The following is a 72,089-nucleotide window of genomic DNA, read 5'->3' as shown; positions in this document are numbered from 1 at the left end:
CGCCACCCCGTCGCTCGACCATCCCTCCAATTGCCGCTGACGAGTCTTCACCGGCCGGAAATCAAGCTTCTCCACGTCCTCTGTTCTGAAATCGCGACAGGGGCTTCGTGCAACAATTAGAACAAAGGCAAGGGCCTAATTGTGAATCTTGTGACTCAGATAAATAGTGCGCTACAGGATTTTTCTTTTTCTTTTTCTATTTTCAGCTGAAACTTGTGAATTTGATTGCTATTTATTGGTGCACGCTAAAATCATGAAATTTTTTGTGTAGCCTCTTCATGATGTCCTCTATGTAGGAAAAATATGAAACCATGAAAATCAACAGTTTTTGGATGCTTAAAAATTAGTCCTTTTAATTAAGAAATGCTTGCTGTGTAATTTTTATAGGCCAAAATAAATATCCAGTGACCATGAAATTTTTAGTGTATTTGTTTATTGTTAAAACCTGCCTCCACAAAAAGTTTGGGATTAATTTGATGATGTTTAATTATACTCTTATTTATATGCCTTAATTATTAGTTAATAATTGTCAAAATGATAAACATAGATCATGAGATGTCCTGAATGATTTTGGAGTTGATTGTAGATCATGAAACACTCCACCCCTGCTGTGTCATGGCCAAGTGATTTCCTTCTTGATATGTTTAGGTTCGCCCTTTAGTTAATAATTCTAAATGACTTAGTTAAGAATTTCGTTAGTAAATGCATGTTAATAAACTTGATTGCTTCTTAGATGCAACCTCTTGGGTAAAAAGTAAAAGTTATACATTTCCTTGTATATTGTTTATACATGTCTTTTCATGATGAGGCTTTAGTTGGTAAGCATGTATAATAAGTGAACCTTTAACTTATTAGAAGCACGACTAAAAATGCTTTATGATAATTATTTGTAACTGTACCGCGAAGGAAAGTTGTATTCAAGTTATTAACTTTTGCATCCATCATCGAGCATCATGTTTTATATCTCGCATCATGTTAAACATGGCATTGTTACTACGTGTAGTGAACGAAGGTGAACACGTGGTAGTTAATCAAGTGGCTGAGGAAGTTAATCCGTCTGTTGAGGTCGGATCAGATACTTGTGACACGTCGCAGGAACCGGACTTTTCCGTCAACGAAGGCAAGCCCCAGATGCATACAACCCTACCTTGTGTTTTACAAATTAATTTCGCTTTTGCTTTCATGTACTGCATTAAGTGATTAGAAGTCAAGTGGAAACCTAATTGGTGCATTACCAACCTTGTTTTTCCATATCTACCTTGTTACCAGTTTTACTTCGTAAATGACTAGTTATGCTTAGTCATGCTTAGTCGGGTGATTATCTGTCACCTGCGAGTTTTAAATGGATCTTTGGTTACTTATGTTATCATGAAATATGAGCATGTGAAGTAATAAATCTAGACTGGGCGGACTCAGTGTGTGTGAGCCACAAGACATGGAGGTCTTGTGAGCGGGTTCTTTTCGCCTGTGTCGATTAAGGTCCGTACCGTTGTTGAATTGCATGAGGTGAGAATTTGTAGTACTAACCACATACTCCGGTAAGCCTTTGCTCGGCTATTCTATTATGAAAATGGCTACTCGCGCACTGGGAGTGGAGAGATGGCGAGAGTAGCGTGTAGCCACGTGGCCATGGGCTGGAATGGTGGAGTACTGTATTCTCGGGTGGCGCGGACCCGTTCTTGTTTTAGAGGATCCGAGGGTAGGTTGGTATATGTAGGTCGGGGACCTGCATATGTCGTGTGGTCTGGAATCCCCAGCTGGGTTTAATCGGTTCGAATCGTCGTTGCTCCTCGGTTATGGAGACTCAACTCACTGTTCATCATCGTAGTATTAATAACTGGAACTCGAATAAGGCTGGTGAAGGTGTTGGATATGAAGTTTCATGATCTCAACACGGATCGTGTCAGCTTTGTATATGATTTTATGAAGTTTTCTATATAAAAAAATTTTGTTAAAGAGCTTTTACGCAAAAGAACTTTGATTATTGTTAAAGCTATACCTTGAATCCCTGAGCCTACATTCCTAAGTTTATCAGTTTATATTTTGGTTAAGTCTTGTTGAGTACTTTTGTACTCAGGGTTCGTTGACCCTTGTTGCAGGTGAGCCTCATGAGCAGATCTGTTTTGGATCGTGCTGCATGACTATCGTTCGATCTGACGATGAGAAGTAAATGTGTGGCCCTTGGGCAGGGCAGTCTCATTGTGTGTTTTGTATTATATTATAATGCCACTCCACTACTACTATGGTTTGTAATAATCATCGAACTTAGTTATGAGGTTTGAAACCACTGTTTTGTAAATTATGTTATTGTAAGACTTCCGCTGTTTTTACTCTGATATATATATTTGAATAAATGTTGTAATACTGCAATGACTCTGTAATGTGATCCTGCTCGGAAATCGTGGATGATTCGGGGTTCCTCGAGGACACCCGACAGTCTTCTTAAGTTACCGGAAACATATGCATAGATGTCAAAGGTCGTTGGACAGTGACAGGTGCATGTGGGCCCTATAATTTAGGAGGTTCTGCCACACTTCTTCGGCGACAACGGTGGTCAGAGATGTCAAGAACTTAAGCCTCACTATTCAGAGAAGGTTAAAATGGCATGTCGCATCAGAATACATGGCGCTCGGGGACTAGCTGTGGGTGATACACCCCTAGGTACCACAAGATGGTACATGGGCCGCACCATCCAAGGTGGCCCGGCCCGTAAGATCGAGGCGTGCACGACAAGATTACAAGTTGTACTAGATATTGTAATAGTACCAAATAGAATACTTTACTTGTAACCCTCCTCCTCCAGACTATATAAGGAGAGGCAGGGGTCCCCTAGTCGATATCTCTAACAGACCTCAATCAATATAGAATAATGAGACACATGATGTAGGTATTACGCCAACATGGCGGCCGAACCTATATAAATCTTGTGTCTTGTGCCTCTATAACCATCTAGTTCCTAATTACACGCACTGTCTACCGACAATCTACCATCATGGGCATACCCCTAGATGGACTGCCGACCATATTTCATCGACAGTGACTCAGATGATCCACCATAGTACACCGACTACACCTAGCCAGCCGCGCTGTCACCCAGAGGTGCCAGAGACTGCAGCCCAGCAGGATGATACTATCAGGGGCATAGCAGCTATAGAGGAGGAGCAGCTTGACGCTCAGTAGGAGGGGATGGTTAAGAGCAACCCCAGTGACAGCTCAGATGAGGACTACCATGATATTCCTCAGATGCCTTCACGATGACATGATCATGAGGCCGGTAGCTCCAGTTCAGCTCCATCTGCACCGCAGACTAACCCCGCTCTACTTGCCATACTTGAGCGGATGAGGCAGGATCAGGCTCAGGAGACCGCTGCTACTTTTGCATAGTTCCAGGCTTGATAGGATGAGTTTCAGCGGTAGCAGGCCATACAACAGCTATAGCAGGCCATGCATCAGCAGTAGCTCCTCATGCAGCAGCAGCTCCTTGGATTTATGCAGCATGTAGTGATAGCTATTGGGGTTCCACCACCATAGTCTTCACCCCAGCTTGGTCAGCCTGCCAACACTTCTATGACTCCAGCGTTACAGCCTAGTGGGCTTCAGAGTTAGGGACAACCACCAGCACAGTTTGCTTCACCTATAGAGCAGGTGTCCTAGTGGTTTGCTTCGCCCATGTTAGCCCTGTAGTTCACACCTCTCCAGATGGGCTTCACACTAGCTTAGACTTCCTCGCTGCTAGTGCCAGAGACTACAGTGTCTAGGAGCCTTGGTGCATCTTTCAGTGAGTTGACAGGGTAGCCTACTCTGCCATATTTGCATGTCCCAGGTCCTTCTATAGTTGCACCTATTACTAGGACTACAGAGATGCTCCCTTCCTTAGTGGTATCATCAGAGCTGGCTGCTCCAATCATACCTGCACAGTCTACAGCAATTCTAGTTGTTGATCCAACCCAGACCGCTTCAGCATCGCTTTCAGTTATAGAGGGTCAGACATCTTAGAACTCTGGTTTAGATGATGATGGCACTCAGTTCTAGCTTGCTCCTCGTACCTCAGCGCTTGACTCATCCACTACAGCCCCACCGACCGACCCTTAGGTTTTGGAGTTTGATGCCAAAGGGGGAGAGGGATCGAGTATGTTAGTCTTAGGGGGAGCGACATATCTAGGGGGAGCTTAGTTTACTTAGACTATCTATTACATTTGGAGTTTTATGTGTGATACAATATTATGCATTTGTGTGTTTACTTTTATGCATCAAACTATATTTATGTGATAGTGATATCTATGTGATCGTGATATAAGACATGTGTGCTTTCTAGTTTGAATTATTTATATGTCATATCACTTGTGCTATGCTCATTTGCTTTACTTTCTAGTTTGGGGTTAACTGACCGGCGCGTCCGGTCAACATGACCGGAGCGTCCAGTCACCCCGTAGAGGCACATAACGGTTCGTTTTTCAGCCTATGTTATAAATACTTCCTCCATTCGTGTGTGGAGGGGGGGACTTTTGCTCATTTCAACAGCTAAGAAACATCTTTGAGAGTTCCAAGAAGAGCAAGGTCCTAGTAAGGTGATTGAGATTTGAGAATCCCAAAGAGAGCCCTCATTAGTGAGATCAAGAGTAGCAAAGTGTGCATCCACCCTTCTCATTGGGCATGTCGTGGTCAAGTGAGAGTCCATGCTTGTTACTCTTGGTGATCACCATCACCTAGACGGCTTGGTGGTGATTGGGAGCTTGGTGATCATCCGGAGAGCTTGTGGATGACCCAACTCAAGTTATGAGCGGTTGTGGGTGATTCACCGCGACGGAGTGTCGAAGAATCAACCTATAGAGAGCACTTGATCCTTGCACAGATCAAAGGGGAGCTACACCCTTGCGTGGGTGCTCCAACAAGGACTAGTGGGGAGTGGCGACCCTCCGATACCACGGCTAAACATCGCTGCATTCCTCCTTCTCTCTTTACTTTGAGCATTTACTTTGAGCAATTCAATTCTTGTCATTTACATTCCTAGAATTGCCATGCTAGAGTAGGATTGGAACTTAGGGTGCTAAACTTTTGTACGTTAGATCAGTAGAAACACTTTATAGGCACAAGGGGTTAATTGGGCTAACCGTAGAGTTTAATTATTGCAAAGAAATTTAGAATTATCCCAATTCACCCCCTCTTGGACATCTTGATCCTTTCAAGACCCTTCATGAATTGATCTGCCAAATTGTTAGACGTGTGAACATTGTCCAACACTATTACTCTAGAGTTTCTCAATTTTCTGATAGATTTTAGTCGTCTCTTGACATGCCTTGTGGACTTCATGTTATCCTTAGAATTGTTAGCCTTCGTAATCACAGTCTGGTTATCGCAGTTCATAGAAATAGCTGGTATGGGTTTCTCAACAACCAATAAATCCTTAAGGAGATCACGAAGCCACTCGGCCTCAGAGCTAGTGGTGTCTAGTGCTGTGAGTTCTGCTTCCATTGTAGACCTCGTTAAGATAGTCTGCTTGCAAGACTTCTAGGAAACAGCACCACCTCCAAACGAAAACACATATCCACTTGTGGCACACAGATCATCAGCATCAGAGATCCAGTTGGCATCACAATAGCCTTCCAGCACCTTCGAGTGTCCGGTATAACAAATACCATAGCTCATAGTGACTTTTAGATAGCTCATCACTCTCTCAAGAGCACGCCAGTAATCATCTCCTGGGTTTGACACAAATCAGCTCAGCTTGCACATAACAAATGAGATGTTAGGCTTTGTTGCACTAGCAAGATACATGAGCGAACCAATGATCTAGGAATATCTCTTGATCCCTTGCTATTCTCTGATTTTCCTCAATAGAACACTAGGCTCATAAGGTGTAGGAGCAGGTTTCCAGTCACTAAACCCAAAGCGACTTAGAACCTTTTCCACATAGTGGGATTGTAATAGAGTTACCCCACCATCACCTTCTCTCAGAAGCTTGATATTAAGAATAACATCAACCTCTCCCAAATCTTTCATTTCAAAATTATTAGATAAAAATTCCTTCACCTCCTCAATCACTTTGAGTCTAGATCCAAAGATCAGTATGTCATTAACATATAAGCACAAAATAACTCCTTCACCCCCACCATACCAATAGTACACACATTTGTCAACTTCATTCACAACAAAGCCAACAGATGTTAGAGTTCTGTCGAACTTCTCATGCCACTGCTTAGGAGCTTGTTTTAGGCCATATAATGACTTTAATAATTTACACACCTTGCCTTCTTGACCATTTGCTATAAACCCATCCGGCTGATCCATATAGATCCCCTCCTCTAACTCTCCATTTAGGAAAGCTGTCTTAACATCCATTTGATGAACGATAAGACCATAAGAGGCTGTCAGGGAAAGCAAAACTCGAATTGTAGTCAATCAGGCAACCGATGAATAAGTATCAAAGAAATCCTCACCTTCCTTTTGAGTATAGCCCTCGGCCACAAGTCTTGCCTTGTACCTCTTGATAGTACCATCAGGACTAAGCTTTTTCTTGAACATCCATTTGCACCCTATAGGCTTGCACCCATAAGGATGATCAACTATTTTCCAAGTTCCATTAGACATAATAGAATCCATCTCACTCCGTACTGTTTCCTTCCATAAGTCAACATCAGGAGAGGAATATGCCTCTTCAATGGCCATTGGTGTGTCATCCACAAGGTACACAATATAGTCATCACCAAAAGACTTTGCAGTCATGTGTCTCTTAGTTTTTCTAGTGACTATAGTGTCATCCTCCTTAGGATTTTGCATATAGGGTTCTTGAATTTATTCTATCGGAGTAAAATTTTCTTGCTTATGGGGAATTTTAAATTCATGACCAGTCATGCTAGGTGCATTTTTCATGGGAAATTCATTCTAAAAAAATGTAGCCTCTCTAGATTCCATGATTGTATCAACAGCCATCTCAGGAACACTAGAATTTATAATTAAAAATCTATAACCCACGCTATGAATAGCATAACCAAGAAAAACACAATCAACAGTCTTTGGTCCAAGCTTTCGCTTTTTGTTTATTGTCACATTCACCTTTGTCAAACAACCCCAAGTTCACAGGTAAGAGAGATTTAATCTCTTCTACTCCCATTCCTTGAATGGTGTAATTTCTTTATTCTTTGTGGGCACCATATTCAGAACATAACACGCTGTCAATATAGCCTCACCCCACCATTCCTTAGATAGTCCTGCAGTCTCTAACATGGCATTAACCAAATCAGTTAGAGTACGGTTCTTTCTCTCTACAATCCCATTGGACTGTGGTGAGTATGGTGGCATCCTCTCATGAATAATTCCATGCACCGCTGCAAAACTCAGAAAATTCATTTGAGAAATATTCTCCCCCATGATCGGACCGCAAACGTTTGATTTTCTTCTCAAGTTGATTTTCTACCTCAGCTTTATAGACTTTAAAATAATGCAACGCTTCATCTTTAGTTTTCAATAAATACATGTAGCAAAATCTAGTACAATCATCTATAAATGTCATAAAGTATCGTTTACCGCATTTAGTCAATTCACCATTCATTTCGCATAAATCAGAATGCACAAGTTCTAATAGTGCCAAGTTCCTCGCCTCAGCAGCCTTGTGAGGCTTGCTCGATTGCTTCGATTGCATACACACCTTGCACTTAAAATCTTTGACTAAGTTAAATTTCAGGATTAAATTCAGATTTGCAAGCCACGTGAGACAGCCAAAATTAACATGACAAAGTCATGAATGCCATATATTCAACTCATCTGAAATATTAATATTGTTCACTACTTTATTACACACATCATCAAACAAAGATAAGTGAAACAAGCCTCCGTAATCATAACCTTTTCCAACAAATGTTTCATGTCTCGACACAACACACTTATTGGACTCAAGCATAATTTTAAAGCCATCGCGACACATTTGAGAACCGCTAACAAGATTCTTCTTGATGGAGGGGACATGCTGCACGTTCTTTAATAGCACCGTCTTTCCCGAAGTAAACTTGAGAACAACCGTACCAACACCAAGAACACACGCATGCGAACCATTTCTCATCAGCAAGGCTCCAATCCCGTCGGCCTGATAAGAAGTAAACAAAGAAACATCAGCACACACATGAATATTAGCACCGCTATCCATCCACCACTCAGGTGAAAGACAAACTGAAAGAACAAAAGGTAAAGAATTACCATACCCAGATGTTCCTCCTCCAGTCTCGCTAATCACCATGTTTGTTGATTTCTTTTCTTGCTTATATTTGCGGTCTGGGCACGCACTTGCCCAATGCTCATCACTCCCACAAACAAAGCAACCTCTATCTTTCTTGTTGTTTTTCTTCTTAAACTCAGCCATTTGCTTAGGTTTTATATTGTTGTTCTCTTGCATGTTCTTCTTCTTTTTATTACAGGATGCAAATAAGTTTTTCTTCTGCGCCATATTGGCAGCGGAAGACTCAACTCCTTTTCCATGGTTGTCTTTTGCTCTCGCTCTCTCCTTAACATCAAGAGATCCAATAAGCTCAACCATGCTAAACTCTTATCTCTTGTGTTTTAGAGAAGTAGCAAAATCCCTCCAAGAAGGTGGCAGCTTAGCGATTATACCGACGGCCACAAACTTGTCGGGCAACAAACATGAAAAATATTCTAGTTCCTTTGCTAGCGCCTGTATCTCATGAGCTTGTTCTACTACAGAATGGTTTTCAACCATTTGTAGTTATACAGCTGCTCCATAAGGTACAACTCACTACCAACATAAAAAACTCCAAACTTTGCCTGAAGAGCATCCCATAATTCTTTACCTGATGTGCAAGATATGTAGTTTTTCTCATACTTACTATGAAGTGCACTAATCACGGTGCCTCGAAACATGTTATCGGCAGCCAAGAACTTTTGCTCCTCCTTAGGAGTAAATTGTTTAGGCTTCCCCTATGCGGTGTGATAGCAGTTTATAGCAGTCAACCACAACACCATCTTGGCATGCCATATCATGAAATTCTTGCTATCAAAGATATTCGACTTCAAAGCAGCAGCAAAACCACTGACAGAAAATTGCCTAACATTAGGTTTTTGGATTGTTAGATAATTAGACATTTTTATGGTCAATTTAATCCAGAAATAAAACATCAGCAGGTTCGTGGTGGCATATATGTGTATGTGTATATCATTAACAAACGCTACAACATGCAAGTATGACATACCGATCGATACAGTAAGTACGCAAAGTACGATAATCAAAGAGTTAAGAGTGTACCCAGTGGAGGGTCCCATGCCGAGGGTATCGGAGGGTCCATTCACACCAGACATAGTGCATTGCTCGAAGTCGTGGACCACAATCAATGTAGGAAGGTGTTCGCAGTACAGTCCCACGAACGGTCACCCGGAAGAAGACACCTTGTTGTTCCATGAGCAATCACCAGGAAGAAGACGTCTACTACCTGGACGAGCAGTCGTGGAATCGCTCCCTAAAAACCTAATCGCCGCACACCCTGTGCAAGGTTCGTAGGCGGACGAGGGTTCCGGAGGCACCTGCTCTCCTGTTGCTCTGTGCGCGTAGAGGTACGGGACGGGGAAAACTAAAGGGCGGCTGAGATGTGGTCTCTCGGAAGCGAAGGGAAGATTGGACTGACGAAGGACTTCTACTTTTATGCCTAGGGCGGGGAGGGAGAAAGCCAGCCGAGGAACTCAGAAGACGGATACACGAAGAGACGGTAACTGGCGCAATCAACTCGCCTCCACCATAAAAGAGAGAAACTCCGGTAAGTATGTGGATTAAGTGGCAAAACCTGGCCACGCCTACTCGCTCGCTCGCCGCCTGCCTGTCTTAACTGGCGCAATCAACTCGCCTCCACCATAAAAGAGAGAAACTCCCGTAATTATGTGGATTAAATGACAAAACCTGGCCATGCCCGCTCGCCGCCTGCCAGCCACGCCCATGGCCTCGCCGCCTGCCACGGCCCGGCCGGCGGCGGCGGAGCGCGCGCGTGTGGCAGTCCTATGTCCTTTTCTCAGCTTCTCAATTAAGATGGATAATTTTCAACCAAATAAGCTGAGTCAACGTTCAGTCAAAATCCTGTACGGTATTAAACCATACCATGCTTAATGTTACAGACCATTGAGTTTTATTTAATTTATTAAATATCATAAGGCCTAAGCCCATAATATATCCAACAGGACGGACCCCATGATTTGGTCCTGATAAGAACATCACGGGTGGCAGTTCCACGGAGAGGACGTTTATTCCACTACGTTTACGTAGGCGTCCAACAAGCTCCCAGTATCTCAGATCGGATGACGATCGTAGACTCCTTTGGACGCCGGTGATAATCAGCGCTGCCCGCGCCCACAATCAATGTAAGTGCAATGCCATAACGTGAACTGAGAAAAACCTAGGACCTGCTGACAACAATAGATAGCAAGGGAGGGTTCCAGTTGAAAAAAATTCTAGAGAGAAAGAAAAATAGAAAAGGACTGGATTGATTCAGAAATAGTTTAGGGTTCCTAATGCAAAATTCCTATTAGCTTTTCTTGTTTTCGTTAAAATGGATCTATTGTAGTGCTGAATTAACTAATGCATTTAGCAAAACCATAGTCTATTTGTCCACGATAAATCCCAAGTTAGATCACGTTAATTAATTATGTCAGCTCGACACTATAGAAAATGACTGGATTTATTAGCTTTTTTTGTTAATTTATTTAGCAAAATCATTTGGCATATTGACGGATGTGGTTCCTGTACCTTTTGTTTCACGGTTACTTGCTAAAGAGTGCAACAGGACCATTATCGCTTCTATATGTATCAAAGTTGCTACGTACTTCACTAGCAGATGATCATGCTAGAGTTTTAATATTCATTCTAACATATACTAGCTGAAGCTTCTCTGTTAGAGCTTTAAAAAATGATCTGTATTTTTCTTCCATACATTTGCATTGTCATTGCTGGGTTCAGTGTTTTGTTTTTTATAGGGACATTCTAATAAACATCGTGTAAATTGTTGCCAATTTTCTGAGGATGTTTATGAAACTAGAATAGTATCCCTTTGCATGATCGGTTATCGAGACCATAATGTTCATAATTACATTTTTTTGAGTTAAATACACTAGCGGCCCTTAAACTTGTAGCTCTGTGCCACTTAGGTTACGAACTTGCAAAACTGAAATCTAGCTCTCTGAACTTGTTAAGTCGTGCACCGCAGGTCCATACCTCTCTATGTAGCCGCTGACTTGGATAAAATTTTATAAAAAGTTACCCTAAAGTCATCTCCTACCTTCAGCAGGTGCAGCACGGCCACACCGTGCACCACCGCGGCCATCTCGACCGCTCGAAGCTGCCTATCGCAGCAATCTCAGCCGGACTCGAAGCTGCCGTCACTGTCCGACCCGCTCATGAACGGTATCAGTAGCAGTAGCAACTAGCCGAGTGCAGGGACAAGCCTCTGTCCTGTCGTGGCCGTGCTGCAGGGCGGTGCCCTCTCCGAGATGGATACGCAGTGGCGCCGTACACCACGAGCTCATGGCCAAGGACTATCCAACTTCACATGTGAATTCACCCTCTCCATCCACGACCCGCACAACCAGTCCACCCCACCACCACCGGACTATAGCCGACAAGCAGCTCGCCTTCCGCACCATCGTCAGCTCCTTCCTGGGCCTCGCCAGGATGAACTCGCCCGAGTGGGCCTACGCGCTCGTCGGCTCCCTCGGCTCCATGATCTGCGGCTCCTTCAGCGCCATCTTCTCCTACATCCTCAGCGTCGTGCTCAGCGTCTACTATGTGTTGGACCCGCGCTACAGCGCCGCCGAGACACTGACGCTGGTGCCGGACTTCATCTAGGGCGGGCCGCACGACGCGACGCCGTCCATGAAGCTCACCATGCACCCTAGCCAGGCGCGCGCCTCCGCGTCCCGTGGAGGAGATAGTAGGCGGCTAGGCGTGGCCCTTGAGGAAGCTTGCGGCAGCGCTGCTCCATCTTGTCGGCCGCAGACTCCACTTGCTGTAGGTAAGGCCGTGGCGGCGCACGTGCAGCACCAGGTGCTCGTGGCGCCCTTCGTCGCCGCCGCCGCCGTCCGCGCTGGTCCCTTGGTCGCACGCACTCGCGACCTCACTCGTGGAGCACCTCGCCCGAGCGGCTCCGGCGCTTCTCTGGTGGCCTGAGCACCTCGCGCGAGTTGAGCTGCTAGTGCTTCGCTTGCGCGTGGAGGCGGGGAGCCAACCACCGGAGCAGCTGCTGCTTTTCCTCCAGTGGCGACGACGACGTGGACTGGTGGACACGGTGCCGGAGCGTCCCGGGGGCGAGGTGGAGCTGAAGCACGTGGACCTCTCGTACCCGTCGCGGCCAGACATCCAGGTGTTCCACGACCTGAGCCTCCGAGCGCGTGCCGGGAAGAAGCTAGCGCTAGTGGGCGAGCACGAGTTGCAGCTGAAGGTAGATGACATTAGGGTGTTTTTTTTATAAAATTTTATCATAGTCAGCAGCTACACGAAGGGGTATAGACCTGTGGTGCATGACGTAACAAGTTCAGAGACCTAGATTTCACTTTTGTGAGTTCGTGGACCTAAGTGGCACAGAGCCACAAGTTTAAGGGCCGCCTGTGTATTTAACTCTACATTTTTCATTACAGCATGGTCAACTACTCAACAGGAAGCTAAATGTGCTCCTTTTTCTTTTTTCTATCTCTGCAATATGGCAGTGCTTTAGATTTAGTGCATTTTTGGATAGTTCAGAGTAAGTTCATCTGTTTGAACAAGAACATATGTTGTGTTGTTTGGGTAACTTGCTAGCATGAAATAATTTATAGCTGCTTTGGTTTCTCGGTCTATCATTTACAACTTATAGAACGATCACATTTTTAGAAGATCGTTATTTCTATAACTAAAAGGCTATTTTCTTTTTTTTTAAACTATCTTCATGTATTTTTAGACCTCTTTCCTACATGGAACCTAATGAAAATCATAGTTGTCGTATGCCATTGAGAGACTTATCAAACCAGATAAATGAAGGTAAATACTGATGCCGATGTGTATATGTATATGCAAATTTTAACATCCGATAATTAATGGTGTTAAGTCTGTCTTCTAAAAAAAGCAAGCGGTGAAAGTGGATCTAATCCACTTATACACATCTCCGATCCTCGGGAACTTAAAAGGCAAAGGGACAGAGTAAGGCTTGCGGAGCGTCGTGCGGCGATGACTGAAGAACAACGGAGCGAAATTAATAAAAAGCGACGTGAAGCATATCACAAGAAAAAAACAATTCTAAAAATGATAAACTATCTATAGGTGACATTCTTAGCTTTATTATGTCGCACTACCTGTAATGCCCATGTGTTTAATATTAATAATCTAAAATAGCATGCAACTTGTTTGTAGATGGTGACGTTGTAACCGACATTGAAAACACAGTTCACACCGAGAATAATGATTGGCTCCATAGTAACCACTCATACCAAGCTGTGCGAATTGGTAAGGAGAACACAATATTGCAATATATATATTATGTGTGTGTGTGGTGTTGTCTAGGATAATGGTGGCACCTCATAATAATGATCAAAATTGCTTATGTAGGTGAATGCTCGGTGATGAGTGTAGATAACATTAGCATCATTGACTTGAATAAAACACCATGTACAAAAGACTATGTGGACACGAATCTGAGTCATGATTGTGGTACCCTTGCTACTTTTGATAAACCATGTCAACAGTACTTTAGGGAACACTATGTAAATATGACACCAAAAGAGAGGGAGGCTAGACGCGAACAACAACAAAAAAGTTATAGGGCGCCTAGGCGAAAGGAGGTCAAAGTAGCAGGTAATAAAAGACAAAGGGAGGTGCAAAAGGACACCATACACTAGGATCTATCACCATGGAGAACCCGTTATTTGTTCCTGAGCTTTTGTGGCCCACTGTAGGCGCATCTAGAGCTCATGGATCCATGGTGAAATCTAGTGATGGGGTTGTCCTAGAGTCCAGTGCAACACCTCTTTATATTCCTCCACCTCATGAGGAGGCCGATGATGAAGGATGCGATGAGTTGCTGTCTGGCCATATGACACAAAGATCACATGTTCCATCTAGACAAAGATATGCGTTGTTAACACGTCGTAACACGATGTTTGAGGGTCGCATTGGTTCGAACACAAGGGCATCTAATAAAGATGGTGACTGCATGGCTGAAGACTGAGTGGGTGCTAACACACCCTTGCCTCAATCAGCCGTGACCAACAACGGTATATATTGATGCCTCGTTATCCCATTTAGGGGACCTATATTATACCTAACCGATCCATGGTAATTCTGTGATTAACAGAAAAGGCAGGACCCAACATTCAGGCTACATCATCCACACCGATAGCACCACTGTTTGATGATTGTGAATGCATGGCTAAAGAATACCCAAATGATAACACATCCTTGCCTCAATCAGTCCTGACCAATAATGGTAAATACTAATGCCTCATGACCTCATTTAGGTGACCTATATTGTATACCATATTATACCTAACTCAACCATGGTCATTACATGATTATCAGAAAGGACAGGACCTAGCCCTTAGCCCGCATCAGATGCACCGATGACACCACTATTTGATGACAGTGGTAATTTACACTATTTTGTAACATTCTATAGACTATTTGAACACCTTTGTTTATTTTTACCCGTAGTTCTACTAACTCACGTATCTTTGATGGCCATAGATGATGGTGAGGGAGATATATTTGAAGAGGATGAGGGATACCTATTTGCTGGACAAGGTATTTGTACGAAAGACTGAATATAAATCAAATCTTCCACTACTTTATCTAAACTATTATGGCTTAAATGTTATTTTAGAAGAGGAAGATGATGATGGCGTCCAAGGCAATGACCTTGAGAAAGACACGACTTCTGTCCCTGAAGTACCTGACCGATACGATGAGGTGTATAGTAACATGTCTACAGACACCCATATGTTAAAACCTATTGCAAATTGCGAGCACTGCGATGCGATAAAGGATTGAGCATGAACCATGTGGGTTCTATTGTAGCGATAGAAAGGTCGAGCTCAATGAACTGAATGTACCTAATGAGGTTATAAGGCTTTGGTCAAGTAATGACGCAGATGCTATGCACTTTCATAACAACATTAGGTTTTTCAATGGTCATTTCTCTTTTACTATATATTCTCGTCTCGATAGCTCTACTGCAAGCTGGAAGAATAGTGGCATATACACCTTTTGTGCACATGGCCAGATCTATCACAACATAAGGTCATTTGGTATAGAAGAGGGTAAGGAGCCAACACATCTTGAGCTTTACTTCTATGGCAATGATCCAAGCCTTGAGCATCGCTATCGACGATGTCATGAAGAGAAGTGCTAAAAAGACAAAGAAGTCATTGAGAGGCTTGTGGCCATCCTTTGTGACAACCCATACTCACAACATCTTAGGAGTGTGGGCCAGGCTGACCACCTCGAGGACTATCATATCACACTAAACCTTAACCAGAGGCTAGACCAGAGAACATACAATGTACCATCAACTTCAGAGGTGGCTGCTGTTTGGATCAAGGGAAGCGAACTCCTTGGTCAGTTCTAGAATAGTGTTGCCTTGCTTTGGAAAGATAGAAGCAGACATGGCATCCGCTCATATCATGGATGTTACGATGCTCTTTCATACCTTCTATTCTTCCTTAAGGGTGAGCTTGGGTGGCACATGGATATTCTGAAGAAAGGAGTTAGTATGGAAGAAGTCATCGAGTATCGTGCCCTACAGAAGGCTCGTAGTGGGTCAGAAGAAATATGTTTGTTATTCTTCTTATTTAAATACTTCGCATACATGTACCTCAGTGGTTATTCTACAAACAACTCTAATGCATGGCTATTTTTTGTAGACTCCCCAAGTAGACTATGCGTGACTACTACTGCTACAAGTTTCAGATGCATCTAGGAATATTTAACCCCATACTATACGACAAGCGTCTATTCCAATAGTTTGCAGTCAACACATACATCAAGATCGAGAGTTGTCAATTAGATTATATACACAACCATCAAGATGATATTAGGGCCGACCTCTACCAAGGATTGGTTGATAGCCTACATGCCAGTGAAGGTAGAGCAGAAGCTGTTGGAAAAGCGGACAGTGATGCCTTCATCATTTATTGGAGGCCCACATGACATGATGCGTCGGTACATGGATGCCATGGCTCTAGTACGGAGGTTTGGTAAACTAGACATCTTTCTGACTATGACATGTAATCCAAACTGGGATGAGATCAAGCGTGAACTCTACTCTGGCCAGACACCACAGAATCATCCAGATCTCATTGTTTGGGTCTTTAGAGCAAAACTACAAGAGATTAAGGATAGACTACTACAAAAGGATATCCTTGGAAAGGTGCGGGCACATGTTTATGTTGTGGAGTTCTAGAAGAGGGGTCTGCCGCATGCACATTTTTTGCTAATCATTGATAGGAAGTACAAGATCACATGCCCAGAGCAGTATGATCGCCTCATCTTAGCTGAGCTCCCGAACAAGAAGAAGTACCCAGTCTTGTACAAGATGGTTACTAAACATATGATGCATGGCCCTTGTGGAGTGCTTAATCACAATTGTCCATGCACAAAGGGTCGTGATTCTTGCAAGAACCATTACCCTAGACCTTTCTGCGATGTCACAATACAAGGCAAGGATTCATATCCAATTTACAGACGGCGTGAAGATGGCCAAAAAGAAAAAGTTCATGGGCATGAGCTTGACAACAGATGGGTCATGCCTTACAACCCGTATCTCCTCCGTCTATTCTACTGCCACATCAATGTTGAGGCATGTGGGAGCATCAAGGCAATCAAGTGTATGTTTAAGTACATTTACAAGGGTCATGACCAGGCGTCTATGGCTGTGAGAGAGGCTGACAAGGAGGGTAGTGAAGGGAATGTTGATGAGATCAAGCAGTATAGAGATGCTAGATGGGTAACCCCCCAGAAGCCTTGTGGAGGATATACAGGTTTGATTTGAGTGATAGGTACCCTTCTGTTTTGTCCTTACAGCTACAACTTCCAGACATGCACATGGTGTCATTTCACTGGCGCTAGGGGATTCGACGAGTGTTTGATCATCTAGGTGCTGATGAGTCAATGCTTACAGCATACTTCAAGAAGAATAGGATAGATGAAATAGCTCGAGGTATATTGTACTGGGACTTTCTTGAGTTCTATAAGTGGCAAGCACAGGGCAAAGTTTGGCAAGATAGGGTACATCATGATACATTACGATAGATTGGAAGAATCGTGTCTGCCAATCTAGCCGAGGGGGAGCGTTACTATCTTAGGGTTCTCCTAAACCACGTGGCAGGTGCAACCTCTTTTGAGAGTCTAAGGACCATCGATGGCAAAATCCTACTGACCTTCCGTGAAGCTATAGAAAGAAGGGGCTTAATCGAAGAGGACAACACGCTGAACGAGAGTCTTGCTGAGGCAACCAGGTGGATGATGCCATATGCGCTATGAAGGCTCTTTACAACAATATTGGTATTTTGTGAGCCTAGTGATGTGTTTGGACTATGGGAGAAACACAAGGAGGCAATGTCGGAGGACTACAAGAGCAATAATCAATCCACCTTCATGGTGGAGTAGATGGTCCTCATGGATATTCAAAAATTGCTACAATCAATGCAGAAGGATATAAAGATGTACCCACTTCCTGATATCGATGACACATATGACGCCTCTCATGATATTCCTTGAGAGATTTTTGAGGAGGCTAGCATTGAGGCTAACGAGGATGATGTGACTCTATCAGACACCCTTAACGAGGAGCAGTGGGCTGCATATGATGAGATCATTTCCTCGGTTGATACCGAGGACGGGGGTGTAACAATCTCAGTGTTACACCCTAAATCATCTACTAAAACATGTCATGAGCATCATACTTGTGTGTTAATGCATGTGGTAAAGTAAGTAGATAATGCATTGCAACTAAAACGATCAACAAAAATGTGAAACGAAAGTTGCTCCATGATTCGTACAGTTAACAAGTAGGGGTGTAAACTAATTTTTATTGAACAAAAATTACTATTTAACCTATATATGAGACTTAAATAAAGTTTAAAGTACATACTTTGTAGATAACAATGCAACTTTTGTTGTAGAAAAATAATGTTACTAGCCAGTATTTCTAATAGTCTTGAAACGGAACTTGAAAACAAATCTAGCTCAAGACTTAGAAAAATTCCTAGGGTGAGCAGCAGTGTGACAAAGCCATGTTTGGCAAATTATTATGTTAAATTGAGTTAAGAAAGGGTGTCATGTTGTATCTCTTATTGATAGCATAAGGTGCCCTCTTTAGAGTAGTGAAGATGGCTTGGTTCCAAATTGAATCATTTAGTTTTTACGGGCGCTTTAAAATTCATGCGCGTACTCAGTCTCGGGTTGCAGGGCTCAGGCGCATGGTCATCATGCGTGGCCATTCTACATCACTGTGTGGCTATGCCATGCACGTGCGTATGTGGCCACACACCGACCTCCCAAGGCTGCCCTTGGTCTGGTTGTGGCCTGGCCGTGGCTTGGCCGCTCTAGCCGCACCGCTTGCAGCCAACCGTAGGCCACCGTGCCCGGCCGTCCCTCTCTGCGCCCGACCGCCATTACCACCACGGCTACCGCCGCCGCTGTTCCTGCCCTCCATGTCATGCATCGTGATGCAATCATGGTCACAGTTGCTGCCGCTGTTGTCATGTCACTCCCACACTCACGTCTGCTCGCTGCATCGCACTACCCCCTCCCTGGCCCAGTTGGGTGCCATCCGCACGTGGTCATACACACTGTCATCACACCATTAATGGCGCTGCGGCACGCGGACCATGGCCGATCGCGGACACTCGCGCTCGTCCCCTCATGCTTGGACATAGGTCCCTCGGCCACGACAACCATGCCCCGCCAAGGCATGCGCCAGCCGAACCACTGACCGCACCCGCCGCCCCGCTACGCCTCTGCTTTCCACCACCGTTGAGTCACGGTCATGGTGAGCCAGAGAGTGAGCACCTCTCATCAATTCCTTGTGCCTGCATCTCTGCCTTAACGTCCTCTTGCAACCGCCCCTCCCCGCCTTGATTGCTGCCTGGCCGAGCTCCAATTTTGGAGCTTTGCTTCTGCCACTGCGCCATTAAGGCCTAGCCCACCACATCATGGATAGCTTCCACCTCGCCATCTCAAGCCAGACTAACTACGTCACTAGCCCCATCTAGAACCCTTCATCGCCATGCACATCTAAGTCGCACTCCTACCACTGTCTCTATGCCGTTGAAGTGGCCGCCCCACCATGACCCATCATTGAACTTGCTGCGTGCACACGGCCAGTCTCGCTCAGGACATCTTCAGCCGAGCCATCGCCATGGGTAGGTTCGTGGTGAGTCACTGGTGCTCACCAGCTGTTTCTACAACTTCCAAAAGGTCGTGGCTCACTAAAACTTGGCTGTCGCTGCCACAGGGTGCTCGTCGTCGTGGAGAGGCCATTCTACTACGTCTCGGCTCGTCCAATCACTACCTGAAGTTGTGCATTTTCCTGTAGGTGAGGATCAACCTCCTAGGTGCGTTAGAGGGGCTCCCGGTTGGCCGGTGTAGTAGCCTCGTGCTAGCCGACGCCGCTCCGGCGAGCGCGGGGGCATTGGGGGACCGGCCCGATGTAAAGATGGGTTAGGGCGAGGGCCTATCGACATAAGGGCTGTCTGTAGGAGCAGGGCGCATAAGAGTTGCGTTAATACTAGAAAGAGCAATGATGTTTTTGCAAAAGCGCCAAAAATGCGGGCTCCCTCCCGCCACGGGCTGGCCTATGTGCGTGCACGGGTGCACCGCCCGTGAGTGGGCCACGTCCGCGTGGTTGTGGGCCACGCTGGTGAATTTGTTTTTCCTTTTATTAGAAAATAGAAATAGCCTTATATTTTAGTTTCTCTGCTAAACTTTGATAATTAACAACAATTCATATGGGCGTCCAAAAATCGTGAAACCAATTTTGTTAGGCTCTTAAATTCTTTATCTATCTGTTAGTATAATTATTTCATACATATCTATGATGAAACTAAGGTCTATTAAATCAATTGGAAATACTTAATATTATTAGGTTAATAATTGTAGGATTTTTTGTGGCAAAATGGTAATAGTTTTAGCTCTAAAAAGTTTATGGTAGTTTTCTAGTATTATTATGTGCTTGCTATAATTTTTGTAGCCTTAGAATAAGCTAAGCTTTAGGGTAGTTAGATACTCCTTGTTTTGATATATGTTAAATCGCTAGTAGAAGCAAGAAAATATTTTAGTTGTTAAGTTAATACGTGTTAGATGAATTTGTACCTTGTTTGATGAAAATACTAGTTAGCTTAGTATCCTACTAATTAGAGTTAGCTTAGTAGATTAGTAGGTGCATTCTTATTTTAAGAGTTGTTGTTGCTAAGATACTAAGTGTTGCATCATCGTTGCATGCACGTAGAGAACGAGTTGGTGGAGTTCGTGATCACCGGAGAGCAGGAGTACGAGGAGGTGATCGAGGAGTATGAGAAGGAGGTCCTCATATAGGAGAAAGCTTCGGAGCCACCGACGACTGACATAGCTGACAATCCACTTGCCCAAGGCAAGCCCCGGTGCATAACCCTTATTTTAAATAATCACTGAATATATATATGTGATGTGCATTTACGTTATAGGATTTATATTGAAACTACATGCATAGATAAACCTACTGTCGGGTATCATAAAAAGGGGTCCCCTAAGCAAGAACCTAAAAAATCACTTAGGCCTTGTAAAAATCGAAGCCAAGAGACAATCACTGTCAAACCCCCACCTTATCCGAGGCTCGGCTGGATCACCCGGCCCACCTCGGACAGTATCCCGCCTTGGCCGAGGCCCCGCACGTAAGGCCTCGGACGAGGTGCTGATTCTCTGCCTTGCTCAAGGCTCCAACCGTAAGGCCTCGGACGAGGTACCGATTCTCCGCCTCGCTCGAGGCCCCGCCCGTAAGGCCTCGGACGAGGTGCCGATTCTCCGCCTCGCTCGAGGCCGGCTCGGCAGCTACACTATCACCACCGCCTCGACCAGGATGTCATGTCCAACTAACACGACTAACCACTCCCACGACATCAGCCGAACGATGGCTCAACACAGTGGAGTGACCAACGAGATGGGAGTCGCATCAATGCCATGCCGCCCGAGATAGGACGGGGCAAGGGTTATCGGCCACTGTGCTCGGCACTATGCCCACGACTGACACCCATGTAGCACTGTGCTGCCTAACCCCGCCTACTCCGAGGACAGTGTGGCATGGAGAGTCATGTCCGGGTCCTTGTAGCCTCGGAATCAGCATAAAAGACCAACTGCTCCCTCCGAGCCTCAGCTACCTGCCTCCGCACCCCTATAGCCTCAGGACTCACGCCTGCCGGGCCCCCCCACAATGGTTCCACCTCTACATCAATGGGTCATGGCTCTCTACGCTGTCGACATACATCGACCGGCACATCATCCACAGTCTGCGCCATGCCCTGCGTCAAGCCATCACAAGAGCTCCCACATCGCACGAGATCAGGCGTGACCGGCGCATCGCTCTAGTGCATCGAGGACAAGACCGCTCCGTCGACCATGCCCCCATAGTGACGAGCTACAGGGCTCGGCATACCGCCTCCGCTCACAAAACGCCATGTAGCGAACACATGTATCGCCCCTGTCCCCCCCCCTTTAACTATAAAAGGGAGTGACCGGGGCCGTTTCTAGGTGGGCTGTGGCACGGACAGATGGGCGAACGCTCACGCACAGACAGACTCACATAGACTCAGACACACATGCTCCCCCACTACCTGAGACCAACGTCTCAAGCAACCCGCGTCATTCCACGCAAAGACTTGGGACAAGCTCCCTCTCTCGCCCAGCTTGTAAACCCCTACTACAAGCACCTCGGTGCAAGGAATACAAGATCGCTCTCTCAGACTGGATGTAGGGCACTTATTGCCCGAACCAGTATAAACCTTGTATCTCTTTGCATCACCATCCAGGATTAGGGGCACGCAGTACACTTTCACTAGTTGGTTGAGGATCCGCTGGTCCAAAACACTGACAGTTGGCGCGCCAGGTAGGGGAACTACTGCGTGTCAGCTTCATCATCCCAACAAGTTCCGGATGGCAGACCCCGTGCGACCACTGTGTCTCAGCACGGTGATCTAGTTTGGGAGCCTAGAGTTCATGTATCTAGGATGTGAGTACGATATGGTACTCCTCACACCTTGAGCCCCACCAACCGATGACGACATCACGCATCAGCAGCCCAGGCGCAGGCAGTGCCCGGGCCGCTGCTCACATCACGCTAGCCAGGCACGACGCGGGTGGGACCACCCCGACACCGCGCAAGCTTAGGGCGATGCACTGCACTCTGCCGGTACCCCATGCCCAGCTATGGGTACAGAGTCCCTGATTGGGGACCTGTCCAGCTTAAGCTTGGGCAAGGAAAAGACACCGGTGGCGTGCAGCGACGATGCCCCGTCATCAAGCTCTGCCCCACCACCTCCTGAGGAGTCGACTCCGGTGGAGCAGAGCCCAATGATGGCACCATCCCTGTACCCCTTCAGGTTGAGCAATGCTGCCGCCGCCTATGCTTCCGCTTATGCTTCCACTCACGCGGAGCCCTTAGGACACCACCAATGCTTCGCCCTCGACCTCAACGCCATAGCCTCGACCCACACCCACACTGACTCCTTAGAGGAGGACAAGGCGTGGGCCAGACCAGATTTCTCTAGGCTTCATGACCCTGAAGCCATGCGATGCTTCATGGCCGCGAGCGACTACTGCTTTGGCTACTCCGACTCTGATGACGAGGGCACTTACGATCCCACCCGTGAGTGCTGCTACATCGTGCTCGGGATGTCGAGAGCAGGCGATGAGGACGAAGGGGCAGGCAATCACTCCCCGCCCCATGAGGGGGCAGGCGACGCCACACCTCCATGCGTCGAGCCCCTGGCGGCGCAGAACGAGAACCCCGCCCACAAGGAACTTCGACGTCTTGACTTGGAGCACTCCGTGAGCTTTAGACCAAAGTTGAACAAGACTGACTCCTTCTATAGCAGCTCCAAGACACTCTCGAGCGAGAGCAGCGGGGTCACGGTGAAGGCGGAGCAGCCCGGTGGAGGGCTCGCGATGTCAACCACCGCATCAACAACGACGAAGGGGGCGAGCAACCCCTTATCTTCAATCGCGCTAGCTAGAACGTTGCGGTAGCGGCGATGCTACTCCAGACGATGCACGAGCCCTCTACCTTGGAGGGACGATGGGCCCATGGCGAGCTCCGAGACCTCCTTGAGACCGCAGTGGTACAGCAGGCCGAAAGCTCCGCCTCTCGACGGTGCGGGGGCGCCTCAGAATTGCCCACGGCATCACCTTGGCAAGATAGAGAGGCCTCGGTTCGTCCAGGGCCTGGTCAGGCACCCAAAGCCAACAAGGCCCCCTCGGTGCATGACCGCCTCAGCGATCAATGTGAGGCACCAGGCGACCATGATGTGGTCAGCAGGCGACGGCGCCACGACGATGAGGGGCCCGCCTGAGGCTACCACCTACACCAAGGTGGTCGCTACGATAGTGGGGAGGACCGCAGTTCTTCTCTTGGGCCACCTGGCCCTCAAGTCTTTAGCAAGGCCATCCGTGGTGCTCACTTCTCGGCCCGGTTTCGATAGCCGGCCAACCTCGCAAAGTACAGCGGTGAGACCAACCCTGATCTGTGGCTCTTCAATTACCACTTGGCTTGTTAGCTAGGCGGCGTGGACGATGACCTGCTCATCATCTGCAACCTCCCCTTGTTCCTATCAGACTCGACATGAGCCTGGCTCAAACATCTCCCTCCCTCGTAGATCCACGACTGGAGCAACTTGGTAAAGGTCTTCGCCAGGAATTTCTAGGGCACGTACATGCACCCCGAGAACTCCTAGGACCTCAAGAGTTGTCGCTAGATGTCGGATGAGTCTCTCCGAGACTTCATCCGATGCTTCTCCAAGCAATGCACCAAGTTGCCCCGCATTGGTGACTAAAAAATTATCCAGGCATTCCTCTCCGGCACCTCCTGCCGAGACCTGGTCTAGGAGTTAGGCCGGAATGGACCAACCACGGCGGCTGCACTCCTCGACATCACCACCAACTTCGCCTCGAGCGAAGAGGCTGTTGGGGCCATCTTCCCCAACAACAACATGAAGGGAAAGCGGAGGGACGAGGCCCCCAGGGCCTTGGCCCCCATCTCCCCAAGAAAAAGAAAAAGGGTCGCCAGGGGAAGCAGGAGGTCCTCGAGGCTAATCTAGTCATAGCCGCAGAATGCAAGAATCCCCAAGGCCTCGCTAGAGGCCCCAGGCTCTTCAACGACATGCTTAAGAAGCCCTACCCTTACCACCAGGGCTCGGTGAAGCACACCCTCGAAGAGTGCACCATGCTCTAGCCTGATTACCTTTGATCAGGATGACCACCCTGATTACGTCCCAAACTCCAGACAGTACCCACTCATTGTCGACCCAATCATCGGCAACACCCAGCTCTCCAAGGTGTTGATGGATGGAGGCAGTGGCCTCAACATCCTCTATGCCAACACCCTAGAACTCCTAGGGCTCGACCAGTCATAGCTCCGAGGCAATGCCACACCCTTCCACGGCATTGTGCCAGGGAAATGCATATGACCCCTCGGGCGCATCGACTTGCCCGTCTGCTTTGACACTCCCTCCAACTACCACAAGGAGGTCCTTAGCTTCGAGGTGGTTGGGTTCAAGGGGACCTATCATGCCATCTTGGGGCGCCTATGCTATGCCAAGTTCATGGCGATCCCCAACTACGCCTACCTCAAGTTCAAGATGCCTAGCCCCAACGACGTCATCACTGTCGAGTCCACGTACAAGCATGTATACGACTGCGACGTCGAATGCATCGAGTATGCCAAGGCTCTCGTGGAGGCCAAGGCCCTCATCTTCAACCTCGACCAACTTGGTAGCGAGGCACCCGACTCCAAGCATCGTGCCGGGACTTTTGAGCCCGCGGAGGCCGTCAAGCTTGTCCCGGTCGACCCCATTGGCTCCGACGACCGGGCGCTGAGGATTAGCGCCACCCTCAACATAAAATAGGAGGTCGTGCTCGTCAACTTTCTCCATGTGAATGCCGATGTATTCGCGTGGAGTCCCTCAGACATGTCGGGCATACCGAGGGAGGTCGCCGAGCATGCCTTGGACATCTAGGCTGGCTCTAGACCGGTGAAGCAACGTCTACGCCGATTCGACGAGGAAAAGCATAGGGCCATCGATGAGGAGGTGCAGAAGCTTTTGGTGGCCAGGTTCATCAAGGAAGTGTCCCATCCAGAGTAGTTAGCTAATCCTGTATTAGTTAAGAAGAAAAATGGGAAGTGGAGGATGTGTGTAGACTACACTGGTTTGAATAAAGCGTGTCCAAAAGTCCCTTTCCCATTACCTCGATGCGTATTCCGGTTACCATCAAATCAAGATGAAAGAATCCGACCAGCTCGTGACTTCTTTCATCACCCCATTCGGCATTTACTGCTATGTGACTATGCCATTCGGCCTCAGAAATGCAGGGGCCACATACCAGCGGTGCATGACCTAGGTCTTTGGTGAGCACATCAGGCAAACTATCGAGGCCTATGTGGACGATGTCGTGGTCAAGTCTAGAAAGGCTAGTGATCTCGTCGATGACCTAGAGATTGCCTTCAAATGCCTCAGAGAGAAGGGCATCAAGCTCAACCTCGAGAAGTGTGTCTTCGGGGTCCCCCAAGGCATGCTCTTGGGATTCATAGTCTCGGAGCACGACATCGAGGCCAACCCAGAGAAGGTCTCAGCCGTGACCAACATGGGACCAATCCGAGACCTCAAGGGGGTGCAGAGGGTTATGGGATGCCTTGCGGCCCTGAGCCGCTTCAACTCGTGCCTTGGTGAAAAAGGCTTGCCTCTGTACCACCTCTTAAGAAAATCTAAACGCTTTCCTGGACCCCCAAGGCCAAAGAAGCCCTCACCAAGCTCAAGGCACTGCTCTCCAATCCTCCTGTCCTAGTGCCGCTAACCAAGGGCGAGGCCCTCTTGCTCTATGTCACCACAATGACTCAAGTGGTCAGCGCGTCCGTAGTGGTCGAAAGACAGGAAGAGGGACATGCCTTACCCATCCAACGACCTGTTTACTTCATCAGCGAGGTGCTCTCGAAGGCTAAGACACGCTACCCCCACATCCAGAAGTTGATCTACGCCATAGTCTTGGCTCGATGCAAGCTACGTCACTACTTCGAGTCCCACCCGGTGACCGTGGTGACGTCTTTCCCCCCAAGAGAGATAATCCAGAACCAGGATGCCTTGGGTAGAATAGCCAAGTGGGCCGTGGAACTCATGGGGGAAGCCCTGTCTTTTGCGCCTCAGAAAGTGATTAAATCTTAGGTCTTGGCCGATTTTGTGGCTGAGTGGACCGACACCCAACTACCACCTGCTCAAATCTAGGCGAAATGCTGGACCATGTACTTTGATGGGTCCTTGATGAAGGCCAGGGCAGGCATGGGTCTGCTCTTCGTCTCACCCCTCGGAGTGCACATGCGCTACATGATTCGGCTCCACTTTGTCGCCTCCAACAACACAGCCGAGTATGAAGCCCTCATCAATGGCTTGCAGATCGCCATTGAACTTGGAGCACGACGTCTCGACATACGGGGTGATTCATAGCTTGTCGTCGATTAAGTGATGAAGGAGTCGAACTATCATGACCCCAAAATGGAGGCGTACTGCAAGTTGGTACGTTGCCTAGAAGACAAGTTCGACGGTCTCGAACTCAATCACATTGCGCGAAAAATCAACGAGGCCGTGGATGAACTGGCAAAGATGGTGTCAGTGTGGGCCCTGGCCCCCCTGAACATCTTTGCCAGAGACCTCCACAAGCCTTCCATCGACTACGCCTCGACGGTGGAAGAGGGCCCACCGGTCGAGCCCACCGTAGGGCCCGAGGCCCCCTCCGTCACCAAGACCCCTTCGGCGGAGCCCGAGGTCATGGAAATCAATGCGGAGCCTCCCAAGGCCAACCAGGGCATGAATAGGTGAGCCCTGTTCCTTGATTGCCTCGTTCAAGGAGAGCTTCCTGTAGACAGGACCAAAGCTCGATGGCTTGCGCGACGAGCCAAAACTTGCATCCTCAGCAATGGTGAGTTGTATAGGCAAAGCCCATCTGGCTTCCTCCAACGATGCATCATCACCGAGGCAGGCCAAGCCCTACTTTGGGACTTGTGTGCAGGAGCCTACAGGCACAATGCAATGCCTCGGACGCTCGTCGGAAATGCCTTCCGCCAAGGGTTCTACTGGCCAACGGCGATTGCTGACGCCACCAAGCTGGTACGCTCCTACGAGGGATGTCAGTACTATGCACAGCAGATGCACCTCCCGGCCCAAGCCCTCCAAACCATCCCCATCACATGGCCATTCGTCGTGTGGGGGCTCGACATGGTTGGGCCTCTGCAGAAGGCCCTCGGGGGCTATACCCATTTGCTGGTAGCGATCGATAAGTTCTCCAAGTGGATCGAGGCTCGTCTAATCAATCGAATCAAATCCGAGCAAGCGGTGCTGTTCTTCACTGATATCATCCATAGGTTCAGGGTTCCAAACACCATCATCACTGATAATGGGACACAATTCACCGGCCACAAGTTCCTGATGTTCTATGATGACCACCACATCCGTGTGGCCTGGTCAGCCGTAGGACACCCTAGGACAAACGGCCAAGTAGAACATGCCAACGGCATGATCCTACAAGGCCTCAAGCCAAGAATATACAATCGGTTGAAGAAATTTGGCAAGAAATGGCTTGCCGAACTCCTATCGGTCATCTAGAGCCTGAGGAACACACCGAGCCAAGCCACGGGGTTCACACCATTCTTCTTGGTCTATGGAGCTGAGGCCATCCTCCTCACTAACTTGGAGTACGGTTCCCCGAGGCTACAGGCCTACAACGAGCAAAGCAACCGCACTGCCCATGAGGATGCCCTCGACCAACTAGAGGAAGCCCAAGACATTGTGCTACTACACTCAACCAAGTACCAGCAAGCCCTACGACGCTATCAAGCCCGATGCATTCGAGGCTGAGACCTAAAAGTGGGCGACCTAGTGCTGGCCGCCACAAGCTGACCCCACCATGGGAAGGGCCGTACATCGTCGCCCAAGTGCTAAAGCCTAGGACCTACAAGCTAGCCAACGAGAAGGGCAAAATCCTCACCAATGCTTGGAACATAGAATAGCTACGTCGCTTCTACCCTTAAATTTCCAAGCATTGTATATATTGTTTCTCAAAATACAATAAAGAAGCGTTCTTTAGTTATTCTAATTTTTCGAGAAACCCCCTGAACCTATCGATGGGGGATCAGCGTTACGATAATGCTACAAGGGAGACTCGGCTCTGCCTCTATAGAGGTGCCCACCATAGGGCTCGAACAAGACTCAGCTCTGCCTCTATAGAACCGAGCCTCCCTCGGGGACTAGAAGGGGGACCCCCCCTAAGTCCTAGGCACCATTTTTTAGTCGTTTTTCAAAAACATTTCTACATCAAACTCTCTAGCGTGCTCTGACAAATCAATTGTAAAAAACCTAAGGACCAAAAGTCTGTCTTAAGGCCAAAAGGCCGACCGAGCCACGAGACGGCCTACACCTCTGGGCTACAGCAACTCCCTCATCACCCTTTGCCTAAGAGGCAGCCTAGGCTCCGATGAAGTTTCTTGCAACTGATATGTTCAGAGACGAGACAGAGGGCAGAGGCTTCGAAATACAATAAAAAACAATTAAAAAGCATAGACGCATAAGTACTTTAAAAAATGCCTCGACGACCATAAGCGTTACAGTACAATAATAATCCTAATCCATTTACATGGCCCCTTTGGCCCAGGTCAGAACTCAGGGTCGCCAGCATCAGCGGTCGGTGCAGGAGGAACCACCTCCTCTTCGAATAGCTTGGCCAGCACCATGCCGGGGGCCTCAGCCGCCTCTGTCAGCCTCATGACCTCCTCCTCGGCCTCCTCGTCATCCTCAGCCAAGACGTAACCATCGCTAATGACCTCAAGGTTGACGCTAGCAGAGTGCGAGGAGACAACAGCCAGGGTGTGCTTGACACCTATGTGTAGCACCCCCCAGAGCCACTCGCAGACTCAGCCGCTCAACGCTATCAAACGGCTCCCGAGGGAGCTGCTTGGCTCGACACCCCAACCTTCAGGGCCTCGTAGGTGGTATGGGCGGCGCTCTGTAGCGTGTTGTGCTCCTGGATCTCAGCCTCGAGCACCACCTGCACTTCAACGCAGGCCTCAGCTGCCCGAGAGACCTCCTTCTCTAACCCTGCGCCAAGACAAATGAGATGGGGTTAAGCACAAAAGGAAATAAGCCGAACAAGGGCGAAGGTCTACGGGACTCACCCTCGGCTTTCTCTTTCCAGCTTTGGACCTCGACCCGAGAGGCCTTGGCCACCTTGAGGGCCTCCACCAAGGCACCTTTTGTCAGTAGGTGCATGCCCTGCTCCACCCCCAGCTGCCCAGCGACGGCCTTGGTAGAGACCTCCGCTTGTTTGGCCCAGGACCTGAAGGTGTCCTGCTCACTGGCCACCCGGGTCAACTCCTCCTCTAGCTCCTTGATCCACGCTGCCAAAGGGGCAGCCTGCTCCCGAGCCGTGGCCGCCTCGGCCCTCATGTTAGCACAGCGAAGGCGGAGGTCCTCCACCTCCGTGCTTCACGCCGATAGAAGCTCGTTGGCCTTGGCGAGCAGGTCCTTCTGCTATTGGAGCTGGTCCTAGATGCCCCTCTCCCGCCGGAGGAACAATGACTTCCCAAGGGACCAGGCCTCGAGCTCCTAGATAGGTAGAACAAACATCAAGCACTACAAGAAAACTTGGGAAAAGACGACATAGCATGAAAAAAGAAAGCGTGCACCTAGGCGATGCCGGACAGATCGTCAGCCACGACGGACAGCGCTGTCCACAGCGACCGCTCCGCCAGCTAGCAGAATTGCTCGAAGGAGCCCTAGCGCCCCCCTCGGCCGTGTCCTCGAGGGCGAACAGAGGCTCCCCCTCAGGGTCATCCCAGCTCCGCCACAAGACACGTGGGCTATCCCACCTGCAGGGCTCAGGTTGTACCCGGACAAGAGCCGAGCTCCCCTCGCTCGAGGTTAGAGCTAGTTGCTCCATGGTGCTAGCTGCCTCGGCGCCCGCCACCTCCTTTCCCTAGGAAGTATCGTTGGAGGAGATCGAATGGACCTCCACCTCCTAGGCGCTTCCCTACAACGATAGTGGGTCTTGGACCAAGGGCGGTACTATAGCTTGCCCTGCCTCCGTCTCCATATCCTAGGCTGCCGGCTTCGCCACGCCCACGCCAGCCTCTGCCACCTTGGCCTCGGTGGTCCTAGGAGCCTCAGCCTCTGTTGCTTCAGCCTCAAAGGTCCTAGGGGCCTCGGCCTCGCCCTTGGTGGCCTCAGCGACTGGGGGCGCCTCAGCTTCATCTGACACGCGGGCCTCAGCCTCGTAGGGCATAGGCGCCTCCTCCCCCGCTTGCTTCGTGGCCACCTCGGTAGCCTCTCCTTGGGCGACCGGCTCCTTCAGGTCGGCCCTAGACGACACCGCGCCACGCTCTATGGTAGCTTGCGCCTCCACCACCCATTGGGTGTGGGAGCTGGTGCTCACCTTGAGCGCCTTACGTGGAGCCAAGGCAGGCGCTTCCACCTGACGCTTCTAGCTAAAGACAAAGCACTCACAGGGTTAGCATACGGCCAAAGAACAAGCGAGAAATGCTGCAACTCCACTGACAAAGCACTTACCTTGAATGGGGACACAACCTCTTCTGCACTATGTCCCTCGGCCTCTACAACAGCGGTGGTGGCAGCGGTGGCACGGCCCCCGTGTCCGCCGGTGCCGATCGGCCCTCGCCGGACTCCGACGCCCCCTCGACCCTCTGCGGAGGTGGTTGCGTCACCCCCACCACCACCTGCTCCATCTCCACCATCGAGCCCACCGGGCTGACGGCGCGCTTCCCTAATGCTCATGCCTCGGGCATGTTGGCCTTGGCCCTGGGGCAGGCGATCGCTGGCTCTGAGGCGTCCCCCCTCCTCCTCCTAGAAATGTCGAGCTATTCACCAACGCCTCGGGCGCCATCCCCCTGACATTAGGGAGATGGTCCAAGGTGCCCCGCCCCGCCTCGCCCTCATCATCATCGCTCGACGAATCCGACAATGACGGTGATGGGGACGGGCTGCTAGCGACATTTCTCTAGCTCTTCACGCTCAAGGTTTTTCCTCTTGCACCTTGCCTCCTCAGCATCCTTCCGCTTCTTCTGCGCCTTGGCATGTGCCCTGTTCACTGCCCGCTGCTCTGCATCCTTAGGAATGGGTGGTGGGGAGGCTCGCACATCCCTCATTCCCCGCAGGAACGGTGAACGCAAATAAGGGAACAGGAAAATGCAAGGAGCAAGGAGGCCTCAGGGGCCGCAGTGGCGCATGGCTTAGCAGAGAGAGGTACCCCCACGATGGGCGCATCAGGAATGGGGATAGACCACTACTCCTTAGCCACCCCTCCACCATCTCTCTCACCCGATGTAGAATCTCCTCATTGGAGAGGGCGATGGCAGACATCCAGACGCCATCGATCGGCTCGTCCGGTGTCATCTCAAACAGGCGCTGTTGCTGAGCCATCAGTGGCAGCACCCTCCGGCAATGGAATGTCGCAGAACTGACCAATTTATAAGAATACAAGTACAATGGCAATCCGCAAGCGGTCGCACTGTCATACTTGAATCCATATAAACCCGGTAGTCCGTCGAGTACCACGATGGGTCTCGATAAACGATTTACAACAACCAAGATCGTACAGGATTCAACATACATGCCACATATTACATAAAGTTCGCAGATACTTTTCATCATCAGAGTACGAATAAAAAGTTATTACAAACTAAGTTTGATAAACAAAGCGAAAGCAAATAAGTTCGAAGATAAAGTTTCCAACGTAGTTTGATACAGTGCCAAGCCAGATCACGGTCCACAAAAGCAAAGATAGGAATTACTAAAGAAGCCTGCCCAAGGCTTACTCCTCATCCACAGCGGGACAGAAGCAACTCTTGCAATAACCATGATACACAGTGCCATCTGCAACAATGGGAAAATAAACCCTGAGTACGAGAAGGTACTCAGCTAGACTTACCCGTCATGAACCAGAAATAAAATGACTCCAAGGATTATGCAAGGCTGTATAAGTGGACGTAACTTGACAACATTTTGCGAAAAAGGCAATTAACCGTTGTACAATTGTGATTCTTTTATCAAGTTAATTGTAACTATCCATTTCTAGATTAGCAACTATCCTGTGCCAGACATGTGATATATTATTTAGAATCATACAATAGTAACCATAGCAAGTATTGTAATTCCATATTCATTTGAACCATCATGTTTCATAATATAGTTGCTACGATGTTGGGACTAGCCAAGTTTCTCACTATCCGGGAGAGACGGCAATTCGAATCGATTTCAACCAGCTGGGAATTTATTCCTAACACAAACCCAGGTCTACCAGCCACGATAGCCTTAGGTCACCTTTGGTACAACTCAGGTACACATTTTGCGGGTCCGTACCGCGCCGCACAATCTGGAACACTAGATGCCAGGATGCTCAGGCCAAGCCTGCCCTTGGGCTCAGTCTGATCGTTCCCCGGAAGGAGCGCACAACAGAACGGTTCCCGGCCTGAGTTGAATTACTCAGCTTCGCGGTCGGAACGAGTTATCCGGCCAGCTAAGTGAGAGGCATGCGTTCAATCTTGTCAGAAGTGCCAACAACGGTACGGTCCTTAATCGACATAGACGGGGATAAATCCACACCCAAGACCTCCATGTCTTGTTGCTTCTCTATCGACTTCCCGTCTGGTCTCAATTTATTTTTACCACATGGTTCTGTTCCACGATAGCAGATATAGCCAACCGTGCTCCGGTATCCACCTATCTCTCGCAGGTGACAGGACATCACCCAACTTCTACCGGTCTAAGCATGGCTAAGCATATATTCGATCCTGGACCTATACCGCTTAAAGGGTTAATATCTGGACAAGGAATGTACATGCATCAAGTGGTTTCATTCAACTCTTATACCTAATGCATCAATTATAAATACGTAAGTAAACATTTGTAAATTACTGGGAGACTTATAATGCTCCGGGGCTTGCCTCACAGAAAGGAAGTAGGGCGATGGTCAGGGCACTCCGGAAGCTCTGCAGGGTTCTGCTCTACGCCTTCGGGAGCTGCGGCTTGCGGATCCTCCTGCGGGTTCCCTTCCTCTACTTCTTCGAATTCTAGCAACGTGATCTCTTCCTCCGATCCTAGATGTATGAGTATGGTATAAGTATTACGAATGCATATATGTTAACAAGTGCATCGCGTTGTTTGAGTAGGTGCATATCTCTTCTCGATTACTACTTAACTATTTCTACAATGCATCGACTATGCCACAACCAGCAGCTACTTGTTTCACTCATAACTGGAGTTCTACAAATCCAAAAATAGTGATCCTGGACTTTCTGGAAAGCTTATCAAATTCTCTACAACTTTGTTATTAACCATTTTTACAGTCTACATTAGTTTCAACATGTAACTCATCACATTCTAGAATCAGTCCGGAAACGATTTAACATGCAATATAAAGTAAGAATACTTCTACTTTATGTAATCATTTCAAATTTGACAAACTAGAACCTACCAACAGTGTAAGCATACCAATTACAGTTAAGATGATATAATGGTGAAGCCCAAACTATTTATTAAATTGCCTCTATTATTTTATTTAGATATCTAGGTTAAATAATAAATATATATCAGATGTGCTTAATAAATTCTCAAAAATTTACAGAGCCTTACTAATGCTATCAAAGGACTACTATAAAAATTTCATGTTATTTTACTAAGTAGAACATTCTATACAAAAATGATAAGGAAGCAAGGCTTGAAATAGCATAAATGGAAAATCCTATGAAAAGTGTCAAGCAACAGATTTCTTATTTTTCTTAACATCCATATGGTACTAGTATCACCTCCAATAAATTTCATGAATTTTGGACTCATAATTAATTTATAAAAATTCATTCAAGGATTAACTATTTATAAAAGAAAAATCTATAACTATAGATCTACACATGCACTGGTCCTCAAATTTTTATCCAAGCTCATGTATGACAAGAATAGCCTACCACAAAAATTTCATAATTTTTGGAGCACAGGAACTCTAGATATAAAATAAACAATTTTGAATGCATTCAAAAGCACATTTCAAATCCTTATTTAAATCTCCAGAAATTTCTACTGTTGAAGCCAAGAACATATTTTTACTAAATACTACACTTTCTAAGCAACACAATCATATTTATTTCACAATTTTTGGAGCTACAAAACTAAAGATACAAAAATAACAAAACACATGAAATTAGGGTTTAAATCTGAAAAGAATGAACTAGCTTTCTAATACCAGTCACTGGCAACCGGGGCCCACCGGTCAGCCGGGCCCGCTTGTCAGCGACTGGAAACAGGGGAGGCGGTGCCGTTCGACGCGGCACGGCCCTAGCTCGTCGCCGGTGAACTTGCCGGTGGTATCGACTACGCCTACATGGTCTACTCATCCACCCGCACCCGATGGTGGCCTTCGCACGGCTAGAAGGAGCACCGAAGCTCATCACCGGCGACCATGGCGGGCGGCTACGATGGCACGGTGGGCGGAACGACGGCAAGGTGCCGAAGTTGGCCGTGAAGGCTCGAAAGGAGGTCTGGCCAAGTATAAACGAGCTACGACGAAGCCATTTTACCAACTAACTCAGCGAATGGAGGTCGGAGTCGGTGCGGCTACGACGACGGTTGCGACGGCGGAGCACCGGCGAGGACCGCACGTGGCACGGGAACTTACCGTGCTTCTACGGCTGGCAATACAGGCACGGTGGGACTGAGGGGGCACTACGTGGCTACTGTGGTGACAGAGGGGCGACGAGGGAGAGCTGGCGCCGGCAATGGCGTCGGCGGCGCTCCTGGGCTACGATGGCGGCTGCGGGTGAGCGATGGAGGCCGCGAAAATGAAAATTGGGACTCAGGGTGGGAGCGGGCGAGCGCTGCGTGTGATAAAGGCGGCCTGGGCCTGGCTCTGCCGCGCGGGGCAGGACGCCGGCGACGCGCGGCCAGCCGCTGGCTCCACGCGGCGGCTCTGTCCTGGCAACGGTCAGCCACCGAAGACAGCCGATCAGCCGATTCAGACACCGCGATGGACGCCTGACAGCCAGTTTTGACGGCGTTCGTTCACTTAAACCATGCTACGAAATCGAAAACCATAATTAACAAACTTGTACCTCTATGTACCATCTACAATATCTCTTAAGAAACCTTCTTCTAATTCGCAATAGATAGGGAGAAAAATCAGTCCAAAGTTGAGCCTGTCAACTGCCATTGTAAAAAGGACTTAGAAAATTTCGTTAAGTAATGAAATCTTGGTTTTGCTGGTTTTTGTGGGACCCATTCAAGCATGTTAGGAGCTGAATCAATCAATGACCCAAAAATAAAAGTTGTTCCTTATGTCAAATACTACAACTTTGCTTTAGTGAACTCCTCCATGCAAGGTCCCTAACACCTAGTTCAACTTTGGCCAAACATGTCACTTTGAAATCATGATACACATTCAAACCATGGCTAAATGACCAAACTAGCCCTAGCACTAAATACCAAAGTTGTTCCTAATGATATCCTAAGCATGTTAAAACAATTTGCAAGGTCATTTAAGCATTTCATGTAGTAGTCACTCATATAGCTATTCAGGTCAACACATGAAATATCACTTAAGTGCTTGATCATGAAATGTGGCCTTCATGAACAAGGTTCCTTTTGTTAACCTAAGTGTAGCTAAGGTGTTTTAGTGACTAGCACTACCCACTTGCATTCATTTGTACATGATCATATGCATATGTTCTAAGAAACACGAGATAACAAGTAATGTTTCATATGTTTCGATCAAATGTTTCAATTGTAAATGATGATTTATGAATGCTTGATGCTCATGCTCATGTTATGCAAGTCAAGTTATGCAAGGCTAACACCCGAGGTGTTACAGCCCCTCCCCCTTATAAAAATCTCGTCCCGAGATTTGCAAGGCCTACCATTCTTGGAAAACGGCGGGATAAACTTCTTGCAGATAATCTTCTCTTTCCCACGTAGCATCTTGTTCACTATGATTGTTCCACACCACCTTATAAAACTTAATGATCTTACTCCTTGTTACTCTCTCCATCTCTTCTACTACTCGAATTGGCTTTTCTTCATAGGTCAAATCCGATTGAAGCTGCACGTTGGTGGGTGTAATCGCTTCTTCCGGTACTCGAAGACATTTCTTTAGCTGAGAAACATGGAACACATCAAAGATTGCACTCATCTCTGGTGGTAGTTGTAGCTTATACGCAACATTTCCTTTTCGTTCCAAAATTTTGTATGGTCCTACATATCTTGGTGAAAGCTTCCTTTTCATCCCAAATCTCTTCACACCTTTCATGGGTGATACTCTTAAGTACACATAGTCACCTACTTCAAAAGTTAGTGGTCTTCTTCTTCTATCGGCATAACTCTTCTGTCTTGATTGAGCTGCCTTCATGTGTTGTTGGATGATACGTACTTGTTCTTCGGCTTCATTGACAAAATCAATACCAAAATATCTCCTTTCACCGGGCTTAATCCAATTCAATGGAGTTCTGCACTTTCTGCCATACAAGGCTTCAAATGGAGCCATTTTGATACTCGCTTGATAACTGTTGTTATAGGAGAATTCAGCTAAAGGTAACCATTTCTCCCATGAACCTTTTGAAGATATAACACAAGCTCTAAGTAAATCTTCTAGGATTTGGTTTACTCTCTCTGTCTGTCCTGAAGTTTGCGGATGATAAGCTGAACTTCTGATTAGCTTGGTTCCCAAAGCTTGGTGTAAGTGTTCCCAGAAACGAGCTATGAACTATGGTCCTCTATCTGAGATTATGGTCCTGGGTACTCCATGCAATCTCACAATCTAGGATACGTATATCTCAGCGTATTTCCCAACTATATACCGCGTGTTCACGGGTATAAAGTGTGCTGACTTGGTAAGACGATCAACAATGACCCAGATTGAATCGTGACCTTGTGGCGTTGTTGGAAGGCCTGTGATAAAGTCCATGCTGATTTCCTCCTATTTCCATCCTGGAATAGGCAATGGCTGAAGTAATCCAGCAGTTTTCATGTGGACGGCTTTCACTCTACTGTAGTTATCACACCTAGCAACATAGGCTGCGATCTCTTTCTTCATCTTAGTCCACCAAAAACGGGTTCTTAGATCTTGATACATTTTACTACTACCCGGGTGGATAGACAATTTGGACGAGTGAGCTTCTTCTAAAATTTGATTCCTTAGCTCACGGTCTTTTGGCACCACTAGTCGGTCCTCAAAACATAATACACCTCTTTCGTCCAATCTAAAATGTTTGGTTTCTTGCTCTTGCATTTTTCTCTTGATGTGACTTATTCCTACATCTGTCTGCTGTAGTTCTATGATTTTGCCCTCAAGCGAACAACTAATTGTGATATTGTGTAGTACAGTAGGATGTAGCAAGTTGAATCCATCTTCCAATAGTGCTTCCATAGTGTTGCAATGGGACTTCCGACTAAGTGCATCAGCTACTATATTTGCTTTACCCGGATGGTAATGCACTTCCAAATTATAGTCCTTAATCAATTCCAACCATCTACGTTGTCTCATGTTCAGTTCTGGCTAGGTAAAGATATACTTGAGGCTTTTGTGGTCAGTATAGATATGACATACATTGCCCAACAAGTAATGTCTCCATATCTTTAATGCATGGACAACGGCTGCCAGTTCCAAATCATGTGTAGGATAGTTGACTTCATGTTTCCTCAATTGCCGAGAGGCATATGCAATTACTCTCCCTTCTTGCATAAGCACACATCCCAAACCTATTCCTGATGCATCACAAAATACATCAAAAGGCTTTTCAATGTCTGGTTGTGCTAGCACAGGTGCTGTGGTCAACAAAGTTCTAAGGGTGTGAAAAGCGGTTTCACATTCTGGTGTCCATTTGTATTTCTCATCCTTCTGAAGTAGTCTAGTCATAGGCTTAGCTATTTTTGAGAAATCTAGAATAAACCGACGATAGTATCCTGCTAACCCTAGAAAACTCTGAACTTCATGAACCGAAGTTGGGGCTTTCCACTCCATGACCTCTTGTACTTTTGATGGGTCTACTGAGATTCCATCTCTCGATAAAATGTGACCTAAGAAAGGTACTTTGCTCATCCAAAATTCACATTTGCTAAACTTGGCATATAGCTTATGCTCCCTCAATCTGGATAGGACAATCCTCAGATGTTCTTCATGATCTGACTCATTTTCTGAATAAATCAATATGTCATCGATAAACACGACCACGAACTTATCCAGTTCGGGCATGAATACCGAGTTCATTAGGTACATAAAATAGGCTGGGGCATTTGTTAGTCCGAAAGACAACCAAATACTCGTATAAGCCGTACCTAGTAGAGAAAGCGGTTTTAGGTATATCCTCCGGTCTGATCTTTATCTGATGGTACCCCGATCTCAAGTCAATTTTGGAGAATACCTTTGCCTTCGCTAGTTGATCGAACAAGATGTCAATGCGGGGCAATGGATATTTGTTCTTGATGGTCACAGCATTGAGTGGTCTGTAATCTACACACATTCTCAGTGACTTATCCTTCTTTTTCACAAACAATGCTGGGCATCCCCACGGAGATGAGCTAGGTTGGATAAGACCTTTGTCCAATAGATCTTGCAATTGAACTTTAAGTTCTGTTAACTCATTGGGTGGCATTCTATAGGGCCTTCTGGATATGGGTGCGGTACCTGGCACTAATTCAATCTTAAATTCCACGTCCCTATCCGGTGGTAGACCTGGTAATTCCTCTGGAAATACATCCGGAAACTCACAAACCACTGGAATATCACATATGGTGGTGGCTTGGATAGCACAGGCTAAATGTTGGGGTTCGAAATCGTGGGAGAGTGGAACTAGAAAAGCATTCCCTCCCATGGGTTCTCTCAACATAATAGTATGGGTGCTAGTGTCAATAAGAACACCATGATCCTTCATCCAATTCATGCCTAAGATTACACTTATCGACAACCCCGGCAATATTATCAAATCTGTTGTGTACTCTCTCCCTTGTATCAAGATGAGTACATTTTTTACTATCTTTTTGGTAGTAACAGTACCCCCTACTGAACTTATGTTAAAACCCCCTTTACTTACTTCTATAATTTCTTGATCATGTCTAGATGCAAATGCTTGACTCATAAATGAATGAGAAGCTCCCGAGTCAAATAAAACAACTGCGGGATGTTTGTTGACGAGAAACATGCCAGCCGTGACAACTTCCCCGGTGGGCACTTCCTCCACAGCGGTATAATGCACTTGTCCCTGACGTGCCCTGGCATTCACCTGCCTCTGATTGTTCTGATTTGAGTTGCTATTCCTCTTGGGGTGGGGGCACTCCTTGGACCAATGACCCAGTTGGTTGCAGTTGAAACAAGGTTGATTACTCCTGAATCCGATGGAGCTGTCCTGATTTCCATTTCCTTTTGGTAGGGCAATAGTGAACGCCTTACGAAACGGTTTCTGTGGCTTGTTATTCTGAGCTTTCGATGGTGGAGGCCTGAACTTGGATGCAGGTGGATGGAATGGTGGCCTAACTGCGATAGGCGCTTTTGACTGGAAAGATCCGAATGCACCGGCCTCATATGCCCTCTTGCGACCCTTAGCAACTGCATGTAGGTTGTTGTGGTTTTCTTGGGTCAAGGCATCACTAATAAACTCATTATACGTGGCACATCTAGAATTTGCCATCGTCTTCATTAATTTGGTACCTAGACCTCGCTTGAAACTCTCAATCTTTTTCTCTTCAGTATCCACGAAACTTGGAGCATATCTTGACAAGTTGTTGAATGCGTGCATATATTCTGTGAGTGACTTTGTTCCCTGAGTGAGCCTCATAAATTCGGCTGCTTTCATGCGCATCAGGCCCGGGGGAATATGGTGTCCCCTAAAAGCTAGCTTGAACTGATCCCAGGTCACTCTCGCATCAGCAGGCAGAGACGACAGGAAGTGCGTCCACCAAATTCCTGCTGGTCCTTGCAATTGATGAGAAGCATATTCTGCTTTCAGGTGTTCGGTGACCCTTAGTAGATGAAATTTCTGCTCGATGGTATTTAGCCACTCATCGGCCTGCAGTGGTTCCTCAGCCACCTTGAAGATCAGAGGCTTCGTGTCCAGAAACTCCTTGAATGAACTGTGCTGATTTGGTTCGGCCCCTGGTTGCTGTGGGTGGCCACGAGCAGTGTTTTGCGCGATGAGGCGCAAAGCTTCCTCCATTGTCCTTTGGCTTCCTAGGAACTGGGTAAAGAATTCCTGAGCAGATGGTGGCGGTGGGGGTGGCAAGTCATCCTGGTTGCCATCCTGGCTGCTACTAGCTCCAGCACGGGTGCGCGTCATCTGCGAAGTTGCAACAATAAGCGATTATTGGTCGATGCCAAAAGATTACAGATGAATTAGGTACTCATGCCAAACTGAAATTACTGGAGAAAATTCTCAAAAGCACAATAAAAACAGAGGCATAATAATTCATTCTCACAACATGACATCGCCAATTTGACCACTTATCGTGCTCATAACGCATGCAATTTAAAGCGTGATTACCGACAAGGAACTGGAATTGCATTGACGTTTACCCAAACGTGCGATTAACATTACATGATAGTCTGGTTACTAATGCCAACTTGGAACTACAGGTCCATTACATAAATCAAGGTGATACATTAGTCTTCCCACTACACGCTAGGCGATCTAATCTTCATCATGATCACTATTGAGGTCAGACGCAGAATCATCTCCTTCCCCAGGTTCTACTTCTTCTTCAGGTGCCACTTCTCCTTCTTCCTCGTACCCTTCTAGATCCATTTCTGCGGCTCCAGGCGGTACATAAGGGTGGAGCTGATTGTGCAGTAGATGAACCTCTTCATGCAGATTATCGTTGTATTCTTCCGCATTGGCCAGCTGCTGTCCTAGCTCAAACTGTCGAGCCCTCAGGACATCTTCCCTAGACCAAGCTGCATTTCGCTGGTGAGTTAACCGAGTCATTTCTTCAGTGAGCCTCTCTATCTCGGCGTCGTGCTCCCTCTAAAGTTGACGTCGGTCTTCACGGGCATGACCAAGAGCACCAGACACATGTCTGAGGCTACCTCCAACTCCATCTAACACTCTCATCACTACGAACATGGCGCTCATGGAAGGGTTATCGCTGTTCTGCCCTTCTGCTGCACCAATTTCCAAGGGTCTTCCTCTTGCCTGCTGCCATGAGTCAGTGGAGGGATTACCTCTTGGAAAGACTCCAACCAAAGCGGCTGCTAGCTCCTGAGGAAAACGATCCATGATATCCCTCAGGATCCCAAAGGCTGCCCTGCCAGCTGCTTCTTCAGCAGTCCTGCCAGTCGACTCATAACACCAACCTGTCCACTCAGAATCGTCACCTCGGGGACGGACAATGGCCTCCACAGTAACTAAGAGACCTTCTCCTAACCACTCATTCGCCCAGAAGTAGCGGGGTTCCATTCCATCAGGATAACCTACATAGCTGAGCACTCTCCACAAGAGTGTAAGCATCCCAAACTCTCCAAGGAACGTGTGACGTTGACGGGTACGTGGAGCAAGCTAACGGCTAGGAGCTCTGCCTCCGGTGGACCTGCGAGCAGTCTACTTGGTGCGTGCCATCTGCACCATTAACATGTACCCTTGGTGAGACAATGCCATAATGGATAAGAGTTACATAACCGAGTAAGAATTTTATAAGGGGAGGAACCATGTAGTTTTGTGAATGGTAATTTAACATGATGCATGCTCGTTCCGTACGTCCTTACAAACTTAGGAAAAATTTGTTTCTAACGGTAGACACGGTGGTATACATATGTTCTCTCATATAGATCGTAACTAATCGAACTACATGTTTCGTTGTTAGTGTACCTGCATAAAATTTCATTTCAGCCCTAAACCCATAATGAAATATGCAGAATGTAATTGTAAATACTTTCATATATGTATCCCCATACATATACTTCCGTATCAATCTACCCAACAATAATTTAAACCCATAATTAAATATGTACCATGTACACATGCAAGCATGCATACATAGCCGTACCAAAGCTAACTCTTCCCGACCGCACGCTCACATCTTGCGGTCATACACTCATCTTACCTTGGCGTAGAGGCATTTGATCCATACATTACCACTCAAGTGAATGGCATCCATACTATAGCACGCCGTTTGGACGACGAAGTAAAAACCCCCCATGTTAGTACTTAAATAGCCACCTAATAGTCCTTAATCTGGGCATAAGGAAAGTGATCATTGGCACACTTTAGATTTCAAATACCTATTAAATAACTATTAGTCGCTAGAGAAGGGTTTTTGGAACACAAAAACTTTTGTTTTAAATACACTTGTGACAATTAACGTTGAATCCTGCTCTGATACCAGCTGTCGCAGAACCGACCAATTTATAAGAATACAAGTACAATGGCAATCCGCAAGCGGTCGCACTGTCATACTTGAATCCATATAAACCCGGTAGTCCGTCGAGTACCACGACGGGTCTCGATAAATGATTTACAACAACCAAGATCGTACAGGATTCAACATACATGCCACATATTACATAAAGTTTGCAGATACTTTTCATCATCAGAGTACGAATAAAAAGTTATTACAAACTGAGTTTGATAAATAAAGCGGAAGCAAATAAGTTCGAAGATAAAGTTTCCAACGTAGTTTGATACAGTGCCAAGCCAGATCACGGTCCACAAAAGCAAAGATAGGAATTACTAAAGAAGCCTGCCCAAGGCTTACTCCTCATCCACAGCGGGATAGAAGCAACTCTTGCAATAACCATGATACACAGTGCCATCTGCAACAATGGGAAAATAAACCCTGAGTACGAGAAGGTACTCAGCTAGACTTACCCGTCATGAACCAGAAATAAAATGACTCCAAGGATTATGCAAGGCTGTATAAGTGGACGTAACTTGACAACATTTTGCGAAAAAGGCAATTAACCGTTGTACAATTGTGATTCTTTTATCAAGTTAATTGTAACTATCCATTTCTAGATTAGCAACTATCCTATGCCAGACATGTGATATATTATTTAGAATCATACAATAGTAACCATAGCAAGTATTGTAATTCTATATTCATTTGAACCATCATGTTTCATAATATAGTTGCTACGATGTTGGGACTAGCCAAGTTTCTCACTATCCGGGAGAGACGGCAATTCGAATCGATTTCAACCAGCTGGGAATTTATTCCTAACACAAACCCAGGTCTACCAGCCACGATAGCCTTAGGTCACCTTTGGTACAACTCAGGTACACATTTCGCGGGTCCATACCGCGCCGCACAATCTGGAACACCAGATGCCAAGATGCTTAGGCCAAGCCTGCCCTTGGGCTCAGTCTGATCGTTCCCCGGAAGGAGCGCACAACAGAACGGTTCCCGGCCTGAGTTGAATTACTCGGCTTCGCGGTCGGAACGAGTTATCCGGCCAGCTAAGTGAGAGGCATGCGTTCAATCTTGTCAGAAGTGCCAACAACGGTACGGTCCTTAATCGACACAGACGGGGATTAATCCACACCCAAGACCTCTATGTCTTGTTGCTTCTCTATCGACTTCCCATCCGGTCTCAATTTATTTTTACCACATGGTTTTGTTCCACGATAGCAGATATAACCAACCGTGCTCCGGTATCCACCTATCTCTCGCAGGTGACAGGACATCACCCGACTTCTACCGGTCTAAGCATGGCTAAGCATATATTCGATCCTGGACCTATACCGCTTAAAGGGTTAATATCTGGACAAGGAATGTACATGCATCAAGTGGTTTCATTCAACTCTTATACCTAATGCATCAATCATAAATACGTAAGTAAACATTTGTAAATTACTGGGAGACTTATAATGCTCCAGGGCTTGCCTCGCAGAAAGGAAGTAGGGCGATGGTCAGGGCACTCCGGAAGCTCTGCAGAGTTCTGCTCTACGCCTTCGGGAGCTGCGGCTTGCGGATCCTCCTGCGGGTTCCCTTCCTCTGCTTCTTCGAATTCCAGCAACGTGATCTCTTCCTCCGATCCTAGATGTATGAGTATGGTATAAGTATTACGAATGCATATATGTTAACAAGTGCATCGCGTTGTTTGAGTAGGTGCATATCTCTTCTCGATTACTACTTAACTATTTCTACAATGCATCGACTATGCCACAACCAGCAGCTACTTGTTTCACTCATAACTGGAGTTCTACAAATCCAAAAATAGTGATCCTAGACTTTCTGGAAAGCTTATCAAATTCTCTACAACTTTGTTATTAACCATTTTTACAGTCTACATTAGTTTCAACATGTAACTCATCACATTCTAGAATCAGTCCGGAAACGATTTAACATGCAATATAAAGTAAGAATACTTCTACTTTATGTAATCATTCCAAATTTGACAAACTAGAACCTACCAACAGTGTAAGCATACCAATTACAGTTAAGATGATATAATGGTGAAGCCCAAACTATTTATTAAATTGCCTTTATTATTTTATTTAGATATCTAGGTTAAATAATAAATATATATCAGATGTGCTTAATAAATTCTCAAAAATTTACAGAGCCTTACTAATGCTATCAAAGGACTACTATAAAAATTTCATGTTATTTTACTAAGTAGAACATTCTATACAAAAATGATAAGGAAGCAAGGCTTGAAATAGCATAAATGGAAAATCCTATTGAAAAGTGTCAAGCAACAGATTTCTTATTTTTCTTAACATCCATATGGTACTAGTATCACCTCCAATAAATTTCATGAATTTTGGACTCATAATTAATTTATAAAAATTCATGCAAGGATTAACTATTTATAAAAGAAAAATCTATAACTATAGATCTACACATGCACTGGTCCTCAAATTTTTATCCAAGCTCATGTATGACAAGAATAGCCTACCACAAAAATTTCATAATTTTTGGAGCACAGGAACTCTAGATATAAAATAAACAAATTTGAATGCATTCAAAAGCACATTTCAAATCCTTATTTAAATCTCCAGAAATTTCTACTGTTGAAGCCAAGAACATATTTTTACTAAATACTACACTTCCTAAGCAACACAATCATATTTATTTCACAATTTTTGGAGCTACCAAACTAAAGATACAAAAATAACAAAACACATGAAATTAGGGTTTAAATCTGAAAAGAATGAACTAGCTTTCTAATACCAGTCACTGGCAACCGGGGCCCACCGGTCAGCCGGGCCCGCTTGTCAGCGACTGGAAACAGGGGAGGCAGTGCCGTTCGACGCGGCACGGCCCTAGCTCGTCGCCGGTGAACTTGCCGGTGGTATCGACTACGCCTACATGGTCTACTCATCCACCCGCACCCGATGGTGGCCTTCGCACGGCTAGAAGGAGCATCGAAGCTCATCACCGGTGACCATGGCGGGCGGCTACGATGGCACGGCGGGCGGAACGACGGCAAGGTGCCGAAGTTGGCCGTGAAGGCTTGAAAGGAGGTCCGGCCAAGTATAAACGAGCTACGACGAAGCCATTTTACCAACTAACTCAGCGAATGGAGGTCGGAGTCGGTGCGGCTACGACAACGGTTGCGGCGGCGGAGCACCGGCGAGGACCGCACATGGCACGGGAGCTTACCGTGCTTCTACGGCTGGCAATACAGGCACGGTGGGACTGAGGGGGCACTACGTGGCTACTGTGGTGACAGAGGGGTGACGAGGGAGAGCTGGCGCTGGCAATGGCGTCGGCGGCGCTCCTGGGCTACGATGGCGGCTGCGGGTGAGCGATGGAGGCCGCGAAAATGAAAATTGGGACTCGGGGTGGGAGCGGGCGAGCGCTGCGTGTGATAAAGGCGGCCTGGGCCTGGCTCTGCCGCGCGGGGCAGGACGCCGGCGACGCGCGGCCAGCCGCTGGCTCCACGCGGCGGCTCTGTCCTGGCAACGGTCAGCCACCGAAGACAGCCGAACAGCCGATTCAGACACCGCGATGGACGCCTGACAGCCAGTTTTGACGGCGTTCGTTCACTTAAACCGTGCTACGAAATCGAAAACCATAATTAACAAACTTGTACCTCTATGTACCATCTACAATATCTCTTAAGAAACCTTCTTCTAATTCGCAATAGATAGGGAGAAAAATCAGTCCAAAGGTGAGCCTGTCAACTGCCATTGTAAAAAGGACTTAGAAAATTTCGTTAAGTAATGAAATCTTGGTTTTGCTGGTTTTTGTGGGACCCATTCAAGCATGTTAGGAGCTGAATCAATCAATGACCCAAAAATAAAAGTTGTTCCTTATGTCAAATACTACAACTTTGCTTTAGTGAACTCCTCCATGCAAGGTCCCTAACACCTAGTTCAACTTTGGCCAAACATGTCACTTTGAAATCATGATACACATTCAAACCATGGCTAAATGACCAAACTAGCCCTAGCACTAAATACCAAAGTTGTTCCTAATGATATCCTAAGCATGTTAAAACAATTTGCAAGGTCATTTAAGCATTTCATGTAGTAGTCACTCATATAGCTATTCAGGTCAACACATGAAATATCACTTAAGTGCTTGATCATGAAATGTGGCCTTCATGAACAAGGTTCCTTTTGTTAACCTAAGTGTAGCTAAGGTGTTTTAGTGACTAGCACTACCCACTTGCATTCATTTGTACATGATCATATGCATATGTTCTAAGAAACACGAGATAACAAGTAATGTTTCATATGTTTCGATCAAATGTTTCAATTGTAAATGATGATTTATGAATGCTTGATGCTCATGCTCATGTTATGCAAGTCAAGTTATGCAAGGCTAACACCCGAGGTGTTACATGGAAGGCCACCATGACCACTGCCGTCATAAGGCCGCGGCTGCACAGCCTCTCCAGCGCCTCCAAAAGCAGCCACAGCTTTGGCTGCTCAACCATCGGGACGCCATACCTCCACTTCTCCGGCTGGCTCTCCATGATCCGCTCGGTATAGGGGGGAAGTCCGCCATCGTCGTTGCAGAGGTAGAACCAACTATTGTACTAGTGGTGGTTGGATGATGCGAGCTGGGCCAGGATGTAGAGGAGCTATCGGTCTTGACGCACTTGGAGAGTGCAGCCGCCGGCCCTCATCACCTTCCGCGTGCCTGCCATGCCCGCCGGCTTGGTGGTGAGCCCCACCTGAAAGAGGTGGAGCCACAACACCTAGTGGGGGGCAATGCCCAGGTACCCCTCGTAGACGGCGATGAAGATGGCCGCTAGTGCGATGGAGTTGGGGTTGAAGTTGTGGAGCTCCACGCCATAGTAATGCGGGAGCGCCCGCATGAACCGGTCCACCGGTAGGCCGAGACCTAGCTTGTGGAAGGCAACAAAGCTTGCGATGTAGCCATCGCATGGCCTCGGCTCCAGCTCGGCCCTCGGAGCAATCCACTCCGGCCTGGTGGGGTCAGTAACCGAGCGGAGGAGGCCATCATCGACGAGCGACTGTAGCATCGCCGCAGACACGTCGAACGGACCCCAAGGATCTGCCTGAACGTCAACAGCGCCACCGGCCATGGGTGCGGTGGGGAACGTGGCTACAGCGATAAGGCGAGCTCTTGCTATCCCTCTCTCTCTCTCTCGCTCTCTTCCTCCCTCTTCTCCCTTCTTCTCCCCGATGCTCTCTGTTCTTAGCAACCGCTCGAGGGCAGAAAGGTTGAACATATGCCGACAAGGTAAGGAGGGGTGGGGTGAGGCTCATCACGCATTTATGAGGGAAGGGGGTGAAACAGATGGGCGACAAAACTGGGGAAGTTTCCCTCAGATCTAGCGCAGTTAATCCAGATCTGATTAAACCGCCCACGCGTCCACCTTCTCCTTATTAACCACGCACACACAGTAATGTCCCATCCGCAGACATCACGTCGCGTCCGACCAGAGCAACGGCAGGCGTCATTTCCGTCTCCCCAAGAAACCGCCTCAAAAGGTGCACCCGCCGTTGTCAGCCGATGGGAGGGGAATATCTCCCACCCGATTCCTTTCAGACTAAGGAACTGGGCACCGAGCCCATTACGGTCCAGGGGTTCAAAGGCTGGGCCCTCGAGGGTCTCAACAGCCGCCCCAGGACAAATAGAGTTAGGGATGACTATGGGCGAGCCCGTACATGGCCGAGGCCCAAGCAAGCGACTGCTTGGGATGCCCTAAGTCGTGTCCGAGACCGGCAGGGATGTCTCTAAATGGGATCCCACCGTAGGGAGGCACCGAGCCCCTAGGCCAATCGAACAGCCCTAGGACCCACTAGAGAGGCCCTCTGGTATTTTTGGAGTGTCTCTGGACCACCAGTCAACCCCTATCGAATGGTGCATGGGCCTCCACTTAGACTTACCCAATAATAGCTCACTAGAGATGTCACTGCTCACGCCCACCGAGGGTAGCCTGGCATACTCCACCCCTCCTTCTGAACAAAAAGGATGCACGAGGGCCACACAAAAAAGACAGGGCAACTCCTCATCGCCCTCTTGCTCCGCGTAGAGGCCCGGGGGCACTTCCTGCAACCAAGCCGAGACCCAGCGACCCAGACTCGCACTCAGGGGCTCAGTAAACAACCCCTCCTTCTGAACGAAAAGGATGCACGAGGGCCGCACAAAAAAGATAGGGAAACTCCTGATCGCCCTCTTGCTCTGTGCAGAGGCTCGAGGGCACTTACTGCAACCAAGCCGAGACCCAGCCACCCAAACTCGCACTCAGGGGCTCGGCAAATAACCCCTCCTTCCGAACGAAAAGGATGTGCGAGGGCCGCACAAAAAAGATAGGGAAACTCCTGATCCCCTCTTACTCTGTGCAGAGGCTCGGGGGCACTTCCTACAACCAAGCCAAGACCCAGCGACCTAGACTCGCACTTGGGGGCTCAGCAAACAACCCCTCCTTCCAAACAAAAAGGATGCGCGAGGGCCGCACCAAAAAGATCGGGAAACTCCTGATCGTCCTCTTACTCCATGTAGAGGCTCGAGGGCTCTTTCTGCAAACAAGCCATGACCCAGCAACCCGAACTCGCATTTAGGGGCTCGGCAAATGCGATAAAAGGCACCGAACCCGTTACTGTCTAGGGGTTTGAAGGCTGGGCCCCCAAAGGTCTCGACAGCCGCCCCAGGACAAATAGAGTCAGGGACGACTATGGGTGAGCCCGTACATGGCTGAGGCCCAAGCAAGCGACTGCTTAGGATGCCCTAAAGTCATGTCCGAGACCGGCAGGGAGGTCTCTAAATGGGATCCCACCATAGGGAGGCACCGAGCCCCCGGGGCCAATCGAACGGCCCTAGGACCCACTAGAGAAGCCCTCTGGTACTTTTGGAGTGTGTCTCTGGACCACTAGCCGACCCCTATTGAATGGGACACGAGCCTCCACTTGGACTTACCTAGTAACAACTCATCGAAGGTGTCACTGCTCACGCCCACCGAGGGTAGTCTGGCATACTCCACCCCTCCTTCTGAACGAAAAGATGCATGAGGGCCACACAAAAAAGACAGGGAAACTCCTGATCGCACTCTTGCACCGAGCGAAGGCTCGGGGGCTCTTCCTACATACACGCCCAAAACCCAGCGACCTAAACTTGCACTCGTGGGCTCAGCAAATGCTACAAACCCCCCCCCCCCCCGCTCAACAGGGAAAAGCCCCTGGAGGAGTAAACCCACTCCTCCAGGGCCTCGGGGGCTACACCCGGCGGGTGCGCTCGCGCGCACCCACCAAAGCCTCGAGTACAAAACACCATCCCACCAAGAGCTGTCGTGAGCCAAGTCTCATCAAAACCTCAGGGAGAGCGCTCATGCACCCCCCGAGGCTCGGGGGCTACTGTCGGGTATCATAAAAAGGGGTCCCCTAAGCAAGAACTACAAAATCGCTTAGGCCTTGTAAAAATCGAAGCCAAGAGATAATCACCGGCAAACCCCCACCTTATCCGAGGCTCGGCTGGATCACCTGGCCCACCTCGGATAATATCCCGCCTTGGCCGAGGCCCCACACGTAAGGCCTCGGATGAGGTGCCGATTCTCCGCCTCACTCGAGGCCCCAACCGTAAGGCCTCGGACGAGGTACCGATTCTCCGCCTCGCCCGAGGCCCCGCACGTGAGGCCTCGGACGAGGTGTCGATTCTCTGCCTCGCTCGAGGCCGGCTCGGCAACTACCCCATCACCAATGCCTCGACCGGGACATCACGTCCAACTAACACGACCAACCACTCCCACGACATCAGCTGAATGATGGCTCAACACAGCAGAGTGACCAATGAGATGGGAGTCGCATCAACGCCATGCCGCCCGAGACAGGACGGGGCAGGAGTTACCGATCGCTGTGCTCGGCATTGTACCCACGACTGACACCCATGCGGCACTGTGCTGCCTAACCCCGCCTGCTCCAAGGATAGTGCGGCGTGGAGAGTCATGTTCATGTCCCTGTAGCCTTGGAATCAGCATAAAAGACCAACTGCTCTCTCCGAGCCTCGACTACCTACCTCCACACCCCTGTAGCCTCAGGACTCGTGCTTGCCGAGCCCCACCATGATGGTTCAGCCTCTGCACCGATGGGGCCTCGACTCTCTACGCTGTCGACATACATTGACTGACACGTCGTCCACAGTCTACGCCATGCCCTGTGTCAAGCCATGACAAGAGCTCCCATGTCGCACGGGATCAGGCATGACCGGCGCATCGCTCCAGTGCATCGAGGACAAGACCGCTCTGTCGACCATGCCACCACAGTAACGAGCTATAGGGCTCGGCATACCGCCTCCGTTCATAAAACGCCATGTAGCGAACACATGTATCGCCCCTGTCCCCCCTTTAACTATAAAAGGGAGTGACCGGGGCCATTTCTAGGGGGGCTGAGGCACGGACAGATGGGCGAATGCTCACGCACAGACAGACTCACGTAGACTCAGACACACACGCTCCCCCGCTACCTAAGATCAACGTCTCAAGCAACCCACGCCGTTCCACGTAGAGACCTAGGACAAGCTCCCTCTCTCGCCCAGCTTGTAAACCCCTACTACAAGCACCTCGGTGCAAGGAATACAAGATCGCTCTCTCAGATTGGACGTAGGGCACTTATTGCCCGAACAAGTATAAACCTTGTGTCTCTTTGCATCACCATCCGGGATTAGGGGCACGCAGTACACTTTCACTAGTTGGTTGAGGATCCGTCGGTCCAAAACACCGACACCTACCTATGAGTCCTACTAACATAGGTCGAGTAGGTGCTATGCTTAGGCTATCGGTAGCATGAGTAATCTACCATTACTCACAATAGGTGATTATTATTATTACTCTCATGATAAAATGGTGAAAGGAAATGGAGACTAGGCAGGGATATGGTATGGGTATTGGTGGGTGTAATAGGTTGTGTCCCGCGGCCAACGGGGCATAGCTTGGTTACACTATTTTCCCTGTCCGTGTCGGATAAGGACCGTTCGTTGCTATGGATGGTAGTCAAGTCATAGACTTATTATCCTAAGAACATACTTGCTTATGGGAGCGGGAAGGCTCATTGCTCTCTTGTCAAGGGTTTTGGCTCTTTTTGGACTAACTGATTGGAGGCAGGGATGGTGGAGGTCTAAGCACCACACTGTGTCTGGGATTCAGGAGTGGGGGCTTAGAGTCTAAGTTTGGATAGGGACCTAGACCTCTTAATAGGAGAGTGGTGGGTTGGTCTTGCTTGTGCCTAGGGTACAAGTGGGGCGTGTGTTTTGGGGTACCTAGCTAGGATACATTGGTTCGTGACTCACCATGTGATACGGTACGACTTGGCTATGGTCTAGCACCGTAGTAAGAATTGGAAGATAAAAGGTAATTAATGGATCTGATTGCTCAACTCTTACTTAAAAGTAGAACATGTGCTTACATAGAATGGTTAGCTAATGAACTAATCATGACTGCTAATAAAACACATACATAAGGATTCACTACTAGTAATGCTTTTCGTAAAAAAGAAACCCAGCAAACCATAAAGCTTATCATATCCTTTGGAGTCGGGAAATTATTCCTACTAGTCGGGTAAGTCTTGCGAGTACATTGTGTACTCAGAGTTTATTTACCCCTGTTGCAGGTGTAGCTTGAGGAGTGGTTGTTGTGTGGAGGATTCTTCTGGTGGGCACAAATGGATCCTTATATTTTATCATTAGATGTTTATTTCAATTCCGCTGTTTAAATTCCGCACTCTGAACTTGGTATTGTAATAATGTATTTCCTAGAACTCTTGTTGTATAAAATGGACTAAGTATTATAAATTCATTCTCATTATTGGATTTTGGATGAAAAAACGTGGATTGTTCGAGTTCTCTCTTGAGGTGTGCTCGATGGAACCGCCTGGTGTAGCTTATTTTTGGGGTGCTTAGTGTCTAGTGGAAGACAAGCGCCTCCAAAGGTGTGTTATTTCGGACGGTTCTGCCATAGGGGGTCTCTTCTTTGTGGATGGTCCTGGCAGGACCAAAAAGACTTATCTGTACAGAGCACTTCTCGCTACTATACACAATCAGAAAAAGATTGCTATGGCAACAGCTACATCTGGTGTCGCAGCCTCAATAATGCCTGGTGGTAGAACCGCCCACTCGCGCTTTAAGATTCTCCTCACCATTGATAATGGGGCCTTCTGCACCTTCATGAAATAGAGTGGTATTGCCAAGCTGCTTCGAGCAACATCTCTCATTATTTGGGATGAGGCTAGCATGACAAAGAGGCAGTCTATCAACGCGCTAGACAATAGTCTCCGTGATGTAATGGACAGACTAGAGCTGCCGTTTGGTGGGAAGACTGTGGTGTTCGGTGGAGATTTTAGATAGGTTCTTCCCATTGTTCGGAGAGGGTCGAGGGCTCAGGTGATCGGTGCCTCGCTGCATATGTCGTACCTTTGGGATTCCATACGACATCTAAAACTGGTGCGCATCATGAGGGCAAAGAGCGACCCATGGTTTGTAGAATACTTGTTGCGCGTCGGTGGAGGATCTAAGGAGGCGACTGTTGATTATGAAATCCTTCTTCCTCATGATATATGCATACCACATACCGGGCAATATAGTGACCTTGATACTCTAATTGATTGCATATTTCTAAACCTCAATGCGAATATGTCAAGCAAAAATTATATCATCTCTCGAGCGATCTTATCTACGTGAAACGACTGGGTTGATATGATTAATATAAAGATGATAGGTCGTTTCCACGGAGATGAGATGGCGTACCATAGCTTTGACTGTGTGGTGGATGATCCACACAACTACTACCCAGAGCAATTCCTTAACACTTTGACATCCAATGGTCTACCTCCACATGTGTTGAAGCTGAAGATTGGTTGTCCGGTCATATTACTTAGGAACATTGACTCTGCGAATGGACTTTGTAATGGTACTAGGCTTATGATATGGGGGATCCAAAAGAATACCATAGACGCAGATATTTTATTGGGACAACACGCTAGAAAGCGGGTTTATCTGCCTCGCATGCCTTATGCCCGTCGGACGACGAGATGTTCCCTTTCCAATTTAAGCGAAAGCAGTTCCCTATTCGACTCAGCTTTGCGATGACCGTTAACAAGGTATAGGGACAATCTATCCCTAACGTCGGGGTATAATTGCCAGAACCAGTATTCTCGCACGGCCAATTATATGTGGCACTATCAAGAGCTATGGCAAGATCGAACATCAGGATCCTAGCTGTGCCGGCTGTTGAGAAGGACATGAACAAGGGGAAAGGGAAAGGGAACAGGAAGAAGAAATCGACAAAGGATATATTCACAAAGAATATCGTATATAAAGAGTTTCTAACTCCATGAAAGAGGTAATGCATCACACGTCGATACGAAATCAATAATAAAAAAGGGGCAGACCCAGTGCTAGAAGCTCCCACATGAGTAAGGTCTAAGGAAGGAAAAAACCGAGGCAAACCTTCTCCCGTAAAATCTGCAGAGTGGCTGCTTCGAATTCATGACCTGGTAACTCAGTGAGACAGCTCTCACCACTACACCAGGCCTATCCTTCATCAATAATACTTTAGTTTAAAAATTAACAAATAACTTATATGCAGGATACTTCTAACTATAGCTTGAGCCATCTGCATGCTTTAGCTGCAAGAAGTCAAACGCCGCATCTTGGACTTTAAAATCTTCTGGATCATCTTTGATTGCTGACTGGCTGCAGCTTGGTGTCCATGCAAAGCACATTCTCTTGGTCAAACCATTGAGTGATTAGATTCTTAATTATACAGTCTATTGTAAAACATGTACTGTGAAACGCAAACTTATTATGATTAAGGTGAATGCTCATGTGTTGGGAGGGAAAAAATACCAGATAACATGTATTGTAAAAGACAAACTTGTAAAAAGAAATTATTGCTCATCTTTATAAAATCCCTCTCCATCTCTACAACTAAAACATATCGTCCACCCAACACTAGCCCCACGTGCGATGTCTACCCTGGCTTCGTGCAATCGCCCCTATAATATATTCCCGTTACAACGTATAGGTATTTACCTAGTTTTGAGGAAATATATCCAACCCAGCTTGTCAGAGGCAAACTATGCGCATCGCATTCACATGTCAGCCTCCAACGACGACCCAGTCCGCATCCCGCCGCCGGCCGGCCGAGCTTTCCAACCGTTCCCCGTGCGCGCAACAACAGCCCAACCGACCGCAACCAACCCAAACCGTCAATTCCAGTCAAGCCCATTGTTTTGTTTCTTTGCACCTGGAATGGAATGCCTCCAAAAAACCATGGGCTGGACTAGAGGCCACTTTGCCTTACTCCTTACGCAGAACAAACAGTCCCAGTCCGTGCGTCCACACACACGGGGCGTGCCGCTGGCGCTGAACTGGACGACTGGGTTACTCGAAGGTGATCGTGTGGCAGAACGCTAATTTTGACCATTTACAGTCCCCTTTTCTTTTTATTAGTTGTCTTGATTGATGACATCGTCATGGCTGCTATCCGATCCAATGACATCCATTTCATCTACATTAGCCCGATTTCATATCTCTTTTCGTTTTCTACTCTATCTGTCAAAATCTTCATCAAGTCAATGAGCGTGCTGCACTACTTCATCTTCGAGGCTGTGGATGTTAAAAAGGCGTCATGATGTTGACATTAATCTCGACAGTGCAAATTAAAGTTTGGTTAATACGTGTCCGGAGGCTCACGACCTTGATGGTGGATCGGTGGTACACGAGGTTCTTCCTAGTGTATAGCCTAGTCGCCTTGATATGGTTCAATAGTAGTGGCGTGAGAGATCACGTGACAAGAATCAAATCAAAGTATTAGTACAAAATTAGAATAACCGAAATTAAGGAAAACAACCGCCCTGCCTGTTTGAACTTATTAGCCTGATTTATCAGACATGATACGATATTCTTCTCTTACGATAAAATAACACCGATCGATTTATCAGTTACAAAAATCATTAGCGGAACAGCTCAATAATAAGAAAGCACACGTAATTCTAGAACTGTTGGACCATCCAACCTACAGTTGCACGATGACATGCGTCTCTTTCTCTTCTTCTCTTCTTCTCTTCTTCCACTAACTTAGCTTCTTGATGCATGATTAGTATATACTGTACCTAGTTGATTTGAGAGATGCGACAGGCTCTGCTTGGCTTACCCCATATTTGACTTGTTCGATTTTTTTTTAGCCGAAACAGAGTTTTTCTCTCACAACAATTCAGCCAGAACAGTATTTTTCAGTCAAAGTTTCAAACCAATGAACAGGGCTTATGAAAGGGCATATGCTGACCCTTGCCCCGGCGACTCGCCGGCCGGGCTCTTCAACCACGTCCATAGACACAGTAATAGCTGGAGGAGGCGCAGGGGAGGGCAGTCCTCTTCAACGCCGACAAAATTAAAGGGGTCTGTCTACCGTAAACTTAGGATCTGGCACCCGAATGTTTGGTGGACTTAAATCACTCGAACATGGTCCAGTGATAAAATCGGGTGTTTAAGTGGTGCTTGGATCACTAGTCGAGGTCGAAGGACTAAAGTTTAGTCCTTAGCCCCTAAACTTTATTTTTGCTGTGGTGTTTTGATCCATGGGCTAAACTTTAGACCTCTGATCTACAATTACTAATTTACCCTCAATGCACAGTCATGCATGCTGGGCTGCTGGGCGCTAGCTGCTGCTCGCGTGCTCACCGGCGCTAGGCGGTGCTGACCTGCTGGGCGGTAGCCATGCACAGGTAAGCATGAATGCATTTCGAAATAGTTCACTTATTACACAACCGAGTCCATACAAGAAATCAAACACACTCTCTATGATCTATTTGAACAAGCCATTAGCTATTCGATCACGAAATGCATTCATGCTTCGATCTTCGTCCCTTGGTTGACGTGTTGGAGGTTGAGAGGTTGATGCTTCAGGAGAAACATAGTTCTCATCACGATCACAACGATCGAAGTTCTTATCCGCAATACGACTCTCTTGAATAAAATTATGAAGTGTCATGCATGCTACAATTATTTCGCTTTGCTTTGACATTGGATAACTTGGCACTTTCAATAAAATCCTCCACTTCATCTTCAAAACTCCAAATGACCTCTCGACGACATTTCTAAGAGATGAATGAGCAAAATTAAAGGTCTCTTTTATACCTTTCGGCATTGGCCCATTTCGAAACTCCGAAAGATGGTACTTTGTTCCCTTGTAAGGTGCAAGATAACCCTAACGATTTGGGTACCCAGAGTCCACTAGGTAAAACTTCCCTACATAGGTGAACATTATTGTTACAAACAAAACCTACAACATGAGCCGACATAGGAGATGGATAAGTAAACATAGACACTATTGTATCTGAAGGTGGATGTGGAAACTTGCCTTTGTACTTGTTGGTGGCATCATTGAACACTCTCATGTCATGTACTGAACCCGGCCAGCCCGCAAGAACAAATGTGAACCTCATGTCGAAGTCACAAACAGCAAGCACATTCTGTGTAGTGAATCCCTTCCGACATAGATGTTGAAGCACCTTATCATTTGGCACCACAACTGGTATATGAGTGCCATCTGATGCTCCTATACAATTGTTGAAGTGTAGAAAGAACCTAGGATTCTGCATCCTACGGTGCATTGCTCTAAATTCAGGGTCCAGTGGCCTAATTATGTCAGCTGCCAGCTTCACAACACACTTCAAAACTTTTTCAAAGTTGCGGTGAACTGTGTCTAGTGACCTCTCCATTTGGTTCTCAGCTTGCCTGACTGACTTAGGTGCACCAACCATCCAAAGAAACATTCCTAAGGCCTCTACCAAACTACATTTTTTGTGGACTTTAGGCCATATGATTCCACCAACAGATCATGAAGACGATCAAATAATGGTCTACTCATTCTGAACAAGTTATAGCATTTCGTACTATTGTCTAGATTTCTAATAACCCAAGCATGACCAGTTTCAATGGTCTTCCTCCTCTTAGCTTTGTTGAAGTAAGTGTCATGGTACATACCAAACATGAGCAGACCATCCATGACCTCCCTTTCATGTTCCTCCTTCTCAAGTATAAGCTTCACAAGTTCATCATCACTTGAGTTAGTCTCCCCACCCACATCCTGAGACACCAGTGAGCACAAACTCATAAGGTAACAGTTCACAAGACAGAAATATTTCAATACCAGATATAGTTCATCACAAATAGGTTCACATTACAAATATAGATAATAGGTTCACATGACAACTAATAGATAATAGGTTCCCATGACAACTAATAGATAATATCATAATAGGTTCGCATGACAAACTCAAATAATAGATAATAGGTTCATAGCCCCATCTCATGACCCAATCTAATCCAAGTTGTGCTGCCTGCAGTATCTCTTCAAGAAGGCCAGCCTTCCTTCTGGTGTAGTCATGTTAACAAAGAACTCTCTGCTGTAGTCATCTTTGCAAATCTGAGAGACAGCATAGTACTCTGGATCTGTTTCTTCCACCCCACACTCTAAAGCCAACTGCTGAAGTTGCCTGACAGAAAAACTCAACTGCGACTTCCTCTGTTGCTTCTCAGTGTAAGCTGCCTTCAAGTACTCATTTCTTTCAGCTGCATTCTTAGAAGAGAAACTAATGTAATCCTTCATCATCCTAACCATTGGGCTTTTGGACTTCTTGCTAGGACTTTCAGCTGTGGTGCTAGTACTGCTTGCTCTCTTGCGGCTATTTGAACTCATAGGACTTTGTTCCATAGGGGCTTCCATGTCTTCAAATCCATTGTCCTCATCCTCATGTTCCATAGGGGCTCTATGATCATCAATATTGCTTTGTCCAGCAACACCCTCAAATATTTGCTCAAGCTCTGGTAGGTACTCAGGAGGCCCCCACCTTAGTTTCTTCAAATCTGGATGCTTCTGCACATGTTAACAAGTCAAGTTAGAAAGTGGTCAATGAATATAAGACCATAAATGAACAATCCAATAGCATAAAGAAGTACCTCTGTTGCATCTTCCCACCATTGATGATCTGCAGTAGGCCAACCATTTTCATCACGACCTAAGCCACTGTTGGTACAGAGATCTTTTATGAACTGGAACATTTGCTTCAGTTGCCTGATTCGGTTACTGATCTGCTTCCTATCATGCTTCAAGTTTGTTGAACAGTGGTACTTTTCTATGATCAGCTTGTACCCTCTTGCTGTCATAGTTCCTTTGTTGTAGTTACCCAAAGCAATTTGTTCAACGAGCAATTTACACAACAGTTTATTATTGTATTCCGACCAATTTGCCTTGTCAGATTTATTCTAGAACATGCATCACAAGAATGGAAGTATTATCAGTTTAACATACACAATCACAATCACATTCTTTTTTTTTGGAGAACTGCATACTCACATTCTAAAATGAAATCATAAGCTCATAGTTCTATCTCCATTTTTTTTAACTGTGCAGTTGAGTTTCTTTGTATGATAAAAGGAAAATGAACTGCATACTCACATTCTAAAATGAACTGCATACTCACATTCTAAAATGAACTGCATACTCACATCATTTTTTTTTCAGAACTGCATACTCACATTCTTAAATGAAATCATAAACTCAAAGTCCTCCCAAACAAAGCATGCATACTCATTTGAAACAAGCAAACTTTACTGATTTGGATGAAACCTAGTTTTTTATGGATATACCTGAGCGCTCTGAAAAATCTCTTCGACACCATTGTCGGCACCATCGTCCTCGTCTTCACTGCGTCGTCCGCCACCGTGAACTGCGGCACGGCTTCCTGATCCGGGAGGCACCAAGGACATGTCACGGCCGCTGGGGGCAACCGGTGGCCTGGGAGCGCGATGGACACGACCGGAGGCCAAAGGCTCCGAGCGCCCTCCATCGCGGCCGGGAATGGCGCCTCCTCCGTCGCTGTTGCGAGCCGCAAGTAACCCCCATGGTTAGATTACCGCTGTGGGGTTGAGAGGGAGGGACATGGTTTCCAATATCGGCCGAAATCTTCTGATATTTTTTATATATCCTTTTTATCCGTAGGTGTCGATAAGAAAATATCTATCTTTTTTGTACACATTTTGTTTAAATTTATTTAAATTCAAATTAAATTTTATTTGAATTTGGTCCGATATTTTCGATATATCATGTTTATCCTCTTTATCTGTGACCCCCAATAAATTTTAATTTCCGAAAATGAAAACCTTGGGGAGGGAAGCCCATGGTGCCGGCGTTGCCTCCATCTTCACCGCCCGAATGCAGGTAGTCCATGCCGCCATATGGGGCCAGCTCTCCGACTGCGAGTTGAGGTCGAGTCCCTCAAGGTCGATCCGGGGACCATGGACGGAGCTTGAGCCCAGATGGAGGCCCGCCGCGTCGGAGAAGATGTCGAAGCCGCCAGCAGGGGAGGAGTACGAGTTCGGCTGGGAGAAAAATCCCTGGTGCCATCACCGCCGAATCCATCCATCTGCGGCGGTGCTGGGCGCTGGGGCGAGCGTGGCAGTCCTCGGCGCTGGGCGGTCGGGCGAGCACAGCGCTGCTCAATGCTGAGCGCTCAGGCTCACGCGGCGCTACTCAGTGCTGAGAGCGCGGCGGTGCGGGGGAGGAGAACGAGTGCGGCGGCGCGGGGAAGGAGTAGGAGTGCGGGTGTGCGGTCGGCCTCGCGCGGCGCTGCGGCGTGGTGCTCGGGCTCGCGCGGTCGAGAGCAGCGGTGGCATTACGATCGAGCCAGGGGATAGGGTTGCGCCGCGCGTGGGGAGCGACAGGGGTACGAGGCGTCCAACGCCTGTTTAGCTCAGTTTATGCTCTCTTTAAAATATTTTCGTCCACTTTTTAGCCATTTGCTTACTTTTAGTCTCTATATTTAGATTTTTATGGCAAAAAAAAGCTAAAAGTGTAGGGCTAAAGTTTTGCCATGGAATCCAAACATGACCTAAATCACTTAATTTTCATAAGCTTCATATTTTATAAACAAAATAAATATACAAAAACAGATTTTACAAGAACATATATACACTAACAAAAAAAAAACAAATTAATCAGATCAAGCCAAATTGAAAGATCACCGCTCGCGTGTTTTTAGGTGCATGCGACATTGACACCCAAAACAAAAGGGCATGTCTACTAGAGCATATTCATTTAGCTAATAAAGCATGGCTAAAAATACTGTTAGCTGATTTATTGTGAGAAAAAAATATTATTTATTGATTGAAAAAGTACGACTTATAAGTTAAGCTAACAGGGCATAGACGCTCGGGTGTTCCAAGAACATCTGGCACCCAAGTGTCAGATCTCCTTAAAACACGCGATTACAGAACAAACAACAATAATCGAGTGTCGGATCCCAGCCAAACACTTGATTTCTATAACCACTCATCTAGATCTAAAGATTGCAAATAAAATATATCAAGTAAATGCAAAAATCAAATAATTAATAAAATAACAAAAAATACCAGATAATTACTATGAAGTGCAAATTAAAAGAAATTCAAAGAAAAAAAAGCAAATAAAACATACAAACAACAAAAAAAATGCAGAAAAATAACCAGATTATTTCTATAAAAGCCAAATTGGAAGATTTCAAAGAAGAACCAAATCAAACGTACAGAAAACAAACAAAGGCTAAAAAATGATCAGATAGCTGTTAAGTCATTATGATCATTCTTATTTATGAATAATCAATTTACACCAATTGAATACTGAATTTATATCTAAATAAAAGTAGTAAAATATGATTCAATAAGATGTAATATGCAACTATTAGAGAAATAAAACTGCATACATACTCCTACGTACTCGTACGAACGTGATAGGGCCTAACGGCTGCTGGGTACGCAGCACAGGGGGCGAGGTGGGTGGAGTGGCCGGTGCCAGCAATCGCATGTTGTACGTGTGTGCTGCCCTGCCTACGGCCTAGCTGAGCCAGCTACTTTGTCTGATGCACAGGAGACATATGGGAGAGGGTCCGCTGGGTCCCTAGAAGAGCTACTTGGTCTTGCTGTTGTAGGTAGACGGCTAGACCAACTAGAAAGAAACAGTAAAAGCTTTGGTTTTGGGATAATTGATGAAATCTAGAACTAACATTTGATCTAAGTATGTAAATGAAATGAGGTAGTCCAATCTAAGAGGTGGAGCTAGATGATGGTTATGATGAAGGTAATGGCCACAAACGATCAAGTGCTTCACATTTAGAAAAAAAAAAAGAAAAATAAAAACCAAGGAGATCATGACAAAGTTATAAGATAAGTTTTTATTTTAGCACTTAAGACAACATAGAGGCTGTAAGTGCATTTAGGATCGTTAGCCGTATTATAAAGAGAAGAAATCTTTGGCTAAGCGGTTATCGAGTGCCACTAGGTGACATGATTTTTGCATATGCATTTAGGACCTAGTGTGCTAACATTGACTCTTGCAAAATGCTCTAAAAAATGTTAACACACGAGCACACAAGTTCTACACGTTGTGGTTGCCAACTTGGAAGTAAGGGTGAAGCGGTTACGAAGTTAGAATTTGAAAAAAGGAGAAGAGGGACAGTGACCGGACACAAGGGACCTGCGCGTCCGGTACTGAACCCTAGCTGTCAGTGTGCTTCGCAGCACTGACCGGACGATGGGCATGCATTCGGTCAGTGGTTCTAGAGGAGGCGCCGCTTAGCTCCGCAATCGGACCCTGGCTGTGGCGTGCTACTAGATGCGCAGGGGGTGCGTCAGTTCGATGCTGACGTATGCTAGCGTCACCCTCCTGCGTGAGCCATGTGTAGACCTGACTCGGTGGCGCATCCGGTCAGCTAGGACCTGACGCGTCCAGTCATGAAAAATGAGCTCTAGACCCTTTCTGATGTTGACCAGACCCTGGAGTGGTCTGCATCGGGTTAGCGGCTAACACGCGCAGAGGTGCGTAACGGTCAAATTTGAACTGTGTGATGGGGCGCTCGCTGGTTGGCGCGGAGGAGCGACCAGACTCAGTGATCGGACGCTGGGGCTGCGTCCGGTCATAGTGTCCGGTGCCCCTTCGACAGCCCAATGGCTTTTTAAGTCTTGGGGCTCTCTCTCTTGGCACTTTGACATACTTGACATCCTTGTGAGCCTAAGCAAACACCTTCCACTCATCTCCTTCCTTGATTCATCATCATAGTAAGATAGGGGGTGATTCCAAGTGCATTTGCTTAAGTGATTGCATCTAGTGACACTTGGGGTCGTTGTGGTTGTGGATTTCTTGTTACTCTTGGTGGTTGCCACCACCTAGATGGCTTGGAGCAGCGGAGGAGCTTCGGCACGTGTTGGTGATTGTTTGAGGCCGGCTCCGGTGATTGTGAGGGGTCTTGTACCTTCTTCGGCGGAGAGCCAAAAGATAACTCTAGTGGATTGTTCGTGTCCTTGAGTTACCTCACTTATGGGTAGGTTCTTGCAGCGCCATTTGTGGGCTAGGTGTATGAAACCTATTAACCGCCAAACCACCAAGTGTTGGTTGACACAACGGGGACTAGCGTGCCAGCAAGCATGTGAACATCGGGAGAAAATTGGTGTATCACTTGTCTCTTGGATTTCTTCTAGTGATTGATTGGTATTCATCTTATGATTGATTAATTCCTCGACACGGCGGTATAATCACCCTACTCACTCCCTTACATTTCTTGCAATCTAGTTACCAAGCTCTTTAGTGTAATTAGTCTTTGAGAGCTTGTTAGGTTGGTTAGTGTGGCTCTTTCATTAGTCTTTGATAGCACACTAGCTTAGTGAGTAGTGACACCGTTCATGCTCTAGTTTTGGATGAGTAGATGCTAAAAATTTGCATACCAACATGTGCATAAAAACCATGTGGGACACCTTCAACATGTGCATAAAACCATTAAGAAACACAGTTCCTAAAAATTTGTATATTACAGTATCCTCTCCCCATTCAGATTCTTTACACATCCAATGTCCAGTTTTGGACGAGTAGATGCTGACAACTAACACCTTAGGCGACCTTACCCATAGTTCTACCACATGGAAGTGTGAGGAGATTATAGGATCGAACCCTGAGAGAGGTGAACCATAACAAAGGTTGATATGCGGCAGTACCACTGATTTGCTACTCACTGGATTGCAGACAACATAGCAAAGCCCAACGCACTAGTAGAGGAAGAGGCCTCTGCAGCAATCTGAGATGACTAAATCCTAAATGGGGATTGACAAGAAGTAAAAGGAGGGGTATTCACTGGCAAAGCTGGCAAATCGGCGTTTGCCTTTTCAGTTGCCATACATGAATCCAGCGACAAACTGGGGCAGCTCCTTACAGTGCTTGGATTTGGAGATGAGGCGGTACTAGGAGCGACACACACACTTGCAGCTGCACAAGGTGCGGGCAGTGAGGCGGCGGAGGATAAGGGCCAAGACATCGTCTATGAGGATGTCTACTTCGTTCCTCTTGTTGGTGGCCTCCTGCTCCATCTTGACTAAGATGTGGTGGAGCGGGGCTGGCGATGGAAGCGGCAATGCTGTCACCTAAATTAGAATAGGAGCACCTACGGGGATGTGCTCGTGAGCTCCTGAATGATCAGATGGAAACTTGATTCATACTTAGATGAGATAAGAGGGGAATAAAAAGCTAAGAAACATGGATAAGGGAAGTGCAAGAAAGCATTACCCTTGCCCTTGGATCTTGTGGCAGTGAGCTCAAGCGGCCATGGTGGTGATGAGTACCAGCTTGGTCACCGATGGATCTATGCGGGGTGTGCCGGTGAGGCATACCGATGCTGAGCACTAGCTTGTCGGCGGTGAGTGGCAGCTTGCACACCGATGAGTTGGTGAGAAATAGCAGCACTTGAGGAGAAAATAGATAGGGTGGTGGCTAGGTGGGTAGCTGTCTTTGTAAGCTAACTACAAACATGCCAAAAATTCTAAAAATGTGTGAGAGTCTCGCGCTGGCTTGCAAATTTTGAGGATATCGGCGGTGAAGGCTACCGACGGTGGTGATTGGGTCCTTAAAGAAGATGGTACGTAGCACCTAACGACAGGCGTGTCATACAGAAATTGAATGTTGGAAAGGAGATGTTAGCATCTAACGGCGAATAGCGGCGGTGATACAATTTTTTCAACGATGCTTATATCTGATGATGACATAATTGTACAATGTTGATACTAATTCAGCTAGGCCTTAGTAGCTTGCTGAACACATAGTGTACTTTTTACAATAACAATGGACGCTAACATGACAAAGTTCGTCAGCTGATGTTGCAAAATAAAGGTACTGATCTCTTCAATAATAATGGATGCAATTACAAAGCTGTACCATACGAACGGTTTGTACATACAAAGTAACACCCCACCAGCATCACAGTGAGGTAACAGTGTTCAAAATCAACAAAAGACATTCTTTTTCAATTAACTCTGTTACATTTTTCATTCATTAGGTGTACAAAATAACAAGGATCTATCAGCAACTGTAGTTATGATGACAAAAACCTTGGCCCTGTTTGTCAGCACTACTTTTTAGCAAATGAACAGTGTTTTTCTCTCAGAACAAATCAGCATAAGCCAAATTTTAGTGATGACCATAGGTTTATCCCTGTAGTGAGTGATGGACATCCCATGAAGCGTAGAAGCTGGATGAAGGCGTAACTAACCTTCACCGTGCCTCTGAATCTTTGCCACAAGCAAGGATAATGCTTGGAAGAAGCCTAGGGAAGAACCACCTCGCGGAGCTCCCTCTAACATCCGAGAGGATGAGGAGCCTCACGAGGAGCCTTGCTTGCGCCATCTTCATCAACATCGAGGAGGAACGCATGCCACGACATAGAGAGATCCTAGGTTGAGATCTATGGGCTCAAAAGGTTTCCAGGCAATAGCAAGGCCCCGTCCTCCTCCCTCTAGGATTTCCTATAGATATTCTGACCTAGAAGTCTCCCGCACGCCGACCATCAAAGAGCCAAGCTGTCATGTCATCGGCGACCCAAGCCACTGAAGATGGTATTGTTCTTCCCCATCTCTTCGTGGAACTTCCTCTAACACCCAAGATGAATGGCCACCAGCAGGCTGTTGAAGGTCACTAACACCTGTTTTGACCATCAACATTTCACCCAAAAGCAAGATAAAGTTAGGAAAATCATCATCGCATGTGTAGGATTTGCTTTATAATTCACCTAGTTCCACTTGTACATGGAAATATATATGTATGCAGGAATTTTGGCCAAAATGGTGCCAAATACACACATAGGAGGCAAGTGGACGTGGCAGGGGCACAAGGGGCCCACATGCCACTCCGATCGATGCCACATAGGCTCCGCCTGGTGCCCCACTTGCCCCTTCCACATCACCGATCCATGGGAGCAACTCCCCAAGCCCTCTCAAGCATTGATCCAACGTCGGTTTAAACCGATGGTCATGATGGAGTGGTCTTGGATCCATGCGTCCACTATCATGGACTTAGAGTCCTCTAATCAACCTTGGAACTGCCTTACCTACCAAATTTTGACATGTGCAGACTTTACAACCGCCTTTGGGAGCTAACCATGCGCTCAAGTTACCTCCACCGCCTTACTTGATGTCTATAAGTACCCCCTGCAGCAACCAACCTTGGAGAGCTATAAATAGTGGTGTGAGACGCTATTTGTAATCATCACCATCTCATTCCATCACTCCAAGTGAGAGTAGTAGCTAGGCAAAGCCCTATAGCTCTACTACTTAGAAGTAGAAGATAGGGAGAGAGTGAGGAGAAGCTTGGAGAAGGGCCAGGGTTGTCGGCAACCTCTCCACTTGTGCTTTGTAGGATGAAGCTCTTCTTTGAGTGAAGTCCGACATCTTCTATAGTAACTCTGCTCTTTTGCATTACTTAAGTATTATTTATATTATTGTGTTTACTAGTTTCACCGCTTGGTTAGAGTGCTCTAGTCTCATTTCGTCATGTACTACATTAGAGTAGTGTGCCTATAGATTAAGCGTGGTGCTTAGGCTATAGCTTGCCTGTGTTTATGGCTAGGCCTTCGGATATATTGTGGTAGGTGGCAGGTGGTGACAGCCCTGTCCATCCTCTATATTCCACCATGATGGGTCTAGTCATTAAATCATAGGGCTCGTGATATAGGTTTACTTAGTCTTGCATTAGTTCATAGAAACCATAGATATCCTTTCTACCCATTATCTTTACCCTTGTGCTATCCTTGGACAACTTAGTTCTTAGTCTAGTTCACTTCGTGTTCCCCGTGGAAATATGATACCTTGGAATACTCCCAGGTGAAAGCTACATTGACATCTGTGCGCTTGTGGATTTATCTGTTTGCCATATCTAGTGTCAATAAGCTTTCTAGCGCCATTGCTGGGGAATGGTAGCTGTTCTAGTTTAGAACCAAGCCATCCAAGTATATTTTATCTTTTATGTTTCATACCATGGATTACATTCCTATCATTCAATTCGCTGCTCCAAAGGGCTCTAGTTTAGAGCCACCTCTGTCATCAAAACATATCCTCACCAATAGTTATGAAATTCACCCTTGTTTCATAACTAAAGTTCAGGAGCTATCTTTTTCTGGGGAAAAGGATGATAACCCATATGCTCATCTATGAGAGTTCGAGCAAGTGTGTTCATGCCTTCACATTTTGGGCATATCACACGAAACCCTTAAGTGGAAGCTATTTCTGTTCTCTTCGATGAGATTAGCCAAACTATGGTATACTCAAACTATAGAGAGTGCACAAGGATAGTGGGAAGTTCTTTGAGCCAAGTTTTGCTTAACCTTCTTCCCAATCCCCTGAGTTGGTAGTCTTCGAAGAGAGGTTCTAACCTTTAAGCAAAAAGAGAAGGAATCCCTAGGTGCCACATGGGCACGCTTGATGGATCTCTATTCATCTAGCCCTGATCTTGGTATACCCAATCCTATCCTTCTACAACACTTCTATTTAGGTCTTAGTTAGGAATCTACACAATTCCTTGACATCACTTCAGGAGGAGCCTTCTTACATCTTTCTGATAGTGAGGGGAGAGCTATTCTTGACACAATCCTTGAAAACTCTCCCTACACCGATGTCCATGATGACCCCCCTAAAGAAAAGGACATTCCAACCCCCAAGCAAGAAGAAGTTTTGACAACTAAATCATTACCGATTCCATCTAAAGGTTTAGCTATTGACCCAATTCCTAGACCATTCTTAGGGACACCAAAGGAGAGAAGAAGTTCATCCTTTGGAGCTTCCTTTTGAATTCAAGGAGGATCTCTCTTCTGATATTGAGAACACCTTCAATCATCCAATCTAACAGAGATCTTTGGCATCCTTGACCCCAAATCATCATCTTCCCTATTCATCTCAAGATTTGGTTGCCTAGGAGCCTCTCGAATCAACATCATTTTCCACCTTAGACATTGATCTCCTCGATGTCCATCCTTGTTTATTTGTTGATAATTCAAACCAAGGAGGCACTTCACCCCTTTTGGTTGACACCAAATGAGAGCTCAAATCATCTAAGGTGAAAATCCCAATCCTAATGGAGGACAAGGATAGGAGTCCACTCATAGAATGCCATAGACAAGAGATGATCGACGAATATATTTGGTCTATGGACATTCTCGAAAGATCAAATTTGGAGTCCAAAAAGGAGGATCATGTGGATGAACATCAAAGCTACATTCTAGAAGAGCCACAAGATCCACGCCTTCATGAGAAATCTCTAGAGTCAATCTTTCCTTGTGCTAGCTACACCTATGAGAGTTACACCCATCCTATGCTTCTCTTTTATCAAATCCTCAAGAGGATGGTTGTGGATGCTTTTGTTTACCATAAGTATTCCAAAGCTCATAGTTGCCTTGGTGCAAGTTCTTGCAGTTAAAACTGCAAAGGTTGAGCTTATGACTTAAAACAAAGCACTGCCGGGAGATAACCTGTTTGCTTGCTATTTTCAATTCAATAAAGTTTGTTTAGTTTCTATCATCATAAGTAGTAGTAGTAGTAAATAAAAATAGTTTACCATTATGCTTTTCCCTTCAAATAAAATTGAGCAAACCCACTGAAGATTGAGCTTGATTATTGCACCGTTCGATGTACTCACACATCGGTCAGGTTTATAGTATCACCGTGCACTAGTCTTTGTTGCAGATATTAAAATAATGAATCAAGACTTTTTGAGCAAGCATCATAAGTGACATCAAGAAGAAGAAATTCAAGTCAAGGACAAGGTACAAATGTGAAATTCAAGAGTGTGGCTAATCGGGCATGGAGAGCTTGGAAGCAAATGTGATGGTCTATTCAAAGTCATCATCATGAGCCGTCATGCTTCAAAACAACAAAGATAACATCTGTAAGGTATGTGTTAATGTTTAAATTATTACCTTTGACCCGATAAGCATGGATATTTGATATGATTGAACCTATTTAGTTTTGCTAACACAATGTTCAAGCTTAGCTTTTCAATCATGCCTTCTTTCTATTCATAATAATAGGATTCATAGCCAACTCTTTTAAACTCTTATCACATTGAGCAGTAGAAGTATGCCTAAAATGATTGTGCATATGTTCTTCTATCTTGTCTTGTCTGAATCCAACATAGGAAGAGTGTAGATTGAGATGTTAAAATTAAATGATCTTGTTCTATTTTTACATCCTTAACTATAAAACAAATGCTTAAATATGAACCTCTTATTATGCAACCTATTGTCATGTTGAGTTTAGATAAATTTTGTGATCTTATGAACTAGTGGCACTTCAAAGATTTGAACTATCTACTTCATAAATACCCCTTTTTGCTTTTTTGTGAAGAGAGACATGGAGCTACCAAAAACAATTGGGCACATGAAGGTCCAAGTAAAGTAAAATAAAAAACAAAAAATGGGCACATGAAGGTCCAAATGTATTAAAAGTATTATATATATAAAATAATAGCTCCATGATCTCAAATGTTATCTTGTGGGGGTCAATCATGAGGAGATCCTCTCACCACATTGGTTTGCTTTAGAAGTGTCACAACTATCACTATTTAACTTAACAATATACGTGGCATAGGTATGCTTCTCCTTCACCTTGATCTCCCCTTTAGCATGATAAATGTTTAGACGCTTTTGTTTCATTTACAATCATACTATGTGCCTTTGTTTGCTTTTCAACAAGAGAAATAAAGTTTTGGTTCACTAGTACAATTGTACTAGTAGAACCCTGTTGCTTTTACCCTTAGTGTCTTTGAATAAGCACAGATGCCGAAGGAACAGGTGTGGGGGTTGGGCAACCTAACCCTAGCTTAAGCAACTTCTCCTCCGATGAAAAACACCAAGGCTACACACAGAAGCACTTCACACATCAATATCAACACGCGAGACTTCATCTCATTATGAGACATTGGTTTGTATCTCGGTACCCCCTCCTATATTTATCTCCTTAAAAATAAGTGCATATAAAAAAGCCAATTTCTTCATGTTATTAAAACTTGATGAAATCTAGAACTTGACCCCAAGATTTGATCATGACTTATCTTGTGAGATTAGCTTCCATAATCTTTATTCCATGTCTTTGACTTAATGCTTGTGGGAACCTTACTCAATTTGGATAACATTACCTAAGTTGTCGTGAAGTGTGATATGGTGATGACAAGATTAGTCTTTCTTTCTAATCAAGTATTTTGGAGACTTTTGTTTTGAACAAAATTTAAAACCATGGCTTCATAAATCCTATCGACAGAATATCGTCGGTAGTCCTCCGAGGGGTTTCCCATGAAGGTAGATTGATCGGCAGATATGCATGTAATCGAGAACAAGAAGGCAACAGAGACACACGAGTTAGACAGGTTTGGGCCATCGGCGGGACATAATACCCTACTCCTATGGTCTGTTGGATTATATTGGCTATCATATGATATTGTGTGTGTTTGGAGGGGGTCTCTGCCCGCCTTATATAGTCTGGGGGTAGGGTTACAAGTTGGTTAGATCTAGGAGATAACCAAAAAGTAATAACAGATTACAGGAATCATGGGATCAAGAAGAAATCTTTGGCTAAGCGGTTATCGAGTGCCACTAGGTGACATGATTTTTGCATATGCATTTAGGACCTAGTGTGCTAACATTGACTCTTGCAAAATGCTCTAAAAAATGTTAACACACGAGCACACAAGTTCTACACGTTGTGGTTGCCAACTTGGAAGTAAGGGTGAAGCGGTTACGAAGTTAGAATTTGAAAAAAGGAGAAGAGGGACAGTGACCGGACACAAGGGACCTGCGCGTCCGGTACTGAACCCTAGCTGTCAGTGTGCTTCGCAGCACTGACCGGACGATGGGCATGCATTCGGTCAGTGGTTCTAGAGGAGGCGCCGCTTAGCTCCGCAATCGGACCCTGGCTGTGGCGTGCTACTAGATGCGCAGGGGGTGCGTCAGTTCGATGCTGACGTATGCTAGCGTCACCCTCCTGCGTGAGCCATGTGTAGACCTGACTCGGTGGCGCATCCGGTCAGCTAGGACCTGACGCGTCCAGTCATGAAAAATGAGCTCTAGACCCTTTCTGATGTTGACCAGACCCTGGAGTGGTCTGCATCGGGTTAGCGGCTAACACGCGCAGAGGTGCGTAACGGTCAAATTTGAACTGTGTGATGGGGCGCTCGCTGGTTGGCGCGGAGGAGCGACCAGACTCAGTGATCGGACGCTGGGGCTGCGTCCGGTCATAGTGTCCGGTGCCCCTTCGACAGCCCAATGGCTTTTTAAGTCTTGGGGCTCTCTCTCTTGGCACTTTGACATACTTGACATCCTTGTGAGCCTAAGCAAACACCTTCCACTCATCTCCTTCCTTGATTCATCATCATAGTAAGATAGGGGGTGATTCCAAGTGCATTTGCTTAAGTGATTGCATCTAGTGACACTTGGGGTCGTTGTGGTTGTGGATTTCTTGTTACTCTTGGTGGTTGCCACCACCTAGATGGCTTGGAGCAGCGGAGGAGCTTCGGCACGTGTTGGTGATTGTTTGAGGCCGGCTCCGGTGATTGTGAGGGGTCTTGTACCTTCTTCGGCGGAGAGCCAAAAGATAACTCTAGTGGATTGTTCGTGTCCTTGAGTTACCTCACTTATGGGTAGGTTCTTGCAGCGCCATTTGTGGGCTAGGTGTATGAAACCTATTAACCGCCAAACCACCAAGTGTTGGTTGACACAACGGGGACTAGCGTGCCAGCAAGCATGTGAACATCGGGAGAAAATTGGTGTATCACTTGTCTCTTGGATTTCTTCTAGTGATTGATTGGTATTCATCTTATGATTGATTAATTCCTCGACACGGCGGTATAATCACCCTACTCACTCCCTTACATTTCTTGCAATCTAGTTACCAAGCTCTTTAGTGTAATTAGTCTTTGAGAGCTTGTTAGGTTGGTTAGTGTGGCTCTTTCATTAGTCTTTGATAGCACACTAGCTTAGTGAGTAGTGACACCGTTCATGCTCTAGTTTTGGATGAGTAGATGCTAAAAATTTGCATACCAACATGTGCATAAAAACCATGTGGGACACCTTCAACATGTGCATAAAACCATTAAGAAACACAGTTCCTAAAAATTTGTATATTACAGTATC

The 72,089-nt window shown here is 46.5% G+C and overlaps 4 protein-coding genes and 1 pseudogene across 4 annotated transcripts; 3 read left to right on the top strand and 2 right to left on the bottom strand.

Annotated features, from left to right (window-relative positions):
* Positions 1–13,575: 13,575 nt before the first annotated feature.
* On the top strand, positions 13,576–15,575 carry LOC136499712 (uncharacterized; annotated as a pseudogene).
* A 504-nt stretch (positions 15,576–16,079) lies between these two features.
* Positions 16,080–16,997, top strand: LOC136499711 (uncharacterized). Its single transcript, XM_066495270.1, has 2 exons — positions 16,080–16,376; positions 16,608–16,997. Exons 1-2 carry the CDS (start codon positions 16,080–16,082, stop codon positions 16,995–16,997), a joined length of 687 nt encoding a protein of 228 aa, XP_066351367.1.
* A 7,798-nt stretch (positions 16,998–24,795) lies between these two features.
* LOC136499710 (uncharacterized) lies at positions 24,796–25,098 on the top strand. The gene has a single exon (XM_066495269.1). The coding sequence runs from the start codon at positions 24,796–24,798 to the stop codon at positions 25,096–25,098; it is 303 nt and encodes a 100-aa protein (XP_066351366.1).
* Positions 25,099–30,328: 5,230 nt separating this feature from the next.
* On the bottom strand, positions 30,329–31,023 carry LOC136499709 (uncharacterized). The gene is made up of 2 exons (XM_066495268.1): positions 30,799–31,023; positions 30,329–30,712 (listed from the first exon to the last, which is right to left on the bottom strand). The coding sequence occupies exons 1-2, from the start codon at positions 31,021–31,023 to the stop codon at positions 30,329–30,331; spliced, it is 609 nt and encodes a 202-aa protein (XP_066351365.1).
* A 26,700-nt stretch (positions 31,024–57,723) lies between these two features.
* Positions 57,724–60,351, bottom strand: LOC136500433 (uncharacterized). Its single transcript, XM_066495775.1, has 4 exons — positions 59,788–60,351; positions 59,275–59,503; positions 58,585–58,890; positions 57,724–58,501 (listed from the first exon to the last, which is right to left on the bottom strand). Exons 2-4 carry the CDS (start codon positions 59,392–59,394, stop codon positions 57,947–57,949), a joined length of 981 nt encoding a protein of 326 aa, XP_066351872.1. The 5' UTR covers positions 59,395–59,503; positions 59,788–60,351; the 3' UTR covers positions 57,724–57,946.
* Between the last annotated feature and the right edge of the window lie 11,738 nt (positions 60,352–72,089).

This window comes from Miscanthus floridulus, chromosome 13, assembly GCF_019320115.1.
Source record: "Miscanthus floridulus cultivar M001 chromosome 13, ASM1932011v1, whole genome shotgun sequence".
In the NCBI taxonomy this organism is placed as follows: Eukaryota; Viridiplantae; Streptophyta; class Magnoliopsida; order Poales; family Poaceae; genus Miscanthus; species Miscanthus floridulus.
The sequence above is the reverse complement of the archived record's forward strand: the minus strand, read 5'-3'. Positions and strand labels throughout refer to the sequence as shown.

Coding starts and splice junctions, on each gene's coding strand:
- LOC136499711 (XM_066495270.1), top strand. CDS start 16,080: ATGCCAGTGAAGGTAGAGCAGAAGCTGTTGGAAAAGCGGACAGTGATG. Junction 16,377..16,607: donor AAAAGGATATCCTTGGAAAG/GTGCGGGCACAT, acceptor CCATGCACAAAG/GGTCGTGATTCTTGCAAGAA.
- LOC136499710 (XM_066495269.1), top strand. CDS start 24,796: ATGGCGATCCCCAACTACGCCTACCTCAAGTTCAAGATGCCTAGCCCC.
- LOC136499709 (XM_066495268.1), bottom strand. CDS start 31,023: ATGAGCATTAGGGAAGCGCGCCGTCAGCCCGGTGGGCTCGATGGTGGA. Junction 30,713..30,798: donor AGGTTGTGTCCCCATTCAAG/GTAAGTGCTTTG, acceptor GTCTTTAGCTAG/AAGCGTCAGGTGGAAGCGCC.
- LOC136500433 (XM_066495775.1), bottom strand. CDS start 59,394: ATGTCCTTGGTGCCTCCCGGATCAGGAAGCCGTGCCGCAGTTCACGGT. Junction 58,891..59,274: donor AGATTTTTCAGAGCGCTCAG/GTATATCCATAA, acceptor TGCATGTTCTAG/AATAAATCTGACAAGGCAAA. Junction 58,502..58,584: donor GGTGGGAAGATGCAACAGAG/GTACTTCTTTAT, acceptor TAACATGTGCAG/AAGCATCCAGATTTGAAGAA.